This window comes from Diadema antillarum, unplaced genomic scaffold (genome assembly GCF_040938485.1).
Source record: "Diadema antillarum isolate AM-2024a unplaced genomic scaffold, OU_Dant_1.0 seq00001324_RagTag, whole genome shotgun sequence".
Lineage (NCBI taxonomy): Eukaryota > Metazoa > Echinodermata > Echinoidea > Diadematoida > Diadematidae > Diadema > Diadema antillarum.
The window spans coordinates 695670-767758 of NW_027272095.1; the positions used below are offsets into that span (position 1 = coordinate 695670).

The window sequence follows — 72089 nt, forward strand, 5'->3', positions numbered from 1 at the left end:
GAATATGAGATGTTTGGTAGGAACGTGTATATAATTCTATTACTCACACTTTCTGTTTGATTTAGGAATTCTATTACTTAACACTGCTGTCAGTCTTCAGAGGCTAGCATGCCAAAGCTCCGTATAAAGACGTCTATCTGTAGGAAGAATGAATAAACAACGAATGATGTTTGTATTGTTGTTTTTTAAACAAGTTGGCAACTTTAATAATATCACCTCAAACGTAGAGAGTGTATGTCAATGGTGACACAAACAGTTATGTAACTAATGTGAAACGAACTCGAGTCGAACATGACTTGTGAGCCTTTAGTCAAAATGACAGCGTTTTAAGCATGTATCACTTTGATACCTTGCGTACTTTAAAACTTTCTGTGCCAATACAGAGTCGACTGTTAACAAATTTCAAACACATAATCTATAATGGGAAGGAAATTAATATACTACGTGGCTGTTAAGTTGGCACAAGTTAATCTCGATTTCGCACAGAAAAATAAGTATAACAGCTGAAGTTGACACAGCTGTTTTATTAAAGGCGTGATTCTGTTGTTGTTGGGTTTTTTTTTGAAAATAACATGGAATAAATCCCACATTGTTTCATAAGAAAATATTGTAAATTATGAACTAAGCATATTCAACGACACTGCTCGAAACTTTACAGAAACGGCACATTGAATTGAGACTGAATGAACCGAAGTAAAAACATGAATACGCACAAAAAAAAAAAATGTTATATCGACCATCGCAATGCTTAACTTAACGATTTGTTTAACCGATCCTCATAACGGAAATTACATTGTATTAAGTTGTGCATCCTGACTTGAAGAGCCGTCACGTTGAAATGAGATGAAGGTGGCGCCTTATGGAACTACCACAGCGTGATAAAATGGAATCGACTTAATAATGTGCAGCACTTAATCACAGAGTATAAAATAAAAGGGTAATTGATAGGTTTCCTATACTATGGTATGCAATTTGATAGACAGGAAAATTTCCAAAGATAATGAGAAGGCGGTAGAGATACATAGACAGACAGATAGAGAGAGAGAGAGAGAGAGAGAGAGAGAGAGAGAGAACTTTCCTTCTTATACAACCTTAACCAATCGAAAATAAAGAAACAAGAAACACCTTTTTTCGAGATTGGAAAAATGAGAAACAGGATGTGTGCACGTCACCGATGTAACTGTGTTTTAATATTTTATTTCTTTTTACTTTTTCCCCCATAACATGCAGGAAGCCCCCCCCCCCCCAAAAAAAAAAAAAAAAAAAAAAAATGCCTTGTATGGTTCATCGTCACGAGAGGGCGATGTCTTGACTACTGGATTATCGGGTGTTATTTCGCATAGGTCTGTTATCGGTAGGGTGCAGCTCACTGAGCCTCAGTGTGTATCTTGCTTCCTCGTTGAGTGTTTCATTTAGCAACACGTAGAGAGAGCGGGCGGTCTATCCATCGGGAAAACTTTCAACAACAAAGACGTCATCAACAGTAAGATATAATTGTCTTTCCATGAACTTTGATGAAAAGATTCTGCCTGAAAGCATTTTTTTCCCCTCTAACCCCGTGGTATTGTGAATTGCCTGCACATTGAAACGATGTTTTTTTGTGGTTTTTTTTTTCATTCTTGATTAAAAGTCCGTTGGCAAATGTATTCAACTGTGACACAGTATGGTTCGATCGTTTATTGTCGAATACTTCCATTATATTCGTACAATTGTTTAAACTTCAACGAGTTCCATACATCCTCACTAAAATCAGTTCATCCCACATATCGCTTGGTACAATTAAAAGTGTTTGAGTCCTGTGATAAACTTAATAACATGTTATCATAAACTCCTATAAAATGAAATAAAGTAATAATGTTGATGTTTGCAATTATTAAGGCTAATGAATGAAATGAAAATAATGTTCATATGGTTCATCGCATTTGCTGTTTTACACGATAATAATAATAATAATAATAATAATAAGGTCTTATTTACCCAGGGTAGCCTCTTCAGTGTTGCCACTACTCTCCCAGAGGGCTCAGCCATTATTATTACCCTAGCGTTGCCAGGTACCCATTTATACACCTGGGTCGAGAGGGACATTGTGGGTAAAAACATCTTGTCCAAGGATGTAAGCACTGGGCGGGATTTGAACTCACGGTCCTCCGTTCGGGAGTCGGAAGTCTTATCCACTATGCCACATGCCACAGAAAAATCTACACTTTTATGATAAATTACACTCTTTCGATATTTTCAATGTCTACGATTGCAAATCGAGTCAAATATAGACTTGTGTTTCTTTTGTTTTCTTCCCGCGACAATGTACTTCGGACAGCCTACAAGAAAAAAGAACATAATTACACAGCAGATATGGAACCTGAGTGACAAAGAAAAGTTATGGTGACTAAAAAACGTTGAAACACACTCCCATTCTTTTTTTGTTGTTGTATTTCTTCTTTTTTTCTTGAAACAGAATACAGCAGCAGTGATGTCACATCACCTGCATGTTACAGTTGTAGCGATGATTCTGCAAGGCGTAAGTATCACAATGTGATTTGAAAATGTCTAAGATAGAGACAGGAGACATTAATTATGAGCTACCTCATGAAGACATGATTATCATTATATCTAATAATAATGTTTAATTTGTTTCAGATTTATTATGGTCTGATTTTATGTCAGTATCAATAATTTTCTGGGGCATATTATTATTTTTCTTTAATAGCGACTCACCTTTTCTCTTTTCTTTTCTTTTTCTATTTTAAACACCAACAACATAATGTGAAAATTTACAAAGGACTCCTAGCGGCCTATGTAATGCTTTTTTCTTTAATGAACACGGACACTGTCCAGTATAACCACCATACGCCTTCACTAACAAACACAAACACGTAAGATACAGTTCTTCTCTCTCTTTACCTGCAGGTAATAACGGTGACACATTGTCAAACGCTGTATGGACCGTCTTCAGTAGCAGTGGAAGCTGGAACTACCACACAGCTAACATGTACAGTGAGTGGAGGGACATCTTCAGTTTTCACTTGGCATGATGTTTCAGTGAAACCTGCTCTCACTTTGTTTAGTGGGGGGAACAAATTAACTCCTTTGGCAAAATATGACGACTTTAGTGTATCAGATGATGCCAGCTCATCTACACTGACAATCACAGATACACAGATTGCCGAGGAAGGGAGATATATTTGTCAGTCTTCTGAGGTGTTGAATCCTGCACCAGCAGCACAAGTTACTGTTGAGGGTGAGTTTGCTACTAGATAACAATAACACTACAAGAAGGACCAAACGTGACTGATATATATTGGCCTTTATAAGACCCCATCGGGTTTTTACTTATTTAACGTGAATTCACTAAACATGGAATTACACATGGATGCAAACACATTATGCATTACTCGTTTTCCTACCGAAGCAGGGAAGATTCCTATAATTATAAAAGTAGGTCTAATTCCTGATTTTTTTTAGATAGATCAAGGAATCCTCAGCGAAGCGGAAGAAACAGAGAAAGAATTAACAGCACGTTAATAGAAATAGTCAACCAAAACAGAGAAATTAAAGTTGGGAGCACCATAACGGGTGCTGTTCGTTATTCCGAAGGTTCGCTATTACGAAGGGTCGTTATTCTGAAGGGTCGTTAATCCGAAACACGCAAATTCCCTATATCTACAGGTTCGTTAATCCGAAAATGAAAAAGGGTTCGTTAATCCGAAAATTTGTGTCGTTATTCCGAAGGTTCGTTTTTCCGAAGATTGGTTAATCCGAAAATGAAATTCGGAACAATGAACCTTCAGAACAACAAATCTTAGGAATAAAGAGCCTTCGGAATAACGAACTGTAACCCACCATAACATGGACTAAAGAGAATGACTGCCAGCCATCAAGGAAGCAATCAATAAAAATACCGGCATTGGATGGTGCTTCGTTCTGAATCTTTGTGTGGTCTTCAGTGGCTTTTCTATGTTGTATTTATAGCATGCAGAGACAGCAGTAATATCGTGTACAATGGTCATCCTTTTCAAATGTCTGTTCTTCTCAAAATTGATTATACAAGGAATGTCAAATTGAAGTGTGTTTAACGAGGCAAAAAGAACAAAAAGGTACCGCTGAGTATAGACATTTTAATGACAAAGTAGACCCTATAGTTTCTGGTAATGGTTTATTAGGCTGTATGTGTTTGTGTGTTTGTGTGTGTGTGTGTGTGCGCGCGCGCGCGTGTATGTGAGTGTGTCTCCTTGTGATTACTTCTGAAGTAACATTCGTGTTTCTCTTTCAAATCTATAACAGTGGGACCAAATTTATCACTAACGTTGAATCCTACTCTGATCGCTGGAGAAATATACGAGGCAGATTGCAGAGCTGTAGGAAGCCGGCCAGTCGTAGACATCAACTGGTATCTTGGAGACGTACAACAGACAGGCGGGATAGTAACAACAAATGCTCCAAATGCCGGTAATGCCGAACTGAGTGATACAACAAGTACATTCACCTTCATTCCAACAAAAGAAAATAATGAGCAGAGACTTCAATGCAAGACCACCGGACATCTATTGGCCAGCCTTAACCAGCAACAGAGTATACCTTCTCTTGATATTCACTGTAAGTTAGAACGTAATAAAAAAAAATATATATTTTTTTTAGTTTTTTGTCTTTTTGGGGACTTTTTTTTTAGTCTGCTATCACTTCTTACTTTAGGGAATATATGTGACCATGCACCACAACAAGCAAAAAGTCGCACCCCCTGATTTTACGTGAGGGCTCAAAAAGGTGAAATAGGTCAACCTTGTCAATGAGTCAATCTTGAGTTTTTCATGTTTTCTAAAAGAACTATCCTTCGTCTACTTTATCCTTTAATTTGGGATCATAACATAAATGAGAAAGTGTGTTTTTCCCCCTTTTATTTATTTTTTTTGGGGGGGTGAAGACATCAGGTATGTTTTAAAGGCCTCTTTTATTTTTTTTTCTTGAAATCCCTAGCACACTCTTCAATTTCAAGGACAACGCCACTGCTTTGAAAGTTTACATTAATCATGGACAGAATGTATTGATAGGACATGCTCAATTTCAGCTTAATCTCATAATCCCTTTATTTTGTTGCTCAGGTAATTTACATCCTGTGTTTCGTCTCTTTCATCGCACAATTAGCACAGCTTGGTAAAAGTTAAGCGCTTGAATACATTATTCTTGTACATCAGAGCCTCTTTTCTCAGTTCACACTTTCCAGAGTGTGTGCTTTCTTTCCAGTATTTATATTGAGTTATAATTGTCATCCTAAAGTTTAACGTCTGTTCTTTCAGAATCTTAACTGAAAATCCATGTCTGGTGACTTTTTGTTGGTTTTGTGATGCAGAGTCACAGATAAGTGATTTTGCATCACAAAACCAACAAAACGGATTTTAATTTTTAGTTTAAGGGCAAATTTCGATCGAGCAGTCTCTGTACAATCATGCACAATTTGACACATTATGAATTTTCTAGATAGTGGAAATAATCTAAGTCTACAGTCTTTGGACAATTTCTTCTATGATAAAAGCCGCGATTAATCTAAAAGTCTATTCAAGTATTTCATCTCATCAAGCCGTGTTCTCTACAATGAGCGGGACAAAAACCTTGGATTGCAACTGATTGACGAATTGCCCTACATCGACATAAATAAGCACTGAATTGATCGCTGTTGTTGTAGTAGCCATGATAAAAGTCATGCGCGTATTAGTTTGGAGAGCATGGTTGCAATGAGTTTGAATTTAAGTCATTTAGTTGATCAGCAACGGTCATGATATGACTATCTCTCTTATGTCGATGCAGGACAATTTGTCAATAACTTGCTGTGAAAACATCTTGACGGAAGAATTTCATGAGTTTTAAAAAAAAATCCTGGATGTTAAACATTATAGCAACAATGAATGGAAATGTGGCACGTTCCATCAGCACGCTTTAATCATGATTACTACAAACTTCTATAATAATAGTGTTATCCTTTCAATTATCATAACATTAGACACTGAAGAGTAAAAACGAAAATATTAAATGTTTTGTTTACCATTTGGAGTAGTGATTAATAAAAGGTTTGAATTGTCAAATTTGAATCATAATATGTGTAGGTCAGGTGTATCTCAAAACATCTACCGTATAACAATTTTGTAATAAAACCTGAAATAAGGAGATCACTAATTTCCTCAATAAACCATGCCTATAGACGGTTTATAACATTGATTATCATGATTATTATTTGTGACCCTGCACCTCAAAACAAACAAAAAGTCGCCAGACATGACTTTTTAGTTAAGACCATATTCTGAAAGAGCAGACTTTAAGCTTTAAAATGATGTATAACTCAAATCAAATGGACTCTCCTAACCTATCTAAATGTTGGAAAGAAAGCACAAACTCAGGAAAAGCGTGAACTGAGAAAAGAGGCTCTGAAGTACAGTGTCTATTCAAGCGCTTAATCTTTACCAAACCGTGCTGGCTGTGCCATGAATGGGACAAAAAACAGGAAGTAAACCACCAGAGTAACAACAATGAAGGGATTATTAGCTTAAACTGAAATTAAACATGCCTCATTAACACATTCTGTCCATAATTAATGCCAACTTTCAAAGCAGTAGCACTATCCTTTCAAAAGTTATTAGAGTTGAAAGTGAAGAGTGTGGACAAGGTCTTTTCAGAAATGGAAAAGGGATTCTAAAGACACACCTAATCACACTATTCTACCAAAAATGTTCGAGATAAACTGCTAAAAAAACACACTTTCCTGCCCGTTTTATGATACCAAATTTTAGCATAATGTAAAAGAAGACCCGCTCTTTCAGAAAATATGAAAAGTCAAGTTCGGCTTGGTTGACCCATTTCACTTATTTTCAGTCCTCACGCAAAATCAGGGTGTGCGACTTTATGTTCGTTTTGAGGTGCACTGTCACATTTGTTGTTGTATTTCAAAGACATATGAAGGAGACAAAAGTTGGACCCCTGAACATAAAATGTTTTGCTTCAAGATTTGTCACATGAGCGACCTTTCTTTTTTTTTTATTCACTCCGCTACTTTGACATGTAAACATTCAAATAGAAACAAATCAAGTAAAATAAAATAATGTTTTTTTTTTAATAATAATTAAGTGTTTTTAATAATCGAGTTTTGGTTTTGGTACAAAGTTGGAGTGTCGATATGAAAATATCAAATACAAAATAAAGTATAAATAAACATGTAACTTTTGGCTATGCTACTCGTGGTTCCGGGCTCGACGTGTTTTCGCTCGCCGACGTAAATTATGACTGCAACCCGTACTGAATTTGTCATAATTATGTGCTAACCAAAATGTTTCTCTGCCTAATATTCCTAACGTTAGTACTTATACACAAACTGCTAAAAAATCAATTAACATATGGCTCAGACAGAAGTATGCATTTAAATCCTCCTCACAAAGCAAAATATTTCTACTTACTAAAATAATTAAGACGTCCCTAGCACTTAATCATATTCCTGAATATCATTAACCTAACCTTACTGCCGGATGAGCTCGCCTGAACCTAACACAATGATGTTATAGTGCATAACTGAATCCAATTAACTATATATATATTCATGTATATATTATCTTGGGTGTCCTGACAACAGAGGCGTCATTAACCTAACGATTAAAAAAAATCATATATATAAACACTCGAAACCAATATATCCCTTTCCTGAAAACATTTGATTAACATTTTACATTGGTAGTTTCGATCCCGGTTTGAGAACTATTTATCGCATCTGAGGCTTTTTGTTTTGTTTTGTTTCATCTGCAAATAATGTTGTGAATATCGCCTTTAAGAATTAAATTACATCTATGAAATCGTCACAGAAAACATTTTTCCAGTCTCTTCAATGTCAACCTTCATCAGACCAAGACCTTTTTGACACGGAGTATTTTTGTGTTGGTGAAACTTAGAAACAAAACAGCTATAAGATATGTTTCAGGGGGTAAGAACGTTGCAGTCAGTATTACAACTGACACGCGTGAGTTGGAGAGAGAAAACGCACAACACATAACACTTGAGTTAACAAGATATTAAAAGAGAAAGATAACAACATGGTAAATGTTAATTCAAACATGAACAATTTTTAAAACAATTTTACAGAAGGGGTGTGTGCATGTGACAATAATAGAGCATTTGGCCAGACAAATCAACAACATTGTCTTAGCAATTAAATTCATTTTATTTCTCATGAGAGGAATCGAAACACTAGTATGCGCTTTGTAAATTGTGCAGGTATATAAATCACAATGAAGTGTCAATGTTTAGTATACAACCAATATAGTTCCTTAAACATTAAACTATTTTAACTATATGAATCTTAATCATCGATTCATTTAGCTGATACGACAGTCAACCCGACCTCGAATGGCGCAACGTCGGTTCCGATGTCCTCGAAATCTGCAACAGGTAGAAGTGTGCCAGTTGTTGGCCTTTATATCATAAATTACTTTGTCTAAGATTCCATAGTAACCATAAAGTTCCTTCCCTTTAAAATCGTACTCTTAGCTGATAGTGAAATCGGTTCAATAATAACACAACACTTATACCCGTGTCAAATGCAACGAATGGCACTTTGCCAAATCACATTGTGATGGGAAGTAATTTTCGACGATTTTGATGTGTAACGCTCTTTAAACTCGAAACAAAGAGAGAAAGTCATATCATGAGGTGATTGCTTATCATCAAAATGCCTTTAATTCAAACCCGTTGCAACCGTGTTCTTGATATGAAGAGCTTGCTTCAGAAAGGCGCTAAATCCATCATTTTTTAATCGATTTTGCGTCTTTTGGAACAAGCTCTTCATATACGAGTTGTGGTTTGTGTAATGCATGTGGCAATAATAAAGTATGTGGACAGACAAATTAGCAACATTATCTTAGAACTAAATTCCATTTATTTCTGGTGAGAGGCCCGAAATACTACTACGTACTTTAAAAATGATAGGATTGTACGAGTATGAAAAATAAATCACAACGGAGTGCCATTGTTTAGGATAAACTGTATAGTTCATGAAACATTAAACTCTCTTTTCTATATGAATTTTAATCACCGATTCATTTAGCTGGTACGACAGTCAGACCGACGTCGAATGGCGCAACGTCGCTTCCGATGTCCTCGAAGTCTGCAACAGGTAGAAGTGTGCCAGCTGTTGGCCTTTATATCATTAATTACTTTGTCTTAGATTCCATAGTAACCATAAAGTTCCTACCCTTTAAAATCGTACTCTTAGCTGATAGTGAAATCGGTTCAATAAATGATACAGCACTCATACCCGTGTATAATGCAACGAATGGTACTTTGCCAAATCACACGGTGATGGGAAGTCAATTTCGACGGTTTTGATGCGTAACGCTCTATAAAACTCGAAACAAAGATAGAAAGTCATATGTGATTGCTTATCAGCTGAATGCCTTGAATTCAAACTCAATGCAACCATGCTCTTAAAATGTGGTTGGTAATGGCATGTTGTTTTATACAATCATTAGAAAAAAAAAGAAAAAAAAAAACGTTTATTCTACCTTTTTTCGATACACGTTGCAATAGCCTACCACATTTACCGCTCATGTCTTTTAAAGATGACTTGTTTTGGTTTTTCAAAGGAAAGAAGAGTAATCCTGGAAATGCTGAAATTTGAAATGAGAAGATAACCAGTACTATTGAAACCTCTTATGAATCATAGGAATGTGTGATTATTGAATGAAAACCCACAAGTCAAATATTGATGTGGCCATGTTTGGATTAATCATTTCTGACTGACTTGGATGACCTGTTTCATCCTCTGTTATTGCTTTTGTGTTGCATGGTTACAATATTTAATGAACAGCAGTCAACATCCAAATTGTGTGCAAAAACCAAAGCCGCTATGTATTTTCAGGCAAATATTTACTGCTTATTTGAATTTTATCCCTAAGTCCATTACAATTTATTTGGAAACAGAAAATAACTATGAGCTCAAGATTGTCAATTGCACTCTTATTACAAAAGGGACTGTGCGATAATTTTTTTTTTTTTTAATGAAAGCGACGGAATACATTGTACCTTTGCTAGTGCGAGACTAACAACTGTAAAACATCCATAATACTTGTGAACTTACTTAACATATCACCATTTTTCAGAGTGGAAGCGTGGATTCATAGATAATATTAACAGCGTTCATGATGGTTGTAAGACATTATCATCAAGCCTAACTCTCCAATCTGCGCACATTTATGGCGGACACCCGGGATGTTTTGATAAGGAAGAGATTATTGGAAAAATGAAAATTAAACACTAGCCGTGAGGAAATCGCTCGTTTTCTACTAATTACAGATAAAGTGGAACCACCATGCAGTGGAAAGAGGAAATAAAGTGCATTACGATTTTGACACAATAATGTTCACTTTATGTCATCCGGAAGTTTTCTCTTTTAACTAAAACTACATCACATTCGATAGGTAGTACAGTGATCAGCTCCTATATACGAATATTATTATAAATCATACAGCATGTGTTTTTACATCAAGTACAAAATCCGCATGGGAAACAGATTTCGAGAGGTTTGGTAACCATGAGTGAACGGGAGGACAACATAGGTTTCAGCAATAAGAACACCACATGCTCACCGTGTAAACATTCTTTTTTTTTCTGAATTCATGACCAAACTGGGGATTTTGTTGGAGTGAGTGGGAGTGAGTTGCCTTTGTCGACTCGGGATCTAAAGCAAATAACTTGTATGAATGACTTAGGATATAATCATTTTACAAACCTTGGACTATTACCACATCGCGTACTTAAATTTACCTATATAATATGACCACAAATAATTTGAATTCAAAACGGTCTTTAACTGAGATAAGTACTAATAGTAACAACGGGGTAGAAATGAGTGCTATACAGACATTGTTGTGTGCGTTACACATTCTTTCCATGCTGTTGCTATCACTGACTGTGACCAAGTACCAGAACACCATCACGAACATCCCTACCTCAGGGCAATTCTCAACAATTCTCAACAATAACCACAACAAAAGGTGAGACTCACAGCGATGGAATAAAAGCGATAGAATGGTTGGTTACCTTTGCTAGTGCGAGACTGACAACTGTTAAGCAAATGTGTCATGAAAAACTCATAGAACTTGCCACCTTTATGTTTTTTCCTCAGTGGAAACCTGCTTTCAAGGCAATATGGTTAGTGATTATTGTGACCCAGTATTATCATGTTTTCCCATTTTATTTGCAATCTAGATGACGCGTGTCCTTGTAATTGTCCCATTTCTGGCATAATAGCCGCTGTGTCAATAATGGGTGTACTGCTTGCTGTTTCCATAACTGTAAATATTCTGCAGTTCTACAAACAGAGCACAGCACTCACTCAAGGTAAGTATAAGAAATTGTTATATAACATGGACTCATTTCTTGTGTACAAATCTTAGTAGAACTATAGTAGTAGTAGTAGTAATGATAATAAAAATGATAATAATCATCAACAGTAACGATAATTATACCCATTATTAAAAGTGTTATTGTTATTTTTATTAGTCCTATCATTATTATTATTATTATTATTTACATTATTATTATCATTATTATTACTATTATTAATATCATAATTCCTGTTATCATAATTCATATTCATAGGTAATCCAATACGTATAGGTAGTAGTGGTAATGAGTCCTGTCTATAATACTCTAGTATCGCATCGCAGTATTGGTGGAGATAAACATTGGGCTTTTAACTTTTTGCGAGATGCCAAGAAAACACTTACGAAATAGTACTGAGCTTACCACTTTAAGACGAATTCAAAATTTATTTGATAAAAATCAGGTCTGGAATGACTGAAACATCCAAAAAACAAGTAAAACAAAGCGATCCAATGTGGGTCCCACACTTTATTAGAATCACTCTGTTTTGGCTATCTCAGCCGTTTCAAAACCAATCACCATCAAATAAACATTGAATTCCTCATGGAATTACATGCTCTTTCATATTCCATAAGAGGTTTCTCATTATCTCACGAAAAAAAAAATGTTAGAAACCTCAAATTAGGTCTCAAAGAAAACTCTATGATCCCTTTAATGTACACCGTTACATGGCAAACACGTGGACGTTTTGTAGCGCAAATTCTAAAGGCTGATAAAATAGAAAACAGTCCTGACAAAGGCATTGTATCAATAAAATACATATTTTTGTGCGCGTGCGTGCACATAATATATCTACAAATACGTTTTCTCTCACTTATCTTGACTGATTATGTAAGAAGATAGAAAAGGAATAAATATGTATGATATTACAAGTACCCAAACATAATCATGAGATAACATTATCTTCAAAAGCAGAATAATTAAAGAAGGACCTATATTAGGGCCTACATCGACATTGCGTGATTACCGCATGTAACATGAATAACAGTAATGAAAGTCATTCAATTAAAGTAATAATTTGATTTCAGAATAGTTGGAAATTACAATGCTGCTCCTGTTTATGTTCTTTTCCCTCGCTTTTAGTACCAAGTACATCTGAAAAGCAGGCAAGGTAAGGAAAATACTCATCACCCGTTTCACCTGGCATTTTGCTTTCTGATATTCAAAAGAGGGGTACTTTTCAGTGGCAGCAGAAAAGAGTGGTATGCACACTATTAACATTAAGGTTTAACCTTTAATTGATTCCAAAATCATTGTGTATAACTAGTTACAATTCCAGCATCGTTTGTTGTGTGTTAGAAAGACAATTCACAATTAACAATTTATTGATTTTGCCTGTGTTTGTACCATAGGACAGGCATATCAGGAGGCAGCGAGAACAGCCCTTATGAGATGATCGAAATCGGAAGCAAAGGTTGTATTTGACTTTTTTCACAAAGCATACCGTTGTTGTTGTTTTGCTTTAGTCCACAAAATGATCCTTTATATATAGCTATCACTCAGTCTTTGCTAGTGAATATTTCTTTTTTTGGTCTTTTTCTTTTTTTTTTTTTGCATATATGTGACCGTGCACCTCAAAAACGAACATAAAGTCGCACACACTGATTTTGCGTGAGGATTGAAAATAAGTGAAATGGGTCAACCTAGCCGAACTTGACTTTTTCATATTTTCTGAAAGAGCGAGTCTTCTTTTACATTATGCTAAAATTAAGCCAGCACGGTTTGGTAAAGATTAAACGCTTGAATAGACACTGTACTTCAGAGCCTCTTTTCTCAGTTCACACTTTTCCTGAGTTTGTGCTTTCTTTCCAATATTTAGATTTGACTTATACATAATTTTAAAGCTTAAAGTCTGCTCTTTCAGAATATGGTCTTAACTAAAAATTCATGTCTGGCGACTTTTTGTTTGTTTTGAGGTGCAGGGTCACATATGTTACCGTGCACCACAAAACGAACAAAAAGTCGCACCCCTTGAATTTACATAAGGGCTCCAAAAGGTGCCTGAAACGGGTCAACCAAGTCAATATTGGGTTTCTCATATTTTCTGAAAGATCTACCTTGTTTCTACACTATTATTTAGTTTCGGTTCATAAAATGTATGGGAAAGTGCATTTCCAGCACTTTTTTTTTTTTTTTTTTTTTTTTTATAGAGGCCCCTTTTCATTTCTTGATAAACGTTTGCGCACTCTTCGCTTTCAAGTCTAGAAACTTTTTGAAGAAATAAAGCTACTGCTTTGAAAGTTGGCATTCATCATGGAAAGAATGTGTTGATAGAGGGTAATGTCAGCACAATCTGATAATCTCTCCATTGTTGTTGCTCTTGTGGTTTATACCTTCTTCTTTTTTCTTTACTTTTTTCTCCCATTCATCGCACAACTAGCTGGGTTTGGTGAAGATAAAGCGCTTGAATAGACAATGTACTTCAGAGCCTCTTTTCTCAGTTCACATTTTTCCAGCGTGTGCTTTCTTTCAATATTTCGATAGAATAATAGGAGAGTCAATATCAGTTGAGATATACATCATTGTTAAGCTTAGAGCCTGCTCTGTCAGAATCTCGTATACATTCACCTAAAAGTAATAATCACAAGTGCAGGGACACAGTCATATGATCATTATTTTAAGGTGAATGTATAAGATAAACCTTGGACAAAATGTCTACTCCCTTCATTCAGTTCAACCGTTCTTGGTAGCAATAATATAAAAGCATGTGTTCATGAGGATGTGTAAGTGTGTGTGTGTTTGTTTGTGTGTACGTGCGTTTCTATGATTGCGATTGCCATATTTTGAACATAGGTGAGAAGTAGGAGATCAGGTTCAACGTCATGAAAGAGGATATTGTTTAATATATTTGATGACGTCATAAGACCTTTCTGATTATTTGGCGTGGTATAATGACCAAACAAGTACAAGTCGGCCTAACTTGTAGCAGGTGTTATGGTGGAAAAGTATCACTAGACGTCGCCTTTCTTTTCATTTCACGTCTCAAACGCACAAAACAAAAATGTGAACTGTTGTCAGAAAAATGAAAGCGTTTTTTTTTTTCCCGTAATTTGGCAGGTAATGTTGTAAGTCAGCCACTTCTTCCAAGCACCGCTGCAATTGCAGCTGAAAACTTGACGTTCTTTTCTCGGCTGGGTTCCATCGGACAGGGGAAGTTTGGCGACGTGTGGAAGGGTGAACACCATACAACTCAGGGCGTGGCTTCAGTAACCCTGAGACAGCTCACAGGTTTTCACTATTGAACTGTTTTCATAGAATTACAAGATATTCTGCTCTTCAGTTTAATGTGTGCATTGTGTAATACATCTATGTTACAAAAAGTAAGTTCACTTTTTTTTATACGAAGTTAATCTCTAAAGGTACAGCATTGTTTCATAATGATAAGAAAATGAAGACTAGCAGGTGTCGTTACTCTGTGCATTTTTCTGTGTATGTAATGGCTGACACCTTTTTGATAAGCAGAATCTTGACGAGGACATTGTAATGAAAAATTTACATTCTGTAGTATACTGAATTAATGGGGACGTCATAAAATGTTTTATGAAGTCCCAACTGTATAAGTGTAAATCAATTCAGTTGTACATAGAAAAAGAAAAGTATGAAGACCTTTGTGACCATAATGTGTGTTAAATGATTATGAAAGTGTGCTTAAAAAGGTCATTGAATTGATAATGTTCGAATTTGTGATAACTAAAATAATATTTCCATTATTTACTTGGGAAACTGTGTATTTGGGCGGAGCATACTTTTAAACCTTAAGCTAATGGAAACATGGGGTTTGAGATATTAATGATGATTGTTTCGTTTTTCAAGTTTCATGCAGCCTTTCTAATCATCAAAATATTCAATCTTATATTTCTGCTATACAGAAAGTGTTCCGGATATCATGCAGATGGTGGAATATTTGCAAAAACTCCCAAACCATCAGAATGTCGTGACGTGTCTTGGATACTGTGAAGAATATCGTAAGTATAATAGTTTACCCCGACAAAAAAAAGTGTGATCAATGCGTAGTTTGTTCCGATCTGAAAATAAAGAAACATTTTAAAGAAATTAATATCAATTGTCTCTTTAAGTAAACACGTTATTGAATTTATTTCAAAGTATTTAAAACATTTGTATTGACTTCTGTAAAAATAAATATTGTGATATCATACAGGAGCCGTTGTACACGAATTCGTTTCCGGTGGGACACTGCTGACTTTTCTCCATTGTAATAACCAGTCTTCAAAATCCCCATACTTGAATATCAAGCCAGCTAGGCCATACTTTGATGAGTCCAAGCTACTGAAGTACGCCTGGCAGGTAGCAAACGGAATGGAATTTCTTGCCTCCAACAAGGTAATTACTCAAGAAAAACATTGTTGATTTATTTGATATAATTGCAAGAAATGCAGATGTACAAATTATTTCTGAAATGAGTAAACTGATTAAGGACACCTGCCACTGATTCAGATTTGAAATCTAGAGCTGTTCAGATTTCGAGGTTGTAGCTTCTTATGATTAGTTTTATAATAATGTGATAGCTCTCGTATCATATTAATGCTCTGTTCTTTTCTACATCATTACATAATCCTTATCACTGCCATGCAACGCCTATTAGAATATTCCTTTGTGGACCAAATTCAATTCTTGCTTGACAACTTCGCCGTCATCGAAAAAGCCACGGGGCGGACTTAATTGATTCTTTGAAAAGTGATTAAACACTGACCGAGGTGTACTATTGATGAGTATTGTGCTTCTCCACTGGCTTCTATGTCTCCTTCCAATAACGTCTAACGTGCTGATGCTATGTATCCATAGGATCTTGTATTAAGAACCTTCTTTTTTCTTCACATATCTAATTTTAATAACTATGCATCAATCCAATCTTTGTCATGGTTTGTTGATAATTCTATACATCTCATTGTTCTCTCACAAAGTCCAATGCTTCTTGATACTGTCAACAGCCTAACCTTGATTCAAGCTATCAAGGCTTGCTTGAATTTCAGTTTTAAGCGCACACACAAGCCCTCTCGCGCGCGCACACACACACATACACACACACACACACACACAAATACACACATCATTATATAATTGTTATATGTGCTCTTAATTACCTTTGACTTCCTTTCTTGGATCTTTAAACCACACAAGCATTTTATAAGTTCCTCCACATTTAGTCTTCTTCCATGGGAAGAGTATGATACACTCAGATAGAATTAAACCGTGTCATGTGACTTCTGCCCATTCTCTGTGTGTGTTTGTGTCTGTGTTTTCTCAACATTGCGAAAAAGATAGGTTTATAACATTCTCTGAAGCCTATGACTTATGAAATTTACTATCGAGGTATTCATAAGTTAATATCAAATTTAGATTATCCATGGAAACATGTGTGCTCACAACATAATGATGACAGAAGACCGGATCTGTAAGATTTCTGACTTTGGGATGACGTCATCCATGCCACCCTCTGAAAGTGTAAGTATTATAATTGAAGCATACATTAAAAGAGGAATTATGCTTCTATTTATACAATAATGAACAGGATTGCTTACAAGGAACAGATACCCCACGTAACAAGGGCATAAGTCTGGTTTTTTTTTTTCTGAAATGATTATGAATAAGAATAATACTTTGACGTAAAATACATCAGTTCTATACATACCGACTAAACATAGTTTCTCCTGAGAAAAAATGTACTGCGCGAAGCGTTTTGATGCCACAGGAAGCCTCAATCCACTCAAAAAGCTTGTGGGAAAATTTGAAGAAATAAAGAATAGGTCCACCCTATTTGTCTCTTCTTAATCACTGTACAGTATAAGTCCGAGAAATATCTACTCTAAAAACCACACACTATCCCTGTCATACCTTTGCTCATTAATATGAAAGTGAATGAAGGGGGGGGGGGGGGTTACGTATTCATGTGTATATTGAAATCATGTAATCATGTGATATGGCGCTCATCTATTTATTTATTTTTTTTAATTACAAATCATTCTTTACAGAAACCAACGCGCTGGATGTCACCTGAAGGACTGCAGAATAAAAATTGGTCGGTAGAGAGCGATGTTTGGTCTTACGGGATCCTTCTTTGGGAAATCGTCACTCTAGGTACGACGTTACATACGATACATTATTATAATAATGACACTTGAATAGATTACTTTTATTTGATTGATTGCTTGATATTGATTATTTGACCTATTTTACTACGGCATAATTCGAGTGATAGACAGGATATTTCACTCGGTGAAAGATGAAATTATTGCTCCTTTCACCTCATGAAATATTTTACCATTGTACTTTTTATTATTTGTATGATACGTGTGTGTGTGTGTGTGTGTGTGTGTGTGTGTATACCCATATGAAAAAAATGCCACCTCATTAATACCGTACTTTACAAAATAGTTCAATGTCTTGAGATGTACAATTTAGTGTGTATTTCTTTGAGACACATGATTTATACTGCCATGCAGTAAAGGAGCCTGCGATACCGGAAGAAGGAGTGTCAAATTCCTTAGCAACAAAATATATGAAAAAAGAGAAACAAAACACTGCTAAGTTTGCTCATTTCTGTTCCTGTTCCATCTTCTCTGCGTTTTTTCAAGGAGCAAGACCCTATCCAAAAATGACAATGGACATGGTCAAGCAGCAGGTTACCAAGGGTTACAAGATGCCACGCCCTTCTCACTGTGGTCAAGAACTGTAAGTAAATTATCTCAACTTCCAGTTTGCTTGCAGGTAGATGTGTGATGTGTGTGTGCCTTTGTGTGTCAGCCTGTGTGTTGTGTGTGTTTACCTGTGTGTTTTGACGAAATTTCCCAATTGATTCCTGCTGTCCTGCACCGAATCAGTCTTGATGCGACACTTTATTGATAATGGCACACTTATATAATACAAAGACAGATCAGTGCAAAAACCTATATACGCCATTAAAAGCTGTCGTTGTTTGCTTCTGTTCCTCGCCTAGATACTCCATAATGACCAATTGCTGGGAAATGGAACCGGAAAAGAGACACTCTTATGACGTCATTCAGCAGAAACTTGAACCGATGATGGAAGTGTATCACGTAAGTTATCATACCCGTTTTATGTGTGAATACAAGAAGTAGCTTTGGAAGCAGTCTCGAGTACGCCATTAAATCCAAGGTTATTATTTAACAAAATTCCGTTGGAACTACAAATGGTATATCCGAGACTCCTTCTTCTTCTTGTAATAACATTCGGACCAACACGTGGAAAATCCCAAACCATCATATTGTAAGATGCTTCTCATAGTATTCATAATTTCTTATATATTTGATACATATATTTCTTACATATTGATGACGGAAAGTTGATGTAATGATAATTTCTGTGTCATTCTAGCAGTTGGCTTCCTGTTTAAATTGCTGGTGAATGCAGTTGCATCTTGCCAAAAGCGCAATCCTCAAAAGGAAAGAAAAAAGCTGAAACAAAAAATTTTAACCTGACGAGATTAATACAATTCTGGCGTCATTAGAACATCAGAAATATACCTAGATAAATCCAGAGGAACACTCAATAAACCATGCATAATTCTACTATTGTGTCTTTTGAGTGATTTGTCATACAGGATTTTAAACATTGTTCAGTTATGTGAAAATGTCAAGTCAAGCTAACTGTACTTTTGCAATGCTTTTGATCGGCCTTGTTTTGATTTCAAAACATATCAGGTAAAAAAAAAAGGATTAACATTCTGTCGGACCGTATTGATTCTACACAGTAAAACAGTGTTAAATTTGATATATCTGTAAATATCATGTAGTAATATTATGTCATTCTCACGATTGAAACGTTTCAACCCTTTACAACTTCTTCATTCTTTTTGACATTATATCAAGGGTTAATAGATCACAGAAAATAATTAATTTTAGACTAAACATGTTTGGACCGTATTGATTATACACAGTAAAGTAGTGTTAGATAAAACTTTTTTGTTTTTACTGTTAAAGAATTTATGATGCGTCATTCTCACAATTAAAAAAAAGTTTGAACGCTTTATCATTTCTTCATGATATTGATGAAAATAATCAATTTACTGTGCTCACTTTACTCTTTCCAGGAGTACCTGTCAGTCAGAAACATGGATGAGAGATTGTATGAATCTGTGGCGGATATAACAGTCTGAACCGAGGTCCACAACGATGAAAAACATTTTTTCATGAAATTTCGTGACATTATTGATAAACGCTGATAGTTGCTTTAATGTATGTCATATAATATTGTTGGATGAGTGCCGCCTGTTAATGTAGCGTCGTCTTTTAAATGACCGACATCGCACCTCTGTTATAAACGCCTCACTGGGATAAAGAGGGAGATTCGAGCACAGTTTCAACACGGACGTAACAAATGAAACATAACAATATTAATTATTTTGATTCTGTGTATACTGCAGCAGTGTCATTATTGTCCTAAAATGCAATGGTAGTCTCTAATCAGAGGGAAGCAGTGGGAATGCGGAGGATGATTGTTCCAATCCTTGCGGGATTCATAAAGAGTACAATTATATAAATATATATATTATTGTGCGAAAACGGTCCAGAATAGTCCAGGGGCGTCACCAGCTTTTTTTCAAGGGGGGTGCGTTTTGACACTAAATGTTTACGAGATTTTTTTGACAGACATTTGGAATATAGGAAGCTCTCAATCCCTAGACTTTTACTGTTTTTTGAGGGAAGCTAGGATTTCATCTTGGGGGGGGGGGGGTAGTATGCGAGGGAGCGAGCAAGGGTGGGGGGAGGGTGTGGAAGTGCCGGAGAGGGTTATACCCCTTATAAATGGATTATGGAATGACGGTGTGAAACGACAAATTACTGGCAGCGATATCAGGGGAATGGCATCACGACTACATGCGAGCGAGCGGAGCGAGCGAGCTTGAAAATTTTGACATTTTACAGTCCCAAAACTGCCATTTGGAGCCATATTTTTTCGCTTTGGAAATAAAGGAGGGGTGGGGGCGCAACGGCCGCAACTGCCGGTAATTACTGGCAGCAACATCAGGAGAATTGCATAACAATTAAATGCGAGCGAGCGAGCGAGCGAGCTTGAACATTTTGACATTTTACAGTCCCAAAACTGCCTTTTGTAGCCATATTTTTTTTTTGCTTTGTAAATTAAGGGGGCGCAACGGGCGCAACTGCTGGCAATTACTGGCAGCAACATCAGGTGAATGGCATAATAATTAAATGCGAGCGAGCAAAGAGAGCGAGCTTGGAAATTTTGACATTTTACAGTCCCAAAACTGCCATTTGGAGCCATCTTTTTTTCGCTTAGGAGATAAAGGAGGGGTGGGGGCACAACGTGCGCAACTGCCGGTAATTACTGGCAGCAACATCAGGAGAATTGCATAACAATTAAATGCGAGCGAGCGAGCGAGCTTGAAAATTTTGACATTTTACAGTCCAGAAACTGCCTTTTGTAGCCATATTTTTTTTTTTTGCTTTGGAAATTAAGGGGGGTGGGGGTCGCACCGGGCGCAACTGCTGGCAATTACTGGCAGCAACATCAGGGGAATGGCGTAACAATTAAATGCGAGCGAGCGAAGAGAGCGAGCTTGGAAATTTTGACATTTTACAGTCCAAAAACTGCCATTTGGAGCCATATTTTTTCGCTTTGGAGATAAAGGAGGGGTGGGGGCGCAACGTGCGCAACTGCCGGTAATTAGTGGCAGCAACATCGGGAGAATTGCATAACAATTAAATGTGAGCGAGTGAGCGAGTGAGCTTGAAAATTTTGACATTTTACAGTCCCAGAACTGCCTTTTGTAGCCGTTTCTTTTTTTCTTTTTTTTTTTTTGCTTTGGAAATTAAGGGGGGGGGGCGCACCGGGCGCATCTTACTGCTGGCAATTACTGGCAGCAACATCTGGTGAATGGCATAACAATTAAATGCGAGCGAGCGAAGAGAGCGAGCTTGAAAATTTTGACATTTTACAGTCCCAAAACTGCCATTTGGAGCCATATTTTTTCGCATTGGAAATAAAGGAGGTGGGGGGGGGGGGCGCACTAGGCGCAACTGCCGGCAATTACTGGCAGCAACATCAGGAGAATTGCGTATGTAATGCGAGCGAGCGAGCGAGCGAGCTTGAAAATTTTGACATTTTACAGTAAAAAAAAAACAAACAAACTGCCGTTTGTAGCTATATTTCTTCGCTTTAGAGTTTAAGGGGGCGCATCGGGCGCAACTGCTGGCAAATACTGGCAGCAATATCAGGAGAGCATAATGATTACATTCGAGCGAGCGGAACGAGCGAGCTTGAAAATATTACATTTTACAGTCCAAAAACTGCCGTTCTTTTCTTAGCCATATTTTTTCGCTTTGGAAATTAAGGGGGAAGGGGCACCGGGCGGAACTGCTGGCAATTACTGGCAGCAACACCAGGTGAATTGCATAACGATTAAATGCGAGCGAGCGAAGAGAGCGAGCTTGAAAATTTTACATTTTACAGTCCCAAAACTGCAGTTCTTAGCCATATTTTTTCGCTTTGGAAGTTAAGGGGGGGGGGGGGGGCGCGCACCGGGCGCACCTGCAGGCAATTACTGGCAGCAACATCAGAAGAATGGCATAAAGATTAAATGCGAGCGAACGGAGCGAGCGATCTTGAAATTTTTGACATTTTACAGTCCCCAAATTGCCGTTTGTAGCTATATTTTTTTGCTTTGGAAATTAAGGGGGGCGCACCAGGCGCAACTGCCGGCAATTACTGGCAGCAACTTCAGGAGAATGGCATTACGACTTTAATGCGAGCGAGAGGAACGAGCGAGCTTGAAAATTTTGACATTTTACTGTCCAAAAACTGCCGTTTGAAGCTGTATTTTTTTTTTTCGCTTTGGAAATTAAAGGAGGGGGGGGGGGGGGGACGCCCGGTGAGCCCGGTGCGCCCCTCTCCCTGGATCCGCCACTGGTAGTCAAGGGTGTGGGTTTATGTTCATGACTGGCAACTGGGGGAGGTATGACCAGCGAGGTGGCGTCGAAGTGACCAAGCGGGGAAAGGATGTCCAAAATCTGCACTTTAGAGCATCCCCTAAACTAATTGTGCGTGTTTGTTTGTGTGTGTGTCTTATAATTTATGTACAAGGAAAAGTTAGGAATTAGTCCAGGTCAAGTCTTTTTATTGGCAATGCAAGCCATTTTTACATTGTAGTATGTAAAGCAACACTGCAAAATCAATGATCTAGCTTTGATATAACGAAGAGTAAGGTACAAAGGTATACATTCTACATCACATTGCGCAACATTGTAGCGACTCTTCGTTCGGATGTACTGAGCACACTGCGCACGTCCTGCTTATATGCAGAATGCCAACCAGGAACGCTGAATCACAATCTTTTGTCGGGTCCGGGCTTTTTGAACAATGTTTCACACTATATACCTATCTAATTATGGTTAAAAGAAATCATAGAAAAATATCTTATTTCTTGATCACCCTTTCATTCAAAAGCAGTTTACTAACACTTGAATTACTATTTCGGTAAGTCTTTTTTTGCCAGCGCATTGGGAGGGGGGCGCACCCCCCCCCCCCCTCCGTAGTTACGCCACTGCTTTTGGGTGAACAGATTTCTTGAATTCTAACAAAAAAGCAAGAAAATCTTTTCAACGCGGGAATTATGATTATGTGGGATGGGGCAAACGTGTATAAGTGCTCCGTATCGTACGGATGTATAGTACGGTCGATAAATAGTAAACACTGTAGAATACTAATAGATATGTACAAAATCAGTGCTGCCAGAACCAGGGGTGCGAATTATTATTATTTTTGTGTGTTTGTGCGTGTGTGTGTGTGTGTGTGTGTGTGTGTCCCTGGTGCAATATATAAAAACAAATTAGAAAAGAGTAATTATTTAGCGTCCGGCGTTGAGGTCGCTCGCAGACTGATCTTTTTTTTTTTTTTTTTTTTTTTTTTTTTTTTTTTTTAAGGATCTGAAGGGGGGTGCGTTCGCACCCAACGCACCCCCCCCCCCCCCCCTGGTGACGCCCATGTAGTCTCATATTCAAGTAATGTGCAGTTCAATGTTTCCAGGTTAGCATGCCTGTACAGTGACGGGGCGATCGTTAACGGCCCGTTAACGATCAAAGCTTGCATATCTGTATCAATGTTCAGCAGAGCACAGAATACGTTCGATGCACAGAGAGTACTACTAGTTTGTTTAATGATTAATTGTTTATATTATTTAACATTGTCTTACGTAATGAAATGGCTTCTCATGAAATAATTTACGTATTAATATCCTCACGTGTTGTTAATGGTGATTATGTATTTAGTACATACTTTTGTATGTTCAATTGTAGCAATTGCCTATCACATATTTCACATTCTTCTTAGTGGCTGTAGGATGTTTTACTCTCGCATGTGAATAATTTCTAGGTAGCTTGTTGTGATATACGGAATTACGGATTATTATAGTCCTGTTGTTGTTATGGACATCATTGTAATTGTTAAATGGATTACTGTCTTATCGTCATTTATGGTAGTTCCTATGGTGTTCTTCATTATAATTAGTGTACAGCTTAATTGCCGTGTATCGCACAGTGTGGAGTTTATTAGGAAACTAAATTGCAAATGCTAATTTCAGATCAGTAAACAAATCTGAATTTGAGTGTCGTTTAAGCATGTAAATAGTAATCACCCATTTTTAATCGAAGCTTGGAAAAACGAGGATACCGTTTTCATGGGAAATGAAAGAAATTATCCCCCCCCCAAAAAAAAAATAAAATAAAATAAAACCAAAGCACACTTTTTTTTCTTTAATTATTAATGAGATATATACCATTAGTGTCTTTATGCCATTATATCGCCAGTATAACAATAATCATTTGATTGTAAATGTATACCTTATATTTTGCTTGGGACGTCTAAAGATAAAAGAAACAAGTTTTATTGCATTGTAAGAAGAAGATCCATTAAATTTCCTTAGATATCATAGGGATTCAAAATCATATCGATTTACGACTAGGCGCTATATTGTCTGATTGTACACTGTAGTAGTCATTTTGTACTATAAGCCCATTTCACTATCTGTGCAAAGAATATGCATTATATTCATCATCTACAGTATGTATCATGATTGTGATGAGTTTTATCGCGAAACGAGCTAACTCCGTTTTTTAAGGTGAAATATGCGTGATTAAAAGCAAAGAAAATAAGAATATTTAGGATATTCTAAATCAAAACTTCTAGAATATACCTTGTTACGTCACTTATTGAGGTATTACTGAAGCGGTTTAATTTTGCTCTATCAGATGATGGACTTACTTTAAAATGTTTATAAATGACGCGTACTTCATTTTTCAATAAACTCTTCATAATGTACGGTCTACACATGCACGATAATGATGATGATGATGATGATGATGGTAATATATAACAAGAAACGAAAAATCATGAATTTGACAATGATTTGTCTTACTTGACGCAGATCGCAATCCGTCCTAGTATACATTATGTATTACAGATGAACTGTATGTTAGAGATAATCCCCTCCCATTCCCTTATGACGTAATTGGCTAATGTTGCAATGTTTTCCTCATCTGTATGAGAACCAAACGAACACTGAGCACAGGATATCGATCCATTCGTGACCGTCTTATGTTCATGCACGATCTCGTTATTTTAGCTTGAAACACCTCATTCCGGGTTTACAGATCATTATAGCGCCATTGTCCAAGCACATGTGTAAGGGACCTTGTATACATTTTTTTTTTCAAATTGCTAGAATAGCTATTTTAACAGTTCAGTGTGCAAAATAATAACGCATATATTGATGAAATGCTTTCAAATAAAAAAAATGATGTACATCTTTAAATAATTGCATAGGGAATCTGACGTACATGAATGTATAGCAGGTTTGCGGTTACAAGACCTTCACAGAAATTCTCTATAGCAGGATTATTACGATATACACTTTTTTCATCTATACTTATTTATTTGTTTATTTATTTTGTTAAGATAATTTGTCTGTAATTGTCTGTTTGTTTCCTTGTTTCTCTTTTGTCGTTTCATGTGGTCTACTGAGTTTTCTAGTTATAGTATTTCCTGATCAAATCATACACGGAGCGCATGAGTTCTTGTGAAATACGTAATACTCAGCCATATTTTATTGTGTGTATAGTGACTAATCATTGTGATATCGTATAAGTCATAGTAAAGCCCTTCATATTTTACATTTAGCAAAGTACTTATAAACACGAATTCGCATATTAAGTCAATAGATAAGCCCACATGCTATTTGCTACATTATTTGGAAAATGTTGAAAATCGAGGGAAAGCTATTAGTAAACATTATTTCTTATAACACGCATTCAACTCAGCACAGTTTTTCTTTCATGAGTTGTTGTTTTTTTCGCGTTTGTTTGTTTGTTTGTTTTTATATAGTTTTCCTTGTAACCCAACGAACAGTGAAAACCCATCACTCCATCTCCAAAACAGCCTAATAGTACTGTGTACTAGTAAAATTCAATGGTACATGTCAACCTCTTACCAGTCTTCTTTCACAAACAAATAATAATCGGGCTCCTAGTATAACATTAGGCCTAATTGTTGACATGTGGAATATTGACTCAACTACCCTTTTCGCTTCGTGCTTTTGCCAAAAGTGCAACTGCCAGGGAACAATACTAGTAGTTCGTTGCACCTGTTAGACTCTTTGCTGCATCATCATCGGACGGCACCCGGATAGGGTCCGTACCGTGCGCTTTTGAAATTTTTGGGCTGGTCGGTCGTCGGCAATCATGGGATCAATGACTGAGCAACGCTGGCAGCGCTGTTTACAATATACAGAAATGGACCCCGCGGCAAGAGGAGTGAATTCGACGAGTTATAAATTCTCCCATGCCGGTATCTAAAATGAACATGGCTCTGCTTGCAGACAAAATAATCCAGAACGACTAGCTGTTGGTGAGTAGGGATGTCAACTTACGAGTAGTATAGGGAGTCGTCAAGAATTGAATAATTTGTCTCGGTGAAGAGTGTGGCCAAGATTGCTCAGTCCCACACGTTGTTTTTCACGTACGGCAAACGTATGAATCATGATCATTGCGCTAGTACTTTTTTGTGATTGTGAATTAAATTTTAGGCCTACTCCGTAGTACATTGTAACGCTATCAAGAGTCTATAGAAGGGTCACATATCTGTACAGGCCCTGCAGTGCGTATTCCAAGGGAGAGCCCATGGTTGGTTGTGTGAGGAAAGTAAAACTAGTATAATTCTTGTTATTATTAATATTATTTCACTGTAGAGCCGAGGGTCTATTTGTGACCCTGCACCACAAAACCAACAAAAAATCGCCAGACATAGATTTTTTAGTTAGGGGCAGATTCTGAAAGAGCAGACTGTAAGTTTTAAAATGATGTAGACCTATAACTCAATCCAAATGGACTCCCTTAACCTATCTAAAATAGGCCTACTGACTGGAAAGAAAGCACACACTCTGGAAAAGTGTGGGAACTGAGAAAAGAGGCTCTGAAGTACAGCGTACAGGGTCTATTCAAGCGCTTAATCCTTACCAAGCCATGGCAGATATGCGGGACAAAAACAAAGGGACAAAACACAGGATGTTAACTACCAGAGCAACAACAATGAAGGGATTATCAGCTTAAAACTGAAATTGAGTATGTTTTATATGTTCATGATAATTGCCAACTTTAAAAGCAGTCAGCTTTATGCTTTCAAAAGTTATAAGACTTGGAAGTAGCTAGTGTGCAAAAGATTTTAAGAAATGAAAAGGCTCCTCTAAGACATACCTGATCATTCTACTCTCCCCCCAAAGAGGGTTGTAGAAAAACTGCTGAAAACACACTTTCCCGTTCATGTTATGATCCCAAACAAAAGAATAGTGTAGATGAAGGATAGCTCTTTCAGAAAATATGAAAAACTCAGGATTGACTCGGTTGACCCATTTGACCTTTTTTAAGTTCTCATGTAAAATCAATGGGTGTGACTTTTTGTTTGTTTTGTGATTCGCGGTCACATTTGGAGTGTTATTTTCCAATGCTATTTCTGGTTTGTGTGGGTAGTGTTATTTGTGTTGACCCGTGCCATGCTCGTCTGAGTAAAACCTAATTCAATTCAATTTACATATTAATGGGTTTCCTCTAATGTTTGGTCAATCGGGGTATGGACTATAGGAAGCCCTGAATACAAATCTGCAGTCTTGCAGGCTGGCTTGTTTATAGTATGTTACCACTCTCATGGACAGATCTCATCCATTTCAAGTCAATGAGACAGTGAATGCTTCTTCATGATAACAATTGTGACCCGCTACAACAAAATAGTCCTAAAGTCGCGCACGGTCGAAGCCGTGAAAATCGAGTTTGAAGTTAGAGCATCAAAATTGGTCAAAACTTGCGATTTTCTGAATTTGACATATTATTAGAGTCTGACATGTCTTCTATCATCTGTCGAAATTTTGAAGCAAAATGATGAAAGGAAAGACCAAAAAATAGCGTTTTTCTGGGCCATGTTTTTTTTTGGCGTTTCAACGAAGCAGAAACTGGTTCGAACATTTGGATTGAGCGCCACACATAGTCTCCGCCCCTAACAACGACCAGAGTGATCTCATTGGTCAGTTTGCTGCTTGCCGCTAACCGAAGCGTGAAGCTCGCACACTACCCAGTCGACTGGTGCGTGCGGGCGGGTTGCGCTATGCCTAGCCGCTTCTCCTGACATCCTGGTCACTGATTGGTCGGTGAGGAGACCGCCGACGCTGTGTTTGAATGAGCATTTCGGGGGTTGCTAGGGCTTAACTTCTATTGTCCGGAGGTGAATACTGACTTGCGTGTCTCTTGATTGTGATTACGTCGCAAGGAGAACTTTTAGGGCGCTTTTCTCGAAACAGTGATTTCCCAGACGTCTTGACATGCTCTCTTTTAAACATCGATATCTCCGCAGCCGATTATTTTTATAAGACGTGTTATATATCAATTTAAAGCAGAAAGATTAGGGAATTGTGTCATGCAATTTTCAAATAATCGACCTCGCCCGACTTTAGGATCATTTTGTTGTAGCGGGTCATAATTAGTCAAACTTGGAAAAAGTACAACCTGTCATTGCTGTTTTGTTTTGTTTTTTTTAATGAATATGCTCTGTCACGTATGATATTATTTCGTCAACACAATTAGGTTTCAATGGCAAGAAGACTTTCCCTTCCTCACAACCAACTTGCCATAGTTGATGACAACAAAATATTAAAAATAGGTATTAGTTCTACCCAGCTAGTATAATAATTATAAATATCTTTTAATAGTTAGATTATGTCACATGACCATGTAAATATTTTGGTTTAGGGCAATTACAGAAATCAAGAGCATTAAATTGAAAAGAAAATACTAGAAGAAAAAGAAAAATACTGTAATCAGAATTTAAGCTGCTTACGTTCAAACTCCTTTAGTGTGATTATTCTTCAATTCTTGGCAGTGTAGAAAGCTGATAACAGATTGCTCTTCAAACAGCAGAGGTTACAAGGAGTTTACATGAAACAGTGACGCTAAACACTGTCACTGGTCTGACGGTCCCAGACCGGTGAAAATCACTGTTAAACTAGTAACTTTTCAGGAATTGCCAAATTAAATAGTTCAGTATGTGACTAGTTAAAAAAAGTACATACATTGTATATGAATTAAAAAAAAACATAAAACCAAAAAAAAAAAAAGAAAGGCCAGTCAAAAAAATGAAAGAAAGAAAAGGACGAATTGATTTGAGGTTCAGATCAGTAAAAGAATTGGAAAAAACTGGGTCCTCCAGAGACATATTAGACCAGTACATATGTGTAGAATTTATGGGCTAGTGTTCAGCCCTGCATACAGTGTTTCACTTTACTCCACAGGTCTGTCAGTGGTGAGCCAGAATGGACTATCCATATGAGGCCAGCGATGAGGCCAGTGAGTCGGAACTCCTGGACAAGAGTCTATCCATGTGGAAGGGATGGAGCTCATTAGACAGTACTGCAACCTTTGAACCTGTGCCGCTAGACTTGCACACTGCAGCATCGATTGGTCAATATGACTGCGTGAGAGAGTACATTACAAGGTACATTGCACAGTGACCTGTCTATAACCACTTACCCAAGGAAGAGACCAAGAAAAAAAGAAAAAAAAGAAAAAAAGGTGGCAGGTATGGACAGGTGGCCGCCGTAGACAGGGTCTTTAACATGCTTTCTCTTCTGAAGGGAATTATTTTTAGTGGTTGTTTTTGATGGCAGGTGACCCTTATAGACAGGTGGTCACTAACGCAGGCTTGATTGTATAAGGCAGTATTTATCATAAGGAATATTTGGTAAAATGTGACAGAGAAAATTGATTGCAAATTGTTTTTCTATTAAAGCCATGTACATGTCATTCTTGCATTGTCAAACAGTGTGGGTGTCCTGCCTAATCTAAGCAGTGTATCTGATGGATTCTCTTTTTCTCTCTCTCTTTCTTAACACTGAGAGCAGAAGCCAGTTCCTGAAGTTGCAATCACTTGCACATGTGGGACCCGTTTCATAAAACTTGTCATCCATGACAGCTGCCACATTTCTATGACAAATGTGCTCTCAGCCAATCAGATGCAAGGATTTAAGTAGCTTGTCACATCTATGACAACTTGTCACTGATGACAAGTTTTATGAAACGGGCCAACGATGTGCTTGTCTACAGATATGAAAATTGATTACAGCTACCATTTACTGTTCGGACAAAACATTAATATGTGATTAGCGGAGAGCAGTGATTAGTAACAAATTTATATGGCTACTGATACTGGGTTCGTACTTTCTAAAAAAGCGTTCAAGAAGCGTCTATTTTAACCCATTGAGGACAGTTTCATTTTGCTTCAACAGCATTTCCCATAGACATTTGCCCGAGTATACATGGGAACAGTCATCAATTGGTTAACTCTTTATGTGCCATGGTGGAAACCCCCTGTGTGCCACGTTATTCTGAGACAAGAAGGTAGTCATGCTTTGAGAAAGAATTCTGTTTTTCCAATTTGTTTAACTTCTACAAATTTCTGTTAAGATGGGCATAATAGCAGGCAAAGTTAAAGATGAATGCCAAGCTTTGTTTCGATATAAATTGTATGACGAATCTATTTTTTCTTTTGAATGACCAGTTGCTACATTACTGTAAAGGCATGACTTTTGCACATAAAACCGTGACAGATAGTTAGAATGTACAAGCAAATCTAGTTGGGAATACCACTTGATAGTGAATCACCACATAGAATGCAAGCCGTATAAGAGAGGAACAAAAGGACGAGAAATGCTTTCATTGTGCCTCGGGATTAGCAGTGATTAGTGATTTATCAATCGGTTTTGGCGGCTTTGTTTGTTGAGCAGAATATGCGAAGTTGGCACGCCGTCGACTGAGTCGGACGTGCGAACGTGGCACATAAAGAGTTAAGGAACTTCTGCTAACTTTCTCCTCCTCCAGTGTAGCTCTGAACACAAACTGCACCTTTAAAAGTGTTGAAGTTTCTCCATGGAGGTGTCACATTTTTATCAATTGTTGCAGCGGCGATGTTGACATCAACAAGCAGAATCGAGGGAGCTGGACAGCCCTGATGTATGCATGCTACATCGGCCATGACACCATCGTCAACTTGCTTCTCGATGCGGGGGCAAAGGTCGACGTGCAGTCCGACAAGGGGACGACAGCCCTCATGATGGCTGCCAGCTGTGGAAATGAGAGTGTCGCATACTTCCTTTTGCAGGTGAGGCACTCGGGCCGCAATGTAGGAATGGCAAGTTTGCATAATAGTTCTTCTGAGATGAATTTTTTCTTGTGAATATTTGCTCTCTAGCTCTGCTGCCTTTCATCTAGGCAAGTAAAGGTGTGTTGATGCAGCATTGAACAAAATGAACACTCTATATTGACTTGATCATGATGAGAAAAAGATCATGTATGATTGCAAACTGTAGAGGTGTGATGACCACCAGCTGCAGTGATGTAGAATTGAGCTGAATATTTTATCCCTACAGAGGGATAAAAGATACAGCTTCATTCTATAGTACATCACTACAGATGGTGGTCACCATAACATATTGCTTAGGCGACAAAACCTTGTATTTAGTACAAACTGTGAAATGTTCAGGAGAGCAAAAACAAAACAAAACAAAAACAAAACAAAGACAAAGCAAACAAAAATGACGGCCAAAGCACTGTATTAAATGTGATAGCCTTTCCTTTAACAGGTCTTGGTGGCTTCATTTTTGGGGGGTAAGACAGCTAGGATTTGGACAGGACCATCACTAAACTGATTATCTGACCATTACTCCAAAAATAAAGTCATTTTCACCAAAAATTCCAGATACAAGGCGCACTGAAAGCTTTGAATTTGTGAGCTAATTCAATCTTTGTCTACTGCAGACCATCCCATAGTCTTCCATGCATGCAGTTTCTTGTGCATGATTCACTATTGTTGGTTATTAGTAAGTTATCGTTAAGTCATCTGTACTGAGTGTGATCGTAATATGTCTTATTATACCCCCGCCAAACGAAGTTTGAAGGGGGTATATAGGAATCAGCGGACGGTCGGTCGGGCGGTCGGTCAGGCGGTCGGTCCGTTGCAAATCTTGCGTCGCGAACTACTTCCTCAGTTTTCAACCGATTCCCATAAAACTTGGCACAGATGTGTGCCTTGGGTTGTAGATGTGCAAGACGTATTTTTTGACAGTACCCAAAAGTACGTTGCCATGGTAACGTCATATTATGGGCAAAAATGGGTACAAATCTTGCGTCGCGAACTCCTCCCACAGTTTTTGATCAATTTTTATGAAATTAGGTACAGATGTTCATCTGAATATGTTAATGTGCAAGACACATATTTCCGCAGTGGCAAAAAGTGCGTTGCCATGGTAACGGCATGTTATTGGTAAAATATAGGGCAAAATGCTTCATGGCAAAACTGCTTAATCAGTGTTCTTCCAATTCTCATGGAATTCATATTGAATGTTTGTCTTAGGATATAGGTCAGCATGACACATTTCTTGACAGTGACAAAAAGTATGTTGCCATGGTAACAGCTCACATATTATGAGCCAAAATGATGGAAAATTTTGTGTTGCTAACTACTTCCTCAGTTTTTGCCCAATTTCCATGAAACTTGGTACAGATGTGTGCCTTTGGTTGTAGATGTGCAAGACGCATTTTTTGACAGTACCCGAAAGTACGTTGCCATGGTAACGGCATATAAATGGCAGAAGATCAAGGAAAGATCTTGCGGATTTAACAACTTCCTCAGTTTTTTGACCAAAGCTTATCAAATGTTGTTTTGACCAAAGCTTATGAAATGTTGTTTGGCGGGGGTATAACCAGTCGCTGTAGCGACATTTCTAGTTATACCCCCGCCAAACGAAGTTTGAAGGGGGTATATAGGAATCAGCGGACGGTCGGGCGGTCGGGCGGTCGGGCGGTCGGGCGGTCCGTCGGGCGGTCGGGCGGTCGGTCCGTTGCAAGTCTTGCGTCGCGAACTACTTCCTCAGTTTTCAACCGATTCCCATAAAACTTGGCACAGATGTGTGCCTTGGGTTGTAGATGTGCAAGACGTATTTTTTGACAGTACCCAAAAGTACGTTGCCATGGTAACGGCATATTATGGGCAAAAATGGGTACAAATCTTGCGTCGCGAACTCCTCCCACAGTTTTTGATCAATTTTTATGAAATTAGGTACAGATGTTCGTCTGAATATGTTAATGTGCAAGACACATATTTCCGCAGTGGCAAAAAGTGCGTTGCCATGGTAACGGCATGTTATTGGTAAAATATAGGGCAAAATGCTTCATGGCAAAACTGCTTCATCAGTGTTCTTCCAATTCTCATGGAATTCATATTGAATATTTGTCTTAGGATATAGGTCAGCATGACACATTTCTTGACAGTGACAAAAAGTATGTTGCCATGGTAACAGCTCACATACAGTTGTATTATGAGCCAAAATGATGGAAAATTTTGTGTTGCAAACTACTTTCTCAGTTTTTGCCCAATTTCCATGAAACTTGGTACAGATGTGTGCCTTTGGTTGTAGATGTGCAAGACGCATTTTTTGACAGTACCCGAAAGTACGTTGCCATGGTAACGGCATATAAATGGCAGAAGATCAAGGAAAGATCTTGCGGATTGAACTACTTCCTCTGTATTCGACTGAAGCTCATGAAATGTGGCACACACATTGGTCTTGGTGGGAAGATGTGCAAGACATATTTTTTAGACGTGTCGGAAGCTGCGTTGCCATGGTAACAGCATATTAATGGTGGAAGATCAAGGAAAGATCTTGTGGATTGAACTACTTCCTCAGTTTTTGACAAAAGCTTATGAAATGTGGCACACACAATAGTCTTGGTGGGAAGATGTGGAAGACATATTTTTCGGACGTGTCGGAAGCTGCGTTGCCATGGTAATTGCATATAAATGGCAGAAGATCAAGGAAAGATCATTCCTTGGGTAAGACTGTCGTCACGGGGCGGGGGTATTAATCACCTTAAGTGATATTTCTAGTTTTTCATAGCATCGATGGCAAGTAACTGTACAATTACTGTTTATGTGTTCACATTTATAGGCAAAGTGACCATTGTATTTTACAACATGACACTCTGCATTGACTACGGTTTAAAGAAAGAAGATGAAAATATCAGAACAAGCTGAGAAGTTTGGTTTCTTGTGTTGTGTGCATCATAGCAAGGAGCAGAGTTGGAGGTCGTTGACCTTCGCGGCTGGACAGCGCTGTTCTACGCCACGTACACCGGTCACCAGAGGATGGTTCAGTTCTTACTGGAGAACAGTGCACAGGTCAATGCTATGTAAGTTGGGGAAACCACATGGCTAATTACTCTAAATAGAGATTTATTGACCGCACTTATTTCCCCACTGAAACCGGTCAAAATCCAGGGTGCAGTTCATATGCCATTATTCAGTGTGCAATTCATCTGCATGAAGTATGCAGAAAGTGTTCAGTGTTCAATGTGTGAAATATCTTCCTTTTTGTGAGGTATTCTACTGCATATTTCTGTCTTTTTGTGTGTCACAAAAATAAACACATTTTTCTCCCCCAAACATTTTTGTACTCAATCAACCAACAGGTTATCTCCGCTCGTTGCATGTTGGTATGCATGTTTGTTGGCGGATTGTTTGTTTGTTTGTTTTTTCCCAAAACAGCCATAAAAAAGGGGTGGGGTTTATACATTGATGCAATTAATACACTGCTATTTATGGTATATAATATGCATGCATTCTCATTTAACCCTAAATAGGCCGGTGGGGTGGGGGGCTCTGAACCCCCCCCCCCCCCCCCCCGACACATTTGCCATCCAACTAAAGCTAGCTCAAGGAGAGTGAACGTTCAATGCATTTGTGACAAACCTGTCAATTTATAGTTAGCCAATTATGTGAAACTGTCATCACACATCGTCAAGACATTGTACCATAGACCTATTAGGAGAACCATGCGTTGTGGCGGAGGCATACCAGTCGCCATAGCGACATTTCTAGGTTTTTTGTTTTTGTTTTTTTTTCCTTTCTTGTATTTTAACTGTTTTTGCTTCCATATATTTCTTTAAATTTTCATTTTAATAAGAAAGATTATCCCTGTTACTCATAAACACTTGAAATGCGTAAACCCTTCTGCAATAGTATTTTTGTCATAGTATGCAGTGTTGAATGTTGAATACACTGTGATCGTCTGTGCTTATTTTTTGCAATCTACAGGGAGCCCTCGCTTGGCATTACACCATTAATGATGGCAGCTGCCGAAGGTCATGAAATTATTGTCAACCTGCTCCTGGGAAATGTGAGTCTCTGAGATTTGATTACTAGAAAACTTTAAATTTGCAGTGCAGACCTTCAGACAACAATTGCAGTAGCCGTTCTCGTCTCCCCTTAGTCTTGTTACAGAGTGGGTATAGATTACACGGAAACGTAGCCTATACAAAGGAAAATGGCACCCCCTTGGCTCATTGCATCAAGTAGCTCTCTGTGGTGTGAATTTGAGCATATTTTTTCTCACTCGTGTACAACCCGGCACAAACCAACTGATAACTCACCAAGTGCCACATTACAATGAAAGCTTCACCAGTGATTCTTCAAGTAAGTTCTAATCTTCTAATGCCATTTGTGCGTGCAAAAATCCTGCCTCCCAGACCTGGTTAACCCATTCCTTATGGGGACCTTGTGACCTGCATACTAAGTCTGTGGGGATTTCAGAATTCAGTTTGGAATGGATCAATGCCATGCAGTTTTGTAGCTACTGGCAACTTGCAAAGGATATAGTCATAAATCTGTCATAAAGTTTACGTCACTGCAAAGCCAGGGGCCTGTCTTATAAAGACTTGTGATAGAAATCAATCACAAGTTTCTTGTGAGCTGCAATGCAAGTTGCAATTGATATGGGGACTTGTGATTGATTTGAAGTCTTTATAAGACGGGGCCCCTGGAGGAATTTCTTCACAGTTTTGCACACTGCTTACCGAGCATAAACATTTCTATAAAGAAGTTGCATGGCTTTGAAATACAGAATGTTTTTGGAAAGCGCTCATGTGTTGTCGTCTCAAAAATAATGTGGTACACAGGAGGTTTACACCATGGCACACTTAAACATTATGGTGTAAACTTTAGTACTCCCATAGAGCAAATCCACTCTCATTTTGTGCAGATTGATTTGAGATGGTAATCCAACATCATTATCCTTTATATTTTTCCATTGCAGGCTAGTGTGGACATTGATCTCCAGAGTCACCGCGGTGACACGGCTCGTTCGTTGGCTCTCATGAACGGCCACATGAAGATAGTCAGCCTCATAGACAACAGATGCATGTCGCCCCCTAGTGTCCGATCAGCACCAGGTATCCCCCCCCCCCCCCCCCCCCCCCCCCCAAGGAAAAACGCAGTATCTAACATTTTCGGCGATTTTCACTTTTTTGCATAAATATAGTCAGTGGGCAATCCTTCTTCATATGACATATTCAGATTTTTGAAAAAATGTTTGGAAAGCTACTTTTCCGTAACTGCCAAACGCAGTATCTACACTTAACTTGCACTTTCCCCAAGGAAAAACGCAGTATCTACATGATGAATATTTCCCCAAGGAAAAACGCAGTATCTACAAAGCTAGTCTTAATTACCAGACACTGTTATTTATATATGTGAATACTTTGCCGGTTGTTCTGTAATTTGAACGTAAATTACTTTCTTTAGATATACTTGCTCAATAATAAGACATAATGTTCAAAATGTCTAACCGAAACAATACTGATTAGTAAATATTTTGATGAGATCGTGATCCTAATATGAAACACAGTGTGTGATTAAGACTAACCGAGTGCACATTAAACAATACAGCACAACACTGACAGCTTGCAGCGCTGCACTCCTTGAGCATGCAGTCAGCACAGGGCCCGGCCGGGTAGTCAGCATACAGTGTGAGTGTGTACTTGGATTAAAACAAAATGTTGTCGCGGGGAAAATTACTCGTGAGCCTAGCCCTCAAGAAAAAATTATCTGCAGATAATGAGTAAGTTATTCAAAACTATTTCAATATTGAAAGAATAAAGCTGATCGTTTGTCACACGAAGCGAGGTAAACACAAATGCATGTTTGTCACACGAAGCGAGGTAACGTTAGAGTTCTAAACACAAATGCATGTTTACCTCGCTTCGTGTGATTAACGATCAGCTTTTCTTTCATATTCTACCTCGATGATGAACATCTTCCGTACTATTTCAATATTAACTTGTTGTGAAGTAACTTTGATAGGCCTAGACCCTTGTCAAAATTCCTCAGGCTCCAAATCTGAAAGTTTCGTCGAAAGGCAATAGATCTATTTGTGTTGTATCGGATAAACGTCGCGTTATACTAACATGTTAGACCTTTTATTTAGATCTAAGCCAAGTCTAAGACTGTCTAGACAGTAACGTTTGAGTCTTGCGTCTCTTTTCTAACGTTAGACTTAACGTTAATCAGAACTTTCAGGGTCCGTATTCCGAAAGTCTATAAGATCTAGTGTAGGACTAGAATAGGCCTAATGATAGGGCAGGCCTGTTTATAAAACTAAGAAAGAAGTCTAAGACTAAAACTTAACCACTTAACGCTAGAATCCTATTCCTAAGTCTAGTGAAGTGTCAATGTTCAATTATCTACTCCATACCATACTGTCTTAAAAATAAAATTACATAGACAGCGATCTAGTTGAAAATAGATTATGTGAAAAATAGGTACCCACGGTAAATGGACAAAATAGAGAAAGTTAAGAATAAGTTGTATTTAACTCTTATCGGATCTAGCGTTAGACAGTGTCTAGACCCTAGTGAGACTGGGTTGCGTAAAATGCATGCATGATTCCATGCTGCATGCTACAACTTACAAGTAAAAAAGTTACATTACAAATTTACATGACATAACAAACTTAGGTTCAATCCAGAAGGAATAGGCCTAGAGAGCGGATGTCACTTCGATCTAGACCGGTTCTAGATTTATTTTTTTTCTAATTAAAGAGTCCTGTCTCGTGTAGGGCTTAGACTAAACCTTCTGCATTTCTAACGTTCGGCTATTTTTTTTTCTGTGAGTATCGTGCATAGCCTGAGGCTGTAGACTTGTGTAGCCTGCTACGTAGCCAGCCTAGAATAAACGATATAAAAACTAGACCTAGTCTAGATCGATCTAGGTCCAGACATCCGATTTAGATTTATTTTGGTCTAGACAGACTGTAGCCTAGACTGTACAGATCTAGATCTTGTATTCTAACACGGTTAGATGCTAGTTAGCGGCTAGGCCATGTAGCATCACATTACACTTTACAGCCCTGGCAAGCTTCATATTAAACGCGTAACGTTACAGCAAGATCGGTCTGGGAATGTAAGCAAAAAGTTCCAAGAACGATCTGTTATTTGTTAATGCTATTGTTATGAAGCCTGCTCTGTAATCAGGGCATAAATGGGCCAGAGGTTGAGGATGGTGCATCATGAATACTTGTACAATGATGTATACATGCATACATAATTATGGCAGAAGATTAATCCTAGTCATTCCGCTGTAGATACTGCGTTTTTCCTTGGGGAAATTCGTTCCATTGTAGATACTGCGTTTTTCCTTGGGGAAATCAGTCAATTGCATGGGGTTTCCCCAAAGTATCTACATTTTCATTAATAACTTAAAAACAAAACAAAAACACAAAATGATATTTTCCAGGAAAATTGGTAGCTAGATAGACTAAAATTCCACAATGAAGGAATTTTTCAAAAGAGTATATTTTCCAGGGGCTTTGGCAAAAAATATAAAATGGTGAATATCTCGGTTGTTGAGAAATGGAGCTGGATGTAGATACTGTGTTTTTCCTTGGGGGGGGGGGGGGGGGGGGCAGGTATGCAAGGATAAAAGATTCAGTGCTCTGTGTCTGGCTGCTGGCTTGCATGAGCCGAAACATTGTATAATTTATGATTGAAGCTTGTGTCTGTTTGTGAAGTTTTTCTCGAAATCAATTAGAAGTCTTACCAATTCAATGTGTTCTATTTTTTTTTTTCTTTAATGTACAATATTAGGAGAAAATGCCTAAATAGCTACACTACAGGCTCCCAAAGTAGATCAGTAATGTCAAGATCGTTGCAAAATATAAACGGTTACTCATCGCCAAGATGCCTGATATTTTTTTTTTTTTTGACTCGGCTCAGTTTGCTAAACTGTAAGTATTTTGGATGTTAACCTGTTCAGGACGGGCTGATTTTGCTACAACAAGCATTTCCCATAGACACTTGCCCGAATATACTCGAGACTCATCCTCAGCAGGTTAAATATAAGGTTTGAATCTTGAATTCCTTCAATTTCTGGCTCAGGTCTAGGGGATGATCTTGACCTCAGCTCATCAGACGAGAATTTCCAGCTCCGCCCTGCGAAGCCATCTCATCACCACCACCACCACCATCACCATCACCATGGAAGGGGTCGTAGTTCAAAGGTCAAAGGGCCAAGCATTCTGGATGGCCCAGAGGCATTCGCAAAGTTACGGGGAGAAAAGAAAACAAAGTCATCAGAGCTTGCAGAGGATCACAGTGGTGAGATATGATAGGCTAAAGGAATTTGATGCCAGTGATATAATGCATGATGATTTGCAAATTGATGTGCGGCCAGTTTCTGATGGGACGATGAATCAATTTTGTTGCTATGAATGGATTTCCCGTCATGGGTAATAATTTGTCATTATTGATGCTTTTGTATAGAACTCCAGGACGATGGGCAGAATGGGAACGATGTTGGTGGGGCAGAGGATACAGCATTCTGTGTGTCTGGTGCCCTCACGATACGCAGCAGTAACTCCAGTCTTAGCAGTAGCTCAGCTGGGGGATTGGCGGGGGCGCTTGGTGTGAGCTGTGATGCGAGTCTTTCCAGCAACGATGCAGGGAGCCCGGGCAGCGAGGAGCCCGACGTCAGACCAAAGAGCGGCGGCACGCACCAGGGCGTCGATCCCAACGAGCTGGCGGCCCAAATCAGCAAGATCAGCATCGGTGGGAGAGAAGATGCATCGTCGTCCGACCAGGATCTTTTTGGCCCTCCGAACCATGATCGTCCACAGCAGCAGGTGTCTCTCCACGTCGGGTGGAACCTCGGAGCCAATCTCCAGATCTACCCCAATGACCCCGCCCCACCACACCCTCCCCACCCACAAGGTCCCCAGCCAGCCATAGGGTACACTTCCACGGTCTCCCCCCTCCAGCCCGACCTGTCCAGGGGTGAAGGGTCAGAGGTCATCATGGAAGAGAAAGTGACCAGCTATCCCTTCACTGACCTAGCAGGGCTCCTGGGCAGCCTGGGCTTGACCAAGTATCTTCACATCTTTGAGGAGCAAGAAATTGATCTCAGAGTCTTTCTTACCCTCACAGACAGCGACCTCAAGGAGATTGGCATCAGGTAATGATTTTTGCTTTAATGGTGCTGTTTATCATTGGGAGCAGTGATGCACAAAAGGTTCAAGATATCACATTTGATGCACATGTGTAGGTCAGTAGTATCACAGAACGTGAATACCATATAAAATTTTGCAATAAAGCATAGTAAAAAAAGATATAGGAAAATGTCACAATTTTTCTCTCTAAACTGTAAATGTTTCCCGCTACAGCAAAAGGATTCTAAAGTTGGGGAAGGCAATTTTCTACAAAAAAACATGACGTTATTTCCTTACTCTTCTACTTTACTGTCATATATAGCACAACTCGTAAAAGTACTTGGTTGCATAGATATCGATGATTTCATTAGCGCTTGTCAAGTAGTTGAGGAAATCAGAGTTTAAAAAAAAAAGACTTCAAAATTTGTCCTTCTGAGGCTATCATGATCAAGGGGAGGCCACACAATTTTCACCGCTTGACAATAGAAGGTCTGCTCTTGGCGACCTCCGCGATGTTTATTCAAGCTTAGCACCAGCAGTCTACGCACGACAAGTCAGTAATCAAGATGTCACGCACTGACCAATAAGATCACTCCCTCGTTGCTAGGGGCGGAATCTAGCTGTGGTGGTAAATCCAAATCTTCCGACACATTTCTGTTACGTTGAAAGTCGGGAAATCATGGCCCAGAAAACACTTTTTTCTTGCTTTTGCTTTGATCATTTAACTTCGAAATTTTGGCAGATGATAGACAAAACATTTGACTACAAAATTATGCCGAAATTAACAGAAATCCGATTGTCTTGACCAATTTTTATGATGTGACTTCAAACTTGATGTTTTCGGCTCAGCCGTCAGTTTAAGGATCCTTTTGTGTAGCGGGTCACAAATGTAGATGGTTTAGTCTTGGAACATTTTTATTGTAGCTGCTGCTCACATTTTGTTTATATAACAATACTTAACATTAATTATTCGGATTCAAATTTTTACATGGGTGTTTCAATCCGTCACTCACACTTTAGAACTATTTTGAAGCACTGAAACTTGGTGTGTTTTTTTTTCTGCAATGGTAAATTATGCCTTTAAGCTTGTTACGAAAAATCACTTTGGAGGAATTATTATACCCCCTCCACACATAGTGTGAAGGGGGTATATAGTTTCTGAAAAACAAATTTTGCAACGTGAAGATAGGTGGACCTTTTTTTTTGGTGCGCAATAGCGCGCGTCTAATGTTGGATGTCTGTTTGCGTAAGTGATCAGTCACGCACATTCATGCACATACACAGTCAAAATTTGCAAAATCTGTGTTTCATTTTTAAGCAACCTTTGTGAATTTGATGGCCGGAAATCACGAAGATTGTACAAATGAAACCATGTTTTAAACCATGGACAAAAACCATGGAGCGCCAAGTGTCGCATGGAGTATTTCATTACGAAATCAGTCATTTCGTCAATGAAATGATTATTTTGTAACAAATTGAAAACATTTTGTAACTAAATGAACATTTCGTTAATGAAACGGTCATTTTGTCAACGAAATGACCAATTTCGTAACGAAATATTCCGTGCAACACTTGGCGCTCCATGGTTTTTGTCCATGGATTAAACCATGGTTTCATTTGTACCACATTGTGAATTCGGGCCGATGAGTGTAAGTTTTGAATGAATGCCAATAGCAGGGAAAAACCACATAGCATTGTACACGCTGTCCAAAGTCTGCGGCCCGGAAAGGTTTAATCCTTCCTTGTTGGGTTTTCCGCACAGGCTGATGGGACCGAGGCGGAAACTGACCAACGCCATCGCCCGCTGGCACAGCCAGGCCAGGCCCTTCTCGGACAGCCTGGAGCAGGTCTACGCTGACCGGGTGGAGACTGCTATGCAGGAAATGGCCGTTCAACTCTCGGAGGTCAGCTGGGGCTCATAACGGTCAAACTATGTAGTATTAGTAGTGAGATGTAAACCTGCAATGTTACTTCTTCAATGCAGGTACAAGCAAAAAGTGTTGTTTTGCATACATGCAGGATGGGTATTCCCATTGTCCAACTAACGAGGAGGCTTTAACCATTTGCAACTGGGATCTAAATCGTGCTATTAGAAAACACTGTAGAAGCAGTATCCCTCAGAGGAAAAAAACAAAAACAATGGTAAATGTTTTCAGAGTAATACTATCAAAAGAAATGAGAAAGAGAGAAGTACTTGTAATCAGCAAAGAGTGAGAAAGCAATGCCTGTTCATGAAAAATTATGCAACACATCAAATCATAACTCAGGTTACTCATCCCCCACCAAATTCTGAAATACCCCAAAAGTTTTGTTTTGTTTGTTTGTTTTTTAATAATATGCATATTAATAATAATATGATGGTGACGATGATAATAATAATGATAATAATGATAACAATAATAATGATAGTAGTGGGGTGGCTTAGTGAAATTATCGTGACACGGCGGACAAAAGCATGATTTTTTCACCAAAGGTACTTCATGATGTACCTTCTCAAAAAATAGGGTGCTCCAAGAAAATTGATGCTGGGAAGGAGGTCAGAGGTCAAAGGTCAATGACCTTTATTTGTGAAATAGGTTTTTTGGCTATTTCTCAGGTCAGGAATATCCAATCTGGATAAAACTTGGCAGGAAGAATATTGAGAACAAGTAAAATATTTTGATTGAATTTGGGGTGAATTTTCCAAAGGTCAAAGGTCAAAGGTCAATGAACTTTTTCTAAAAATCATGTTTTTGTTTATTTCTCCAGGTAGGAAGATTCAATTTTCACAAAATTTGATATGAACGTTATATAGAAGGTACCAAGAGTATAAACCAGGGGTCAAATATAATTGTTGATTTGTGCGTTGCCATGGCAACCCAAAACGAGGGTTTTTGATTGAAGTTAGTTACAGGAGGCTATTTTCCAGTTTGGAAGAGATTCCATTTGAATAGGTACAACTGATCAACGGGATGTATAGAGGTTTGAAATACTTTTCATTAGTGTTAAGTGGTATGTTGCCATGGCAACTACATATATAGATTTTGGTTAAACTTAAAGGAGACTTCAGAACTTATGAATTTGAAGAGATTTCCATCAGGGTTGGTATAATTGATCAACAAAAAAGTCGCCAGACAAAGATTTGTCACCTTTATAGCATGTGGGTTGAGTGAATGCAGCAACAATAGTAGAACACATCAGTGAGAGTTTGAGGAAAATTGGACAATCCGTTCTAAAGTTATGAATTTTTGAAGTTTCTGCTCATGCAGTCGAGGCTGGATGAGAAGACTACTATACCTTGTAATGTCACATGTGTACAACGATATAAAGAATGAATAAAGAAAATTCAACATAAATTATTTTCGCTTACAAAAGGATACTCGACTTCTCTTTCAGAAGGCAGGGGGAATAATTTTACCCTTGACATACGTAAGTAGCAAGTCAAAGAAACTATGTGAACTTTATTCAAAAAGTATGGTTTTGTGAAATTCTCATTTCATTTTCCTTAGAATGTGTGCATGTGACATCATACACTGTGGTAGTCTTTTCATCCAGCCGCGACTGTGCAGATACCTTAAAAAATCATAACTTTTGAACGGATTGTACGATTTTTTCCAAGCTTTCTGTGATGTGTCCTACTAATATTGTTGTATTCACTGAATCCACGTGCGCATGAAAGTGGACTTGTCCTTTAAGGACAGATTCTGAAAGAGCAGACTGTAAGCTTTAAAATGATGTATCACACAATTCAAAGGGATTCCCCTAACCTATCTAAATAATAATACCGGTACTGGAAAGAAAGCACACACTCTGGATAAGTATGAACTGAGAAAAGAGGCTGCATTGTCTATTTTAGCGTTTAATCTTTACCAAGCTGTCTCATGTCATTATGTTCATCTTTTCTTCCCCCCTCCAATTTTCATTTGAGTTTGCCATTATTAATTTTTGATGATAAGAACGATGCCACAAGGCATTGTTTCTTAAAAATGCTTCAACTGCTCCTTCAGGTCCAAAATCTACATCAATATATATTATTTTCCTGATCTCCTCAACATTTTCCAAAAATAAAGCATACACCTTTTATGCACTGAGTCCTCCTTTTTGTGGATAATTAAAGGCAAAAACCCAAAATTAGTGCTTGAAAATTATTCTTAAGTGTAAGTTACGGATACAAAGAACCTCTGTAAAAAATGAATCTGTATAATCAATGTTAAGTATTGTTAATAACACAAAATGTGAACAATATTTCTATGATAACATGTTTCCAGACTAAACCGTCCGCATTTATGCTTTAATGAGAAAAATACTGATATCTCTTTATATGTTTGCTTTGATTGCAAAAACTGTATATGGTAGGATGTCTTGTGATACAACTGGGGGGCATTTCATGAAGCGTTTTGTCAGATATTTCGTCTGACAAAATGTTAAAAGCTACTGAAATCCTTGCATCTGATTGGCTGAGAGCATTTTTGTCCGACAAGTTGTCGGACAAAAATGCTTCATGAAATGCCCCCCAGGGGGGCATTTCATGAAGCAGTTTGGTCAGATATTTTTCTGACAAACTGTTACAAACTACAGAAATCCTTGCATCTGATTGGCAGAGAGCAAATTTGTCCGACAACTTGTCGGACAAAATGCTTCATGAAATGCCCCCAGACCTACACATATTATGCATAAAATGTGATATCCTGAACATTTTTTTTTTCAAGTCACTCTCCCAAAAGTGTATAATATAGGACCTTTAAGTTTTTCTTGTGTTTGTTCCTGGCAGATTACTAGTACACAAATGCTCCAATCCATGATGACCTAACGGAAATTAAGGAAATTAAAATGAATATACTGAAAACCAAAACTACAAATACTAATAACTTACTTCATTCTTCTCTCCCCACCCCACCCCACCCCTTCTTTTTGGTTTCTTGATATACTCGTAGATCTAGCTGACTTTGATAATTGTCATTATGTAACATCATCTTCAATTGACAAGGCGATAAAACTTAACAATCATTTCATTATGCTGCTCGACTAATGGGGTTAGTTGAACTATATTGTTTTTAATGTACTATACTTTTTCCTCCTATCAATCACATGTATTTTGGGTGGAATGTATTTTGACATAAAGCATCATAGAATCAACCGCCTTTGGGGTCGGGAATTTTGTCATATCATATTGTGATTTAGATTCTGCTCTATGCCGATTTTGTTTTATTTCTATCAACTTTTTAAACTTCCCCATAGACTTTGTTCACCAGCCAACTACATCCCACCCTCTTTGGATAATGTGAACCAATCAAACATTGCTTTTACTTTTTAATAACATGTCTATACATAGCTATCAGACCAAAAATATTCAAACCGCTTTAAGTCTTTATGAGTGAAATTACAAATATCAATATATTTTTAAAAATATTCAAATTGTCTAAATTCAACTTCATCTATGAAAATAGACTTTTAACCTTTTTAAACATTTGAATAACCCCCACAAGAAATAAGAAACATATAAAGAGGGGAGGTGCGGACTATAAAAATTGCTTACGGGAACCAGGTAATCCCTGCGCTAAACCTATGGAATTCACACAATCTTGGAGGAAACGGGTTAAATTTGTTAGGAAATATGTAGGTCAATACCCAAAACCTTAAGTTCTCAATGGAATATGCAGCTCTTCTACTGGTAAACTAGTAGTTCTGGGAGAAAAAATGAACTGTGACATAGTCCTACACCTGGCTCAGTCATTGCCCAAGATTTAAAGTATCTGAGCCAGAGTCACATGTCACTCTTTGCCATTTCTCTACAGGAGGTAGACAGTACTAAAAAAATCCTTTACCAGAAATTATAGGAAATTATTTAATGAAAAGGTGCTTAAGAAAACTGGACTATTCCAACACACCTCCCTCAGGTCTGCAACACAGACTAACCACCTGTTACCATAGGAAAACCAGTAAAAATGGTGTATTACTGTAAACATGCACACAATATGTCGTATTATGGGTCTGAATTTTAAGACTAGCAACCATGTACATTGCATTGCATTGTACAGAAACCTGGCGAATGCCCTGTGTATAGTCTTTGAATTCAGACACTATTGTTATGTACAAATTAAGGGCATTTTCTCATCTTTTCTGTTAGCGGATTTCTTGGAGCACCCCCTAATTTTGATCCTCATATATATACAAATGTCTGAGGAAAAAATGACACTTTTGTCCGGCGTGTCACGATTATCAGTATATTTGTCACTAAGCCACCCCACTATAGTGGGTGTGGTTGGTATTCATATTATTTTGGACAGTGAACATAGGATTTTGCAACATGAACATCTCCTTTATCAATGTTATGATGGAGATGACACTTGGAAGGAAAAAAGGTTTTTCCTTTTTGACCGTTGATGACACTTTTCTCTTCCAGGATGGGATAAAGAGAGACCAGATGGAGGCACAACTCCTGCAGGAGAAGGAGCTGAGGAGTGTGGTGGAGGGATGCCTGATGGAGGACCGGAAGAATTACCAGCAGGTCATCTCCATGGTAACGGATACCAGCAAACTCTGTCATCGCATGAGACAGCTGTATGATAATGTCAGGTGGGCAGAGTTTTGTTGTCCTGAGAAGTTTTGAGGAATGATGGGTGATGCTGACTATATAATTATGGGCACTAGTCGTATACTGTGCGCTCCCGTTATAATGAAATGCTCGGGGCCAGCAGTTTTCTTTCGTTAAAACGAAATTTCGTTATAATCAAACAAATACAGTATATAACGAAAAACAAGCAAACTACGCTTCTATCATATGCTGTTTGTTGAATACTCATCATACACTTTAAAGTTATGTCAATTGGGATGCTATCTTTTAATTTCGTTAAAATATTACATCTTAAAGAGAGCTTAAAGTTGTTTGTACTTTCATGCCTAGCTGGAAAATGCATGTATAGAAAGTGATGGTTAAGGGTTCGGTTACTAGTACAGTTCGCTATTCCAAAGGTTCATTATTACAAAAGTTCGTTATTCCGAAGGCTCCTTATTACGAAGGTATGTATACGCCATTCCCAGGATTCCAAACTTAAGTTCATCTGAAGCTTTGCTCTTCCAAAGATTCAATATTCTGATAGATCATAATTCAGGTAGAGATATATTGTTCCTTTTCCGAAGGTCGGAAAATGAAATAAGGTCCATCGTTCCGAGGTTTATATGTCTAAAAATTAGAAAGGTTGGGACCAGAAGTTTTACTTCGTTATAGCGAAATTTTGTTATAACCGTGTTCATTGTAACGAGAGTGCACTGTACCGGCAGGCGATAGGACTTGTGCCTTTGAATCATATGGCCCAGATTTCAAGTCCTGCAAAGTGCTTACTTCCATAGACGAGATATTTTTCAACCCAATAAGTGATTTCAAGTTCGGTGCTTGTGCCACGTGCAAGTGCTAGCTGCCAATGACAGCCTTAAATTGAGCTTCAACACCAACGATCAGATTAATGAAGCGATACCGATCAAAATGATTGACCCCAACACTAGGTGCTAGCATTGCACCACCGTGAACTCCGCAGGAAAAGGTGATGGCTCATAGTCAGATATTCTGAGATGTAGTCAGGACTGCTAATAGTGTTAGACACATAATGAAAAAAAAAAATGGATACAAATGCCACAAATTTCTTCCCTTATTAAAAATACAATGATCTTAATTTTGCACTCAGGCTCATATTTATGCATGCATGTCTAGAGTGTTTGTGTCTGTTACATGGGCAACCACTGCATCAGAATAGACTTTGCACGTAAAACATGCAATTACAATGGACATGAATGTGGGTGTTGCAGAGCTACGCTAACACCAGCACCAAACCCGAGATGATGAAAATGATAGTGCTTGGGGACTTGTGTTGACCAATTTGGAAAAAAAACCTGTAAATCGCCAGCACAAATGGTGGATCTCGGTTCAGCAGGCAACATTTAACACTGGGCCCTGCGTCAACTACAGTTGAACCTCTCTTATCCGGCCTCCCTTTATCCGGATCTCTCTATTATACGGACGCAATCTCGCCGTGATTTTTTTTGTATAATAATTACGGGAGGAAAGGGGGATTCCCAACTCCTTGAGAACTCCTAAACAAACACACATGAATTACATATATTTGATACATTTCTTAATAATTATTTAGGTAAATCATCCCAAGAATTTATAAAAGAAAATGATTTCATTCTTGCAAACACGAACCTCTATTTTGGGGTCGTTACTGAGAGTAACAATGAAAAGGTTGCAGTATACACATTACTACGTGTGGTACTACATTGTACAATGGGCTACACGTTGTACATCTGTACATGTGTATGTATAAGTGTACATGTATAAAGCATTGAGTCTCGCGTATCCGGCCAAATCCCTTATCCGGATGAGCCCCGGTCCCGACTTGTCCGGATACGAGAGGTTCAACTGTATCACAAATATTCATAGTTTTGATTTCATTCTCCCAACACCGACTGATTTTAAGTTAGGTTTTATCGCCAGTGCTAATGTTGAGATAGCACCAGTACTTGCACTAGCACCAAACTTGAAATCACGCTATGTCTCTTGGCTTTTAATGTAGCAAAGAGTTTTGATTAACGATGCCTGATGTTGACTATGTTTGTTGGGGCACTGCAGTATACCGGTAGTCGATAGCACTTGTGTCTTTGAATCGTAGGGCCCTGAGTTTGAGTCCTGCAATGTGCGTGCTTCCTTGGACAAAATATTTTGTACACGAAGTCCCTTTCAACCCATGGATATAAATGGGCTCCTGGTGATGCCGGGGTATGTATGGCAGGGAAAAAGAGCATGGCTAACAATGAAAGCATACTGTGGGTGAATAAGACCACAATGTACGTAATACCAAAGAATATCTGAAAAGTTTAAACATGCAGTATTGGCTTGCTTTCACTAATTAGCAAAATCAGTTTAAACACACGATCGGGGTTGGGGAAAGGTTGAGTTTTGCAGTCAGAAAGATCCCATGGTAGTCCTATTCAGTGAACACTACAGGATTTGAATGAAATTACGTTGTTAGGTAGACAAAAACAATGATAATGAACACAAAGGCCCCCTGTAATGAAGTGTTGTACATCACTTAATCTGGCCGTGACAATACACCTTGATAACACTGGATAAAGATTGAAGTGTACATGTTTGTTTTTGAAGGTGTGTAGCGTTAAGTTATCATATTGAATGTTATTATGTTTTATGATAATGATGAAACTTTAAGTCATCAATAAGTGAAATAACTGTTAACTAAAAGCAATCCAACAGAAATATTATAGCAAGAGGGTGACTTTAATTTTAAAAAGCTGTAACATTCAACATGTTTTCATTCCATCAGGTTTTACCAAGTGGAGCTTGTTCGACGAGTCCAATCCATGCCCTTCCTTGCGCGAAGGGATTCTGGCGACTCGGGTTCCCCGTCGTCAGACATCGTCCGCTCAATCATGAGCAGCCCAGTACTGAAGGGGACAGCAGTGAGCTCCACCCACGCCAACGAGCCAATGGGATTCCCCGAGAGAGGCGGCCTGCAGAGGGTGGAGGGAGATATGTCGCGTGACGGCAGTGACGCTGTCGAGCTCAGGAAGCTGCCCATGGTTGACCTCGTGGAGACGCTGGGGCAGCTCTCGCACAAACTGGGCCGGATTGTTGCCATGGTGACAAACAATGCAGACAAGATCGTGGATGGGCAGAGTGCCTTCTCGCCAAATTCCAGCGGGAACTCTTTGCCTTAACCTGTTGAGGACAATCCCCGAGAATACTCGCGCAGGTGTCGATGGAAAATGTCTGTCATAGCAAAATCAGTTTGTCAACAGGTTAAAAGTAAGCTTCTTCTTCTGATTTCATGTACCCCGTAGAATGGACTTTTTTTGCAATAGGAAAAATGCTCTGATGTCATGTATATAAGATGTCTAATCAATTTACTAATTTCCAATTGTGATACCATTACTTCTTCTTATAGCAGTTCAGTGCAAAGCTGTTATAACAGAGTCCCCAGGACCTTTCGTTATATCAAAATTTTGTTATAACTGAACAAGTAAACAATTAAAAGAACATACAGCAGACGATTTTGTGGCCTAGATTTTTATTTTGTTGTAAATGGAAGTCTGTCAGAACTATTCTCATTATATAGGAGTGCACTGTACAATGGCCAATTGAGGTGACTAAAGAAACAAACCAATTTATATCACTAATTTGATGTGATGCTTAAATTAGGCACAATACTAATACATCATTAATCAGATGTATTTATTGAGTGCACAAAAACATGTTTTTGTCGTGTCATTTTTCCTTTTGACAGTGAGTCAGTCTTGTGGGATAACTTTTGTTGTTTTTCTGTTAAATTTGTGTCTTGAATAGGAAGTCAACAGTACTTTTGTACAGTTTGAGAACAGTAAGAAATATGAGAGGGAAATGATATTGTAATGTCAGGTCAAAGAATACCATGCAGGTAGTTTCTATGGAAATTTTGGCAATGTATTATTTTTTGGCATTTCTTATATGCTCTGTTGTGTGTAATGTGACTTCAGCAAATTGGAGCATCGTCATTGATTATTTTGTAAGGAGAGTGAATGAATTTGTACAACCTCTATTAAGTGAGGCATATGAAATGCGTACACTGCCAAAATTGTGCTTATTTTTATATTGTATTCTTTGAAGGTTTCTATGGTTGTGTAATGTTTGATGATATAGGTGTATATGTTCACGGAACATTTAGTAATTTTCGTGAATTTAAGAAGAGTCCTGAAAAGGACGTACCCAGTCTCGATGTTTCAGGGTTCATTTCAGCACTCAAAAGCATCGAAACATACCACACTGTGTCAGAATTGAAGCGTTTGAGCATTCTGTTGAGAAAGCATACCTCATGTGGCATCTTTAAAAATGGTCAAACATTTTGTAGCTAGAGGGCGTCCTACACCTGACACACTTGAACTACTTGCAGATATCCTAAAGAAGGAAAGTGAACTCTTTTCATTATGACTTATTTGCACATTAGCACAGTCTTCACATGCAAACTTTTGGTACATTTTTGGTATTGGAGCACATCGGGAAGTGGTTCACATTTGGCCCGGTTCAGTTCGGTATGGTATGCTTTACAAGTGAGAGGGTTCGAGCACTCCTCTGGCGTGGGTTCAGTACAGTTTGGTTCGCTTTAAGAATGTGCTCAAATGCACCCTCAGATAGCATGTCCTTACTGTCCTCAGGAGAATGTTTTTTTTTTTATGTTGTTTGTTTGTCTGCCTGCTTGATTGGAAAAGAAAAGTTATTTCTGTTCTCTCTCATGTATGTCACCACAAAGGAATCTTATAGTGCGTACCAGACCATTTTGTGTCTGACCATTGTCTGTTATTTATTATGTCTTCGTACAGTGTAAATGTTGTATTTGTCAATAATGAAGTATGTGCAATTGTATGCTAGTTATCAATTGCACAATCACCATTTGTACAACAGTTCATGCATTTTATTCTATGATATGTGGCCATATAAGATAAGGCAATCCACACTATGTCTTTTGTTTGTTCTTTTTGTTGGTGGAGTTTACCAAGGCGGTGTTGTTAAAATACAATGTAACAGTATAGTGAACTTTTATTTGAAACTTAACTATTATACTGACAACAAATGCATAAGTGTCTTCATGAACATCATAGTGGAGGACAGTAAACTGTGAAATGGATGAAATGGGGATTTGAAATTTCACTAAGGGGTAGTAGTATGCAATTGACCATGAATGTAGCTCGTAGGAAGGCTTATGTTTTTAATTACACATACTGTACAGGGAAACCTCATTTTTATCAGCACTTTATATGTAAACAGTACAGTCAAACCTGTCTATAGTGACCACCATCCATAGTGGCCACCTGCCCTATGCGACCACTGAACACAATTCCTCCCAAGAGAAAGGCCATGTTTATGATGACCCTGCGTATAGCGGCCACCCACCTGCAATGGCCACATTTTTTGTCCTCCATTGGGATGGCCATTATAGACAGATTTGACTGTTTTATGACAATCTCCTTATATCAGGATTCTCAAAGCAGGGTACAAAGGCAAAGAACTATGCACAGTGTGGACCTGCAAAATCTTATTACAAGAGGAATATGTTGTTGTTGCTGTTGTTGTCGTATTGTTGCTGCTGTGGTGCTGCTGTTGTGTTGTTGCTGTTGTTGTATTGTTGTTGCTGTTGTTGTGTTGTTGTTGCTACTCTTATAGTTGTTGCTGTTGTTGTTTTTGCTGCTGCTGTTGCTACTGTTACTGTTGTTGCTGTTGTTGTTGCTGCTTCTGTTGTTGTTGTTGTTGTTGTATCCAGCCTCTATGCAAGGAGGTTCCGTTGTATTTTGTTATCCACCACACCTTGATGATACAGACTGAATTGTATTATCACCTTGAAATCTCCTTCTTTGTGTTGATGCCAGTCTTCCAGGTTAGGATCTCAGCTGACTTAAAAAATTAATGATGTTTAGATTTTTAGAGAAAATTCTTTGTTTTGAAATATATTGTACATTGTATAAAATTGGCTGCTTCAGACATTCTGCAGTACACTCCTTCATAAATGTGGACAATTTTAATTTCATGCAGCAAAGAGGTTTAAATGTGACTGTTACTGACTATACCTTTTTGCTTCTTTTCCTATTTTTAGTTATCCATTTGATGCAAATATCACCTTGTTACCATTATTTAAATTGCACATTGCAATAACATGTTGCACAATTTGGCTTGAGTCCAAGGAAACTGTGGTACGTATCCATCACTATGCATCATTTTTCGGTGTTGAAGGAAATAAGGAAAATTGATGCAATAAAGTCAATGTATAAGTGGAAAACATAATTTTTTGTTTTGTTTTGTTTTTTACTCCTTTATCAATACTTGTATTTTTAAACCATTCGACAGCACAAAATCATTGACAATTGTGTGGTAACACTTTAATTGAAAGTAAATTCTTTGCTAAATGGGAAACTATCCTAATTAGGATACATACAGTGAAGTTGATTACATGTACTGCCATTGTCTACATGATCTATGGTGATGTGAAATGGATGGGATGTTGAGTCATTTGTTTTGTTCCACTCACCAAAATCCAACCTTGATGCGAAAGGCTGATATCATGTATGAATTTCTATTTTTGATACTTGCAGGAAAAAAAAAAATGGTACGTTGTACAATGTACAAAAATAGTGAAGTATTTTGTCATCTAACTTTCAGAGTTAGGCGTCCATGGACGTTTTGAAATAAATTATTCTTTATGTCCATTTTAATCCTCCTCGTATTTCTCAATATGCGTCGTTACAGTATGCTTGGTCTTTGTATGGTATATGCATTTTGATGGCTCGGGAGAGGGAGGGTTGTTTCATAAAGCTGTTCGTAAAGTTGTGAACAAATTATGAGCAACTGGTGATCAGTTCTGATGTGCTACAAGTTATTAGAATTTCCATAATTCAGCACAAGAACCGATCACCAGTCGCTCGTAAGTTGTTCGCAACTTTACGAACAGCTTTATGAAACAGGGCCAGGGTGTCCACGTGTTTACCATACTCTCTAAAAAAAATCGAGTGGAAATATTCACTCTTAAAGAGGTAAATAAAAAAAGAGTGAATTTAGAGTGAAATTTGAGTGAATTTTTTTAGTGGAAATGTTCATTTTCACTCGTTTTAGAGTGACCTCAGGGATCACTCCAAAATCATCGAGTGATCCTTGAGGTCACTCCAAAATGAGTGAAAATGAACATTTTCACTCAAAAGTCACTCAAATTTCACTCTAAATTCACTCTTTTCTGTATTTACCCCTTTAAGATTGAATATTTTCAGTCTTTTTTTTTTTTTTTAGAGAGAGAGAGGGAGTAGGTATGAGGAGAGAGAGAGAGAGAGAGAGGGTAGTGTAATTAAGAGGTGGCCTGCGGTAGTAAGTGTGGGAGGTTCGTGCTCTCCGTTCGCAGGTGAAAGGTGCCTTTTTCCATGAGATCTGTAGGCCTATTCAGCAAACGCAGAAGTGCAACACTCGTTGAAAAGTTGAGGACAATTGTCCAATCCATGCTAAAGTTTTGCTGTCGTTTGTAGAAGAGATCTCCACAGCAAGTTGTGATGTCTTACGACGTGGAACAATGAAAAAATAAAAGCATAGTGATATTTAACTAAGTTTCTACTTTTAAAAAAAAATAGTCGAAGATTATATTTTTCCATTCACATTTTGCGTGAAGAGGCATTTATAGTAACACAATAGATTATATGTTTATGCCTTTGTAGAGGAGCTCGACCAACGCTTTCTGTTGTACAATTAGTGTGTTGGTGTATCATGTTATTATACTAAATTGCTTTATTTTCCACAAAACTTCCATTTATCTCATATTTTGCGTGCATGCACAACATACCCACCAGCACACACGCATATGATCTACTTGATACATCAAGAAAAATCTGGCTTATCGTTGCTAATACTCTCTGCTTACATTTCGTGTTTCCTCAGTTTTTCATAGCCACAATATCACTGGTACCCACTGGTTAGGGGATCTATCAGTTGGTCGACTCACACTTCGTCTAATAGCCATTAAATTTTGATCTCGACTATAGTTCTAATCCCATTCCGTCTACAGCCAGTTCCTCAGTTCCTCTACTGACCTTATTGTCACTTAGCCTCATTACCAGTTGTTTACTTCCAGATGGGCTATGTCCACTTCGTCTAATACTCACAGTTTTTTAGACAAAATGGGAAAAAGTCCAAGGAGACAAAAGTGCAGTTGGACCATTATGTTCATTAGACGAAATGATAAGTAGCCAAACTGGGTATATTGAACTAAGTGAGAAGTAGACCAAACAGGCATAAGACGAAATTGATGGTAGACCAAGTGAGTTTAGCCGTAGTGGCGTTGGACGAACTGGGAAGTAGACCATCTGATAGTAGACTAAGTGGCAATAAACCACTGGTTATGCTCAGTTTTTGACCAAAAAAAAAAAAAAAAAAAAAGAGAGACGATCATTTTGCGACCTGGTTTTTATTATTTTTTTTTTGTAACCAAAATTTCGTTATACCCGTGTTCGTTATAACGGAGTACACTGTAAGTAGAAGTGAGATTAGAATTCGACATTCCCGTAAACGAAAATTTTACTGCTCAACAGGTGCCACATTGCGTTTTCCCCGTTATTATTATTATTATTATTATTATTATTATTATTATTATTATTATTATTATTATTATTATTTGTACTTTAAGGAATCTGTGCAGCAGATATACAGATATCTATGCACCTATATTTGAGGTCCATTCCTGAAATATCATTGGATGGCATTAAACAACCATACGCACACACACACACACACACACACACAAACACACAAACATTGGCGATGCTACAATTCAACACCTATTTGACTAAAAATAGAGCCTCTCATCGAAGGGAAAGAAGAGGAGATCGGTATGTCGGTTTCGTTCGTTGCGCAATCTTTACTACCTTTTGCTGCTTTATTCAATAAAATTTGGCTCAGACATGTTTTTGACAGAGACGAGCGCTGAGGCAAATTTCGATCCACGAAGTTTGACGCCTGTAGTAATAATTTGCGCTTCGTTTCCGGGGACAAAAGCTAAAGTCAAGTATTGTGTGCAGAGCGGTTTGTTCAAGCAGTCCCACACAGAGGTAAACCCCGATTTTCTACCAGCTTTCGGAGGCTTGCTGATTCAAACTCTGTGAGCCACACAAGCATTGTTAATTGTTCCAGACGGCTTCTCCAGCATCACAATAGAAGAGCCGAAAGTGTGTCACTTTACTATCTTCGGGAGTGGTGGTGTGTAAGCTTTGTGCTTTAAAATGCCGCCGGCTTTCATTACATGTATTTGTCAGTATTATAAGCACGCCTGCTGAGCTTCGGGTTTTAATTTAGTTGTTGTACTCATCTATTCTTTCCTGGGTCACTCCATGTGCACTGGTTGATTGAATTTTGGTGCCAAAAAGCAAATACCCATCTCTTTGAAAGGAGCATAAAATCCTGCCCCCGTTTTGTCTTTTATGTCCCTATTTTGATGGATTTTAATGCCCCTAGCTCAGAGATGTTTGTGTGTTAATTCTGTCTTGATGAAAACTTGGAAGCAGAGCTAAAATGTAGTCATTCCAGTTCAGTCTGTCAAACAAACCTGACGTTTAGAATCGGTAAGTGCATGTATTCCTCTCACGTTCTTTATACTATGCAGACTTTTGATCCGCGGGAATAAATATTTGCTGATACCTAAAGATGTGAACGTTATAGACGACAGTGATGCATTATGATTTGCAAGCCTTGTTTCAAGTCATATATATTATATTTGTACATGTATATAAATGTTGTAATATGCGTGAATACAATACGATTATAATGTAAGACAATCTGATATAATGACATAATATATTGTAATATAAGATAAACAGAGATAAGAAAAACAAACAGTTCAGACTCCTCATAGGCTTGGTGGAATAATGGAACACAAGTGGGAAAAGAAAAACAAAACTTTTTGATATGCCTACATTTTCCTGTTTTGAGAATTTCCAACTTCTTCCTCTTCTCCAATGCAGATGAAAAAAATTTTCCTGCCCCTGGCCAAGATAACGATGGTGAGTGCAGTCGATCGTCGGAGGCCTATACGTTTCCTGATATGCGGAATATGCATCGGAGTCTTCCTTTGTTACTTTGTTACTTCGCAAGTCAACTGTCAATTGAACACGAAAGCCATGCGGCGTCGCACTCTTGACGAGCGAAGTTTGCCCGTGATCATTGCTGATTCCGAGAACACGCAGGACGGACGCCCCTTCGTCAACTTGTCCCTCGTCGATTGTGGTGGGGCCGATGACGGATTCATCCGCCAGCGAGATCTTGCCTGCAAGAAACGCCTTCCTCAAGTTATCGGACTTATTGGCGGGAAGAGGGACGATGCTACCGAGTTATTTTTCTTGCTGTCTGGTCATCCCGCATTAGTGACGGATCAGAGCTTTCCCAAATCAAAACCGCTGTCAATCAGTAGTATAGGGGGAGATGTTGAGCAGTACAAGAAGTCTATGCCTGTGAGCTCCAAGTTTCAGCTGACTATGGACATCAGTCCCGATTACTTCTTCGAAGAGAACGCCCCCAGAGTATTCAGAGACATATACAAGGGCATGAAATTTGTGGTCGTGTTGAGCGACCCCGTAGTGCGTGTGATAGATGAGTACCGTCATGTAATCTCACAGCAAGGCGGAACGAAAGAGCGTGTTACTTTGGCGCCTGGTTTACCCCTGACCTATTTTATCAACGATACGCTAGAATCATCCGTCATTTCACCAGAAGGAATCGTTTTCGCCGACAATGCTCTTGTGTCGAGCGGGATGTACGACCTGTTCCTTGAGCGATGGCTTGTTTCATTTCCCGCCGATCAGTTTTTCGTCGTAGAGAACAAAGCATTCAACAGAGACCCTCTCCCTCACCTCCGGCGATTGGAAAGGTTCCTCGGTCTCCCGAAGTTCTTCGAGGCCAGCTCCATCTACTTTGACGACAAGAGAATGGTCCACTGCAGACAGACGCCCGAGAGAACATGTCCACCCAAGAAGGAGAACAGGAAAGACCAAACAGACATTAATGTTAGCGCGCACACAACTCGACTCCTGCGAGAATTTTACCAGCCTCACACCATTCGTCTCGAGCAGATGTTGGGGCAACGATTTTCCTGGACAAATCTGTAACCCAAAGATATATTTCATAACCTTTGTTTTTGTTTACTTTGTCAATGATTGGTGGTTCATTATCGCAGGGAATTATTGTAGGGCCTACTAGTATTTAACATTTGTATATTACGTAGAATAAGAATATAGTGTACGTACTTCGGGTTTTATAGACTGAGTCTGTAGATTTAAAATTGAAGCTACATTTAGGTGTCATTATAATTATTCTCTTGATCAAATATGTGTATTTCTTATAATAGAAATGTGCATATTCCACATGCTGCAGTAAATCGGGAATAAAATCGTCTTTGTGAGAGATACTCGAATTATGTCTCAATGTCATTGATGTTTTCATTCAAACGTGACAAAGAAGATGGTTTGGATGATTGTTTCAAATGGTTTTTCTCCTAGCAGTGCCTAATGCTTATGAAAAGGGACAGTCAGCTCCGTCGTTTAAATGTCTGCGTCATAAGTTGCGCGTTCAGGCTCTTGCGAAAATGACAGTGTTGAAGTTCTCGGCGGATCGATGGTTGTGGAGAGAGATCCATGTGGAATTTCCTGAAGAAAAATGATTTTTCTATGAAGCATATAAATGTCATGCGAAACTTTAACCCGTTGAGGACGAGTTGATTTTGCTACAACACGCATTTCCCATAGACATTGGTCCAAGTATACCAGGGAGTTGTCTTCAAAAGGTTAATGATTTTCCGATTGAGCTCTCTGCCTACCTACTTATCTTTCTCTTGAATATGCTTGGCATTGATAAAGTGATGCATGTTTAAACATACCATATATACATACACATTATTGCACGTCGTATGCGTGGACAAAGCAAGATTTTATGTCGGGTATTCTCTGTATTTTTGCCCTTGTTGATTTCAGTAACAATATGCGTTACCCTCTATAAAAAAAGGCACAACTATCAAAAATAATGTTCTTCAATTTTTCTCCTAGCTCCTTTGTTATTGTTCCTCTACCCCACTCTCTTTTTATTCCTCATCCATTCATCTGATTAGTTAAAGCTAATATTCTTACTTTATAATTTCTTTTAGGGGATAATTGTTTGAGAACTTTTCATTGTTTTCATGTGGGAAAACGACTCTCTAAAGCCAACACGCAAAAATAAAAGACAAACCAAACAACACGAAGCGTTTCTTAGCTGACATATTACAGCAAGCACACAACATGGGGTCTAAAAACTGATCCATTCATACAGCTATCCTATGATTGAAAGATTAGGAAGGATTGATTTGTACAATTATCTGACACTCAATGGCAGCCCACCTGCATGGCCTGTCGGATGACGATACGTAACTGTGACTTAAAAGGCTGATACATGTATACAGTATGTCCCCCAGGGAAGTTACATTCGGATTTTTGCATTGATAACACCCAAAATGATTAAACTGTCTATAGATGCTACTTCAGGGTCTTAAACTAACACATCAGATTCTTAGCTCTATTTTGCAGAAACACCATTCAGTTTGGTTAAGCGATAACAGAGGAATGTGGATTGTTTTAAAGCATGCCATGGATCTGATTCTTTCAAGTTTAGCGCTTGCTGCTCTTGAAACTGCATATTCATGTGTAAACACAATAGACAGAACTTGAAGGGAAGGGATTCCTGACATGCTCTACAAAAATCGTCATTTCTTTTTGACAATTGAAGCAAAGTGAATGGATTTTTCTGTAAGATGTGGGCAATGAGTGATATTTTCATACCCTGAAATTGTGTTTGGATTGATATTACGGAGGGTACCTATATATATAATATGCATATACATATAATTTATATATATACATATATATATATATATATATATATATATATATATATATATATATATATATATATATAATATACATATATATACATTATATATATATATATATATATATATATATATATATATATATATATTCTTCTTCTTTTTTTTGGGGGGGGGGGGAAACATAATAAATGGTAGAAAAAATGTCGGCTCCTTCATGCCCTAGCATTAAGTTTACGTCTGTCTTTTGACGCCCCCCCCCCCAAAAAAAAAGGAACAAACAATATCCTTCAGGCGGCACCCTTTTGTTGTTTTCCTTACGCTCCGATGATAATAATGATAATCATCATCGTAATCATAATCATGATTATGATAATACTAATAAGAAGAAGAAGAAGATTTACACATTTTCCTGAATTTATCATAATCATTCATTCCTAAACTGCATACAAATCAAAATACAATGATCAACGCAATAATATTATTAATCATAATACAAAATGCAGACTTTATTTCGCTTATGACAAATTAGCAGTTGAAATAGAGCATTATGATTCAGGCAAAAAAAATCCTCTAGAGATGGGATGAAATGAATCCATCTTATGTCCTACTCTCCCTCTCCTTCTTTTCTCTCTCTCCCTCTCTCTCTCTCTCTCTCTCTCTCTCTCTCTCTCCCTCTTTCTGGACTGTATAATGCAGCGATAATTGTATGAGATATTGATGAAATGAGAATAGATAAATGAGTATATGAATATAAGAACGACCCAAGTCCATGGAAGACCATTTCGAGTAAACTAAAAAAAAACTTCATATCTTTTTTGTTTGTCCAATAATATTCTATTTAACTGTGATGGGAAGGCAACATTGTATATACAACCTGATATAAGATTTAACTCATTTATTTCAGGCACTTCCGTGGGTAATTAGGATTTATCATTTATACACGAGATGAGTCCATGCATAAGCTGCAATTTCCCATGTCAAACTGAATTTGGCCAAAAATTGGACTTGGGTCGATCTTATATTCATATACTCAAATATATAATTATAGTGCCAAACATCTCAGGTAACTTTTTTTTATTTAACCTTTACCACTATTAGACCGAGCTTATGGGGCTTGTGCGTACAAAGGGGTGAAAACGGCAAAGGAGCGGGTATAAGCTACCTTTATATGCTGATATACAATATCACACTCTATTAATAAGGTTGAGTCATTTAAAGGGATCGTATAGTTTTGGTTGAGAAGTAATGTCAGGTTTCTAATATGTTTTGGTGAGATAATGAGAGACCTCTTATGAAACATGAAAGAACATATAATTCTATGAGGGATTCAACATTTATTTGGTGAAAATTGGTTTTGAAATGGCTGAGATATTCAAAAATGAGTGATTCTAATAAAGTGTGGGACCCACATTTTTTATTACGATCACTTTGTTTAGCTTTGTTTTGGACGTTTCAGTCATTCCAAACCCGACTTTCATAAAAAAAAAACCAATAAACTTTGAATTCGGTATGCTGTACACAATTATCATAAGTGTTTTCTTGGTATTTCGCAAAATGTTAAAAGCCCAATTTTCATCTTCACCAATACTGTACCATCTCTTTAACCTCGTTATTACGATCCAATCATAATGATGCCAAGAAGGCAATGCAGAAAAAAAACAATGCACACAAACGATATGTATATATAGTGGAGAAAGAGATATATCCATCTGGATCAATTTGATATATTTCAGATTAAAGCTCTTGAAATGCAAAGAAAATAAATAGTATGTGACGTTTTTAATAGCATCTTCTTATATATTTCTTGTAACAGGGAGTCGTATCGTTCATTGAATTTCATTTTCCCTGTTTGACGGCTGCCTCATTAAAAAAAAAAGATATACATCTAGAAATGACCTTTATAATATTGGAGAGAGATAGAGAGGAGACTTAATGTGAAACATTAAATTTGATTGTATATCCCCCCTCTCTCTTTCTCTCGCTTCTATAATATGATGCATCATTTGCTATACCTTTTTGTCATTATGGGGTTTATAATCATTCTGTCTGTTTTGATATTTAAACATCAGATGAGATGAACGTGAAAGTGATAAGTGAACGTAGTAAAAGCTTTAAGTTTGCCTTTTCTAGTCTGTTGATGGCGTTTTCACTAACTCAGTTCTTGATCATTTAAGATTTCCATGACCTGTCTACATCTTAATCATTTTAATCTATAGAATATTGTTTTTTTTATTTGAAAAAAAAAAGAAGAAAAGCCATAAACAAAAATCTTCGAGTTCAGTCGGTGGTCGGAATTGCTGGTCGGTATTCGTAACATTCACGTAATAGTTAGTTTTAAGGCAATAGTAGGCGAGAAGAATAATTATCATGGGCAAGATTGGAATGTGAGAGATTACCCCCCCCCCCCAAAAAAAAAAGGAAATAAATAAAAGATAAATGAATAATGATAATAATAACAATAACAATAATAATGGCAACCTACAAAATATATAATAAGAAGACATTATTAATATGCAGATTGTGTGCTTGTTTGTATGTTGGATAATTTTGATTTCACAAGCCTTTGGCTAAATGGATTAAGCCTAATTACAAGAGCACACAATCACGCGATGAATCAGGTTTCAGGTCACAATAAATTAGTAATTTTCCACGCGGCGGATTATGAAGTCAAAGGAGAGCCAACCACTGAAGACAAAAAGTAGAATCAGTCACAGAAAAACTATTGTCATTTAACATACGTGAAAGTTTCCACATGCTCTAAATACTAATGAATATAGGTAGATGTAATTAAATATTGTCCATGCTGTTGTATAGATCATTAGCGACCATGGCCTCAGGTTCAGCGTGAAAATCCGTGTTGACGTAGTCATCTTCGATAGCATCCTCCACCGCACCTTCGAGCTCGTAAAAGTGTTGCGCGTTTGCATTGGCCTCTGCCCCAGACTGTTGCCGACGTTTGGCAGGATTCGGTCCATCGGAGTGAACAGGTTTGTCAAAACGAAGAGTCTGATATACAGACGGGTTGTCACCAGGCTCGTCGTATGTTTGGTAAGCGGAAGGGTCGCTCGAAGAAGTAGACCTTAAGTCTTGGATATTGCCTTCATCTGACGCGCTGGGCTGGATTAGCCTTTCACTCTGATCTAGTACTCGACCAGTAGAGTCATTCGGTAATGCATTGTATAAGTCATTGACCACCATTTCGTCTTCCATTTCTTGGTAGGCATCATCATCATCATCTCCATCATACATGTGATTGACCCCTCCGGCCTCTTCGCTTCGTCCTTTACCCTGTGACGTCGGGACACCGTGTATAACATCCGGAACGTTGCCCCGGTGGTTAGTGCCATTCCGGGGTAGTGGCTCTTTCCTCTGAAAGTCTTCTTCACCCGTATCGGCGCCGTATTGGTAGTAAACATAGTCCGACAAATCTGTCTCCGCCTGAGGGACTTTATGCAAAGCAGATGGGGCTTCGGCCACAGTTTTCCCAGCATGCAATCCGCCGTTCAAACCTCCCTTTGCGGGGGATCCCCCTGAGGTTGTTATTGCCTGCCCTTTTGATACGTAGTTATTCATCGTTGTTTCGTAGTTGTGCATTTCGCTTTGCTGAAAGTTATTCTTTTGTCTCTCAGATCGCATACTCTTTCTGTAAACAAAAAAAAAGATGGTTAGAGAGCTAATGTAATGAAAGTTCATTTTAAGCAATTAAAAGTGTTAGAAGATACAATCTTAAGTTGAACGATCTATGAATTCGGGGTTTTGGTTGTCCATTATCTCTCAGTAGCAGTGGACACCAAGGTACATTTTAATGCTACGAACTTAATACGCATACTGTAGTAAATGCTTGAGTATTTTGTAAAAAACAAAACAAAAACGAAAACAAAGCAAAACAAAAAACAAGCACATGTGCAGTTAAAGGAATAATAACTTTCAACAAAATTGCGAACAGGCAGATATTGCATTTTTGATACATTGTTTTAAATATCTTTCAACTTTGTGTTAAAGGGATCGTATAGTTTTTGGTTGAGACCTAATTTCAGGTTTCTAACATTTTTTGGTGAGATAATGAGAAACCTCTTATGAAATACGAAAGAGCATGTAATTCCAAAAGAAATTCAACGTTTATTTGATGAAAATTGGTTTTGAAATGGCTGAGATATCGAAAACAGAGTGATTCTAATAAAGTGTGGGACCCACACTTTCTTGCGACCGCTTTGTTTTTCTTTGTTTTTGGATGTTTCAGTCATTCCAAACCCGATTGTCGTCAAATAAACTTTGAATTCCTCTTAGAATGATATGCTCTGTACTATTCCATAAGTGTTTTCTTGGTATCTAGCAAAAAAGTTAAAAGCCCAATTCTCATCTCCACCAATACTGTACTATCCCTTTAACCAAATCGAACTGATATGCATGCATGTAATTTGATTCCAATGATTATTACAGAACGATTTAGCATTTTCTTTTCATGACATAGACAAATATTCAAAACGTAGTACTTAATGAAAAATATAGGGGTAATACAAATAAGAAATAAATACAAAAGTGGAAGGTGGACTGAAATTAAAGCACAGGTTGTATTACGTAGGCATGCGAAGTTTAGTGACAGAGTAGGCCTATATTTATGCCAATTGTCAAAATGGTTTTTATTACACATCGAAGAACTGCTTCTGACAAATTAGGTTGAGACAGCTTGCAAACTGGAAAAAAAAATCTCTTCTCTGTGTTTTAGAAAGCTGATATTTCAACACCATTATCTTATCTGTCTCGACAAACTGAGAGATGTGCCAAAAATTTAAGGTCAATGCTCGCCTGTTAAAGAAAATTTAAAGAAGAAAATCTAAATTAAATGATTAAGAATTAGTAATAATAGTAATAATAGGTTACATTATCGATAACGATCATGGTGTGATATTAACAATATTGATGCTGCAATGTCAACAATGTCTATGATGGCAATATTACGTATGTCTATATAATCAATGAGTACGTTTTGATCGTAAGACTAAAATATTATAGTCATGAGCCTTGAACATAAGGTATTCAACAGGAAATAGTATTTGAGAGAGGGAAATTATTGAAAGCAATAACATAAATGCTAATAGCTTAACAGGGTATTAGACCATCACAGATTGTTGTTTCTTTGAACACTTTTAAAATCCTAAGCATCTAACATGGCGTCTTACATAAGGGCCTTTAAGGCACGGTTTCCTCTGAAAGAGCGCCATGTCAATGGTCATGTGAGATAAACAAGCGAGATGTTTGTACATGACCTCGTGTTACCCGTTTATAATCTGCTCCTTAGTGCCTTCTCATTTCATTTTTATCATGATAAATCCCCAAATTCTGTACATTTACCTCCTCATTAAAAAAATGATGACAAGGGCCATGGCGACAGCGATAACGAGTATAACAACCACACTCGACGCAATGGCTGGGAAGGAAATGATATGAAGATAACACACATTATTTTGGAAGACTCGGAAGGGATAAGGTCGTCTTTACAGGCAGGGGTTATTTCCAGACGTATTTCAATAGTCATTTCACAGTATTAAAAAAAAAAGGAATTCTATACGACATACTGAGTATATCTGTTCTGGTCAATATTGTTAAGAATGGATTGTACACAATAGTGTTGGTGGAGATGAGGATTGGGCTTTTATTTTATTTACTTTTTGCGAGATACCAAGAAACCATTTATGAAATAGTACAGCGCATACCTTTCTAAGAGGAATTGAAATTTGATTTAATGAAAATCGGTTTTTGAATAGCTAGGACATCCAAAAACGACATTAAAAACAAAGTAAATTAAGCGATCACGATAAAATGTTGGTCCCACATTATTTTGATTCCGATAGCTCTGTTTTGCGTATTTTGGCCATTTCAAAACCATTTTTTTTTTCCAAATAAACATTGAATTCATCTCAGAATTACGTATGCTCGTTCATATTCATGATTTTTTTTTGTATCTCACACAGGTTAGGCCCCAACCAAAACAATACGTTCATATCATAGCATACAGCTGTTTTGAAACTGGAGGAATATTTGTATGCTCAGTCAGGAACTGTCTGTGTAGTCCATGTTGCTATTTTTTTCTCTCTTTCTCCCTCCTCTCTCTTTGCTTGTATGTTCGAAGGAAAACTATGTAATTACTGCAAAGTGATCCGAAAAGAGTTAAAAGCAGGTCGCCAATGCTTATTCTTAGTGTTGTTAAAGAGGCTCTTTACAGATGATGCAGTATAGCCCGTATACAGAGCTTGAATCAATTAGCGATCACGTAAATCTCTTATTGATGTGATTAGATGAAGGTTTCTTACCGGCAACTCTGGGTTCACTAGGTCCTGGTTCTATGAATAAAAAGGACAGGGGAGAGAGGTTTAAGACAATACGTGATTATTAAGCAGTGCATTACGTATAATCAATGGGTCTGCACCCAGACGCATAATGTACACATCTAAAACACATGCCAACACCCACTTACACACGCACACGACATCTCTCCAAAAACACAAACATAATCTCCCGTCACTCCCCCTGCCCCCCCCCCTCTCTCTTTCTCACTTAATTGCTGTTCGTATGTGTGTGTGTGTGTGTCTTTCTCTGTATTAAATACATATAACATCAAACGCACTATGAACTATTCAACGTTTTCAAATGATTTATCTCATTCTATCACACTGTATTACTATGCAAATAGCCCAGGATAATTGCTTTGATATGTCTTGAATTGTTCGGGTTACTGGAATATCAGTACAGAATAATAAGAAATTGAGTCTATACTTTACTGTGGTTGAAAAGTTCACGCAGGTGTGTACCGAATACGTCGCTACTATCAGTGAGGCAACTGCTGGTACAGATCAAAATGAAGCGAGTATAATTATGCAATATATAAGTTGATAGTAGACCATATTCAGAGGGGAGTGAAAGAAAAAAAAATGGCGTTTGGGCATTTCATTTTCGTCCATATATACCTGACTCGGTTGTAATCACACCTCCTGTTGGCACATCTGACGACACAGTTGATGTCAGGGTAACAGACGGTTCCACCTCTGCAGAAAACGTTTTTGGAAAGATGATTAACGCCACCTTGCGGAACGAGTTTCATCAAGTTAAAAAGTCACTTATTTTCTAGGTAGTGTTTATTTATGTAGGTAATAACGTTTGAGTTTGTTTGAACTTTTTGTTTTGGAGTATTTGTGGTTGATTTACAGTGTAGGATATACGTTGTTTTGATATTCATGATGTTTTTATCTGTACACAATGTGATCATTTTTTTTATCTCTTCCTCTTTTTCTTTCAAATAACAACAGCATAATGTGAGCATGCAGGGCCCCTTGGTAGAACAGGGAACCTTTTTTTTTGTTAAAGATAAAATCGATTGTAAAAAAATTTTTTAACACACAGGCTGCCGAAGACTTCTGATAAGAATTAACTATATAATCAATTATAACTCTTCATAAAACAGGGCCCAGGGTTAACCAACTAAAAAGACAACCCTGCTAAATGAATATTGAAGACAGAGCGACGTTTCTGATTTCATAGATATGTCCGTGATTTCTTCAGTAAAGATGTTTTCAAACCTTGTGATACCAAAATGTTGTTCATGGCATCATTATTTTGTCAATCACTAACAAGCTATGCTTAAATTAAGAGAAAAACGACATTCGAATCCATCGCAGCTATCACATGCTAGCACAACCGAGTGTGTTGTGATTATATTACACTAAACGGAAGTTTATTGAAAGGTACACCGAATGCCTTTATTTTGTACATTAGTACCTGATTTGGTTGTAATTACTCCACCTGTAGGTTCATCTGGTGACAAAGTTGATGGCACGATAGTAAACGGTTCCATCTCTGCAGAGTAAAAATATTTTGGTATGATGATACTGAAAACTTGAGGAAAAGGCTGCCTAAAGTTAAGACGTGTCTCATCTTATGGTACCTGTGTATCCATATATTGATTTGTCGAAGAGGGAAAATAATGACGTTTCTGATTTTGATGACTATGTGTTTTATTTAATATATATAGATAACATAATTGGTAGATCAGGTTCTTGGTAGCATCCTGGAATGGCTGTGAAAATATGATACTGTCTGAAGGGACCTCTAAGCAGAGAAATTGTAAATGTATATATATATATATATATATATGTATGTATATATATTCTTTTTTTAACAGCAGGTCAGTGCAAGGACTAAAAGATGCTTTGTGTATTTTTTTTCTTTTTCATTTATGCTTTGAAGGATACAAATCTAATGCCAAATGACTTTGTTCTGTTTGTGCTTTTTAGCAGTATTGTAGAATATTACAGTTTTTGCATATCTCCCTCTGTATATACCTACGTGGCTGCAATGGCGGTCGTTTTAAACGCCGAGAAGAGAGACAGGTTGTTCCTTGAATGTAAATGGCTAAATGTTTTGCAGTATATACATTCATTGTAATCACTCACCTTCACAAACGAACTCGAGCCTCGACCACGTGGCATTATGCAAGCACACGCTTGTGGGTGAGTTAGTGGGAATATAACCTTCTTCGCAAATATATGTGGCTACACTTCTGTAGGCATTCGAGTGCTTTGTCACGTTTGCTCCGTGCCGCACACTCGGGACGTCGTCAAGACACTGTACCGCTGAAAGTGAAGAACACTATATCAGAAACTACGTGCATTGTAATTTAACGCTTGATATATGTCTCAAATTGCAAGTAACCCGACACATTGTTAACTAGAAAAGCACTCTGAAAGCCGCAGACCTCCGCCAAGCAGTTACTTAATTTCCACTGATGATGATAAGTGATTTTCACCCACTGAAAAAAAATCGCCCTATTTCCAAATATAGAAGCCTTTGTTACGTCATAAACCCTCAGATGCGCGGCGCGCCTCTCCCCAGCAGAAACTAGAGCACGCAATTTAGTGCGCGCATGCAACATTAAATACGCGCAGCCTGAACTCCCAAGTTCATTAGCCGGGTTCACACGTACACCAATTAGCGGGATACAAATCTCGAGATTTGCATCGCGATCGTCATCCCGAGTTTTTTGCACGTGTGGACAGAAAAAACCCGAAAATTAGCGGGATAAGCATCGCGATGCTAATCCCAGGAAATCTTGCGCTGGTTCGTCAATTAGCGAGATAATTGGCCCCGCGCTGGTACGTGTGAACGGTCGGGATTAGAATCTCGAGTTTTTACATCCCATCATGCAATACGCACATCACAACAGCGAGGCCTCTGCGAAGAGGTCCTTCACCTCTTTGGAGCACAACAACAACAGCGCGCGAACCACACCACTGACGCGTAAAAGACAATGGACAAAGGTAAGTGCGCGCAGGCAGTGATAGAGAAGGGCGCTGCGTGACCCAGTTTGCAGGCTTTGCTGTTATCTCTATCGGCAATTAGCGGGATAATTTGGTACGTGTGGACGCTCGCCAAATTGGCGGGATACCGATCGCGATCGCTATCCCGCTAATTTGGTACGTGTGGACGCTCGCAAAAAAACTCGGGATGTGCATCGCGATCGTCATCCCGCTATTTTATACGTGTGAACCCGGCTAATGACCCTACCTGCCAAGATATCAAAATCCTTTTCCCAAAAAAATTCTCGAATTACTACCAAAAGTTAATCGTTTGTTTCTCGTGTCATTCTCAACCTTATCCTGCACGTTTCATCCCAATCCGTTAACTACTTTTTGAGTTATTTTGCACACGGACAAACTAACGAACGAACTAACTAACTAACAAACTAGAGAAGCACTGTGAGAGCGCAGACCTCCGCCAAGCATGCAGCCCATTTCCACCCGCACTGATCTTGATCTTCCACAGAGATCAATAGCCGGGTTCACACGTACAAAATAGCGGGATAGCGATCGCGATCGGTATCCCGCTAATTTGGCGGGCGTCCACACGTACCGAATTATCCCGCTAATTGCCGATAGAGATAAAAGCAAAGCCTGCAAACTGGGTCACGCAGCGCCCTTCCCTATCACTGCCTGCGCGCACTTACCTTTGTCCATTGTCTTTTACGCGTGAGTGGTGTGGTTCGCGCGCTGTTGTTGTTGTGCTCGTAAGAGGTGAAGGGCCTCTTCGCAGAGGCCTCGCTGTTGTGATGTGCGCATTGCATGATGGGATATAAAAACTCGAGATTCTATCCCGACCGTGCACACGTACCAGCGCGTGGCCAATTATCCCGCTAATTGACGAACCAGCGCAAGATTTCTCGGGATTAGCATCGCGATGCTCATCCCGCTAATTTTCGGGTTTTTTCTGTCCACACGTGCAAAAAAACTCGGGATGACGATCGCGATGCAAATCTCGAGATTTTTATCCCGCTAATTGGTGTAGCCTACGTGTGAACCCGGCTAATGATTTCCACCCATACGTACTGCATTGTGTGCTGAAAGTCGCCCCATTTTCCAGTAGCCGGGTTCACACGTACACCAATTAGCGGGATACAAATCTCGAGATTTGCATCGCGATCGTCATCCCGAGTTTTTTGCACGTGTGGACAGAAAAAACCCGAAAATTAGCGGGATAAGCATCGCGATGCTAATCCCAAGAAATCTTGCGCTGGTTCGTCAATTAGCGAGATAATTGGCCCCGCGCTGGTACGTGTGAACGGTCGGGATTAGAATCTCGAGTTTTTACATCCCATCATGCAATGCGCACATCACAACAGCAGGCCTCTGCGAAGAGGTCCTTCACCTCTTTGGAGCACAACAACAACAGCGCGCGAACCACACCACTGACGCGTAAAAGACAATGGGCAAAGGTAAGTGCGCGCAGGCAGTGAAAGAGAAGGGCGCTGCGTGAACCAGTTTGCAGGCTTTGCTGTTATCTCTATCGGCAATTAGCGGGATAATTTGGTACGTGTGGACGCTCGCAAAAAAACTCGGGATGAGCATCGCGATCGTTATCCCGCTAATTTGTACGTGTGAACCCGGCTGATAATTATAGAAGCCTCTGTTTAATAAACCCTCAGCTGCACAGCGCGCCTCGCCGTAGCAGAAACTAGAGCACGCACTTTACAATTGCTTTAGTGCGCGCAGGCAAACCTCAAATACGCGCAGCCTGAACTCCCAAGTTTATTGACCCTACCTGCCAAAATATCAAAAATCCTTCATAAATTCTCCAAAAATTCTCGGATCATTACCAACAGTTAATCGTTTGTTACTTGTGTCATTCTCAATCTTTCCTGCAAGTTTCATCCCAGTCCGTTAACTACCTTTTGAGTCATTATGCACACCGACAAACGAACTAACTAACGAACAAACCAACGGTAACGAAAACATAACCTCCCCCTTGGCGGAGGTAACAAACCAACGGTAACGAAAACATACCCCCCCCCCCACCCCCCCCCCCCCTCCCCAGGCGGAGGTAATGACAAAAATATGAGTATCATAGTCAGGAACATCATACTTGCCCCACTCATCAATCAATTTGCTAATAGCATGAACCGTAAACACTGTCCTGTAAATGGTTTCTCGATATACTACTCTCTACTTTGAAGTACATAATTATACAAAATAACAATAATGACAACTAGAAAAGCACTCTGAGAGCGCAGAACTCCGCCAAGCATGAAGCTATATTATTTCCACCACTACACTGATCTTGTTCTTCCATAGAGATTATCATACGTACACACAACATCGGTTCTAAAAGTCGCCAGATTTCAAAATATAGAAGCCTTTGTTACGTCATAAATCTTCAGCTGCACGGCGCGCCTCGCCCCAGCAGAAACGACCCTATAGGGCACGCACTTTAGTGCGCGCAGGCAAACCTCAAATACGCGCAGCCTGAACTCCCAAGTTCATTGACCCTACCTGCCAAAATATTAAAAATCCTTCATAAATTCTCCAAAAATTCTCGGAACATTACCAAAAGTTAATCGTTTGTTACTTGTGTCATTCCCAACCTTTCCTGCAAGTTTCATCCCAATCCGTTAACAACTTTTGAGTCATTTTGCACACCGACAAACGAACTAACTAACTAACGAACAAACCAACGGTAACGAAAACATAACCTCCCCCCTCCCCCCCCCCCCCCCCCCCCCCCCTTGGCGGAGGTAATGACAAAAATATGAGTATCATAGTCAGGAACATCATACTTGCCCCACTCATCAATCAATTCGCTACTAGCGTGAACCGTAAACACTTTCCTTTACGGTTTCTCGATATACTACTCTCTACTTTGAAGTACATATACAAAATAATAATAATGATAGTAAATAAAGACAATCAGTACGCTACTTTGCCTGTCACCGATATGATTTTTCCAATGGTGGGAAGTTTGCGTCGCGCGTACAACTCTATGGAATTGTCTGTGTCAACCATCACTCAAAGTACACGGAGTGCGGGATTTCATAACACATATATTAGAATACATGTTACGCTTTTTGTTTATGAAGGGAAAGTAACTTCCACTTTGGTGATGTAGACAGTGACAAG

General features: G+C 38.4%; 3 protein-coding genes across 3 annotated transcripts; all 3 read left to right on the forward strand.

Annotated features, from left to right (window-relative positions):
- The first annotated feature begins 15729 nt into the window (after nt 1–15729).
- LOC139708295 (tyrosine-protein kinase FRK-like) lies at nt 15730–19546 on the forward strand. Its single transcript, XM_071620260.1, has 5 exons — nt 15730–15753; nt 17403–17508; nt 18006–18102; nt 18368–18467; nt 19481–19546. Exons 1-5 carry the CDS (start codon nt 15730–15732, stop codon nt 19544–19546), a joined length of 393 nt encoding a protein of 130 aa, XP_071476361.1.
- Nucleotides 19547–26223: 6677 nt separating this feature from the next.
- LOC139708277 (ankyrin repeat and SAM domain-containing protein 3-like) lies at nt 26224–49960 on the forward strand. Its single transcript, XM_071620247.1, has 11 exons — nt 26224–26310; nt 29237–29439; nt 30903–31101; nt 34066–34187; nt 35092–35173; nt 36089–36224; nt 39207–39425; nt 39591–40278; nt 42015–42156; nt 46635–46807; nt 49567–49960. The coding sequence occupies exons 2-11, from the start codon at nt 29258–29260 to the stop codon at nt 49958–49960; spliced, it is 2337 nt and encodes a 778-aa protein (XP_071476348.1). The 5' UTR covers nt 26224–26310; nt 29237–29257.
- A 6954-nt stretch (nt 49961–56914) lies between these two features.
- Nucleotides 56915–57898, forward strand: LOC139708296 (heparan sulfate glucosamine 3-O-sulfotransferase 2-like). Its single transcript, XM_071620263.1, has one exon. It carries the CDS (start codon nt 56915–56917, stop codon nt 57896–57898), a length of 984 nt encoding a protein of 327 aa, XP_071476364.1.
- Nucleotides 57899–72089: the final 14191 nt, after the last annotated feature.

Coding starts and splice junctions, on each gene's coding strand:
- LOC139708295 (XM_071620260.1), top strand. CDS start 15,730: ATGGAATTTCTTGCCTCCAACAAG. Junction 17,509..18,005: donor TTGGGAAATCGTCACTCTAG/GTACGACGTTAC, acceptor CGTTTTTTCAAG/GAGCAAGACCCTATCCAAAA. Junction 18,468..19,480: donor CGATGATGGAAGTGTATCAC/GTAAGTTATCAT, acceptor TACTCTTTCCAG/GAGTACCTGTCAGTCAGAAA.
- LOC139708277 (XM_071620247.1), top strand. CDS start 29,258: ATGGACTATCCATATGAGGCCAGCGATGAGGCCAGTGAGTCGGAACTC. Junction 36,225..39,206: donor TAGTGTCCGATCAGCACCAG/GTATCCCCCCCC, acceptor TTTCTGGCTCAG/GTCTAGGGGATGATCTTGAC. Junction 42,157..46,634: donor TGGCCGTTCAACTCTCGGAG/GTCAGCTGGGGC, acceptor TTTCTCTTCCAG/GATGGGATAAAGAGAGACCA.
- LOC139708296 (XM_071620263.1), top strand. CDS start 56,915: ATGCGGCGTCGCACTCTTGACGAGCGAAGTTTGCCCGTGATCATTGCT.